We start from the raw sequence: 72,089 nt of genomic DNA, 5'->3' as shown, positions 1-72,089 counted from the left end.
ATTTCATCTTCTGTTGTCCCCTTCTCCTCCTGCCTTCAATCTTTCCCAGCATCAGGGTCTTTTCCAATGAGTCAACTCTTTTCATCAGGTGGCCAAAGTATTGGAGCTTCAGTTTCAGCATCAGTCCTTCCAATGTATATTCAGGGTTGATTTCCGTTAGGATGGACTGGTTTGATCTCCTTGCTCTTCAAGGGACTCTCACTAGTTTTCTCCAGCACCATAGTTCAAAAGCATCAAAACAATTTTGGCACTCAGCCTTCTTTATGGTTCAACTCTCACATCTGTACATGACTACTGGAAAAACCATAGCTTTGACTATAGGGATCTTTGTCAGCAAAGTGATGCCCCTGCTTTTTTAATATGCTGTATAGGTTTGACATAGATTTCCTTCCAAGGAACAAGTGTCTTTTAATTTCATGGTGCAGTCACCATTTACAGTGATTTTGGAGCCAGAGAAAATAAGATTTGTCACTGTCTCCACTGTTTTCTTTACCTTCTAATTCTCAGCCTCTTCCTTGGTCAGGTACCAAATGATCTTTTCTAGTTTCCAAAGATTTATGTGGTCTTGCTTGAAAAATACCTGAGAACCCTCAGGCTTTGTGTTTTCTCCTAGAAGCATAACTGAGGGGTAACTGTGCATCAAAATTAGATAATTAGGAAGACTGACTTAAAAGATTCTTCACAAATAGCCCAACCATTTTCCCTGAACCACGCACAGTCTTCAGATTTCTTAAAAACATATCATCAATATCATGTCAAATTCAGACTCTAAAACCACTAAATCCTTCCTTTCCCTGACCCCCTCACTCACTGCTCCTAGAATAAAAGGATTCATGTTGTTACATTTCTCTTCCTTTCTGCTCCTTGAAAGCAGTTATTTTTCCTTCTTGGAGAGAATGTTTAGGATGCTTTCACTGACCTCTTGTCTTATCAGTGCTCTAAGAGCTCCAACTTCCCAGCCACCACCCCAGACTCTATCTCCCTCACTGACACTCAATATCCTCAAGTTGGGGATCAATGAAAAGAAGAAAAACCTAGGGGAAATACGGATTCATGTCAAAAGCTCTTTTTCTTGACACTAAGGAATGCCCTTAGTTCAGTTCAGTCACTCAGTCATGTCTGACTCTGTGACCCCATGAACTGCAGCACGCCAGGCCTCCCTGTCCATCACCAACTCCCGGAGTCCACCCAAACCCATGTCCATTGAGTCGGTGATGCCATCCAACCATCTCATCTCATCCTCTGTCGTCCCCTCTTCCTCCTGCCCTCAATCTTTCCCAGCATCAGGGTCTTTTCAAATGAGTAAGCTCTTCGCATCAGGTGTGGCCCTCAAAACCGGGAAATGAGTCAGCTATCAGATTCACCCAGGACCTAAAAGGTGTTTGATCCACAGAACTCAAACCGGAAGAGACCCTGCCAAAGGGATTTCACAGCACCAATGACAGCAAACATTGTTGTGTACATTTCCAACAAGTCAAAGCTCACAGGACCTGCCTGGCTCTTAGTGGAGATCTGGTCCCTCGTGGCTATACTGAGGAAGACGGATGCAGTTTTCCCAACTCCAGGGATCCAGTCATAACCCACTTTCTGCCATGAGGCATCAGGTTGGTTCGGCCGACTTCTCACAAATCTGGCTCTGGAGGAAGCACAGAGTTCCGCTGAAAACACATTCATCCTATTCTCCCATTTGATCTTTCCTCCACATGCCTTTTGGATTAATGCTGGCATTTTGTTTCCATCTGTTTTCATGTCTTGGTTAGAAATATGCAAGTCCAGCTCTAGCTCTCTCCAGGGCAGGGGGTACTCCACAGGGTGTAGTTTCAGAGCCCAGTCAATGGACAAACAACTGCGTGTCTTATTTCAAACCCACGAACACTGAGGGAGTGCCTCTCATGTGCCAAGCTTTGTGTTGTGCACCAGGTACTTGCCAGATGCCATGTTAGGCTGCTGCTCAAAATTCAGCACAGTCTCCTATTTCACTTGGAGTAGAAGCTCAAGTCATTACAACAGCCTACAAGATCTAAAACGACCCCCTTCCTACTCCCCGACCCTCTAACCTCATCTCCTGCCATTCTGCCTCTTACTATGCAAAGCCAGCGGGGCCTCACTGCTCCCGTGAGCACACTGCCACCTCTGCCTGAGGGCCTTTGCACCAGCTGTTCCCTCCTCTCTACCCAGAATGCCCTTTCCCCACACTGGCTAACGTCCTCACCCTCCGCAAGTCTTTGCTCAAATATCTCCTTTTCAGCAAGGCTTAAACTGACACTTCTGTTGAAAATTGCAACCCCTCAACAGCACGCCTGATCCCCTTTTCTGCCCTACCTTAAATTTTCTTTTTCCACAGCACTTATCACTTACTGCCTTGGCCCAGTTCCTAGAGAACAGAGCTGGAAGGAACACAATTCCAGGAAAGCAGAAATGAGGCAAAAGGGGAGTGAAGCAGAGAATTGAGGAGAGAAGACCTAAGGGAGTATGTTTCCCAACGACCACAGAGCGACGATGACTCGGTTCACAGAACGTCTTCAGAGGGGCTGAACAAGGCTAATGCAACCCCAAACAACCTGCCCAGGGAAGGAGAAAAGAATGTGTCCTTCAGCATCTGTCTCCCATTGGTTAAATCTGTCACATGGATGTTAACGCTCTCATATTTCCAGGTGAGGAAAACGCAGGTTAGCACACTGGAGGTCCCCTCACTTAGGGGCAACAGGGAAGCCGCAGGATGGAAGGTGGGAACTGAGAGAGGCCGCACAGGCAGCAGATGAGGGGGCCCAGGGCCCGCCTATGAGCCGCACAAGGGGCGGTGTCCGTGGTGGGCCCCTTGCCAGCAGGAGTGGCTGCGGCGGAGGGGGCACCAGCAGCTCCAGAACTGTAGGCAGAGAGTGAGCTGCTGCCACGGCTGCTCCAGCCAGGCGAGGTCAGTGTATGGACCTGGATGTGCCTAAACTGAATCCTGTATGACCTTCCAACACAGTATCCATCTCCCCAGCTAGAAAACTAGTTCCCTAAAGGCCAGATCTTTGTTTGTATTCCCTGATGAACCCCAAGAGTCTAGAAAGAGGCCTGATACAGGATAGGTGCTCAGCACACTCTTAAAAGACTGAAAGGGCTATGATCATGAATGAGATACAGACCCTGCCCAGGACAACATGCTCAAGCAAACAGCCAGGACAGGACGTGAGGACTGTGCTGGCGGCAGGCCAGGTGGCTGCAGGAGCACTTGGCAGATCTGTGGGCAACTGATCTCTGAGTCCTGGGGCCTCTGACACAACAAGGGCATCGGTGTAGGAAGTCCAAGTCTGGGCTCTAAACGCAAGCTCAGCCACTAATTAGCTGCAGGATCTTTCAAGAGTTATCTAAATAACAGTAATTATTAATCACCATGTTCTCACTTTCTGCCAGATCACAGGCTGAGTTATTTATTGTCTTGGTCTGTTCAAGACGCTTTAAGAGAGCTCCATAGGCTGGCTGGATATTTATAATATTTCTCACATTTCTGGAGGCTGGGAAGCCCAAGATCAAAGTGTCAGCAGAGTCGGTGTCTGGTGCATAGACAGCTGTCATTCCACTGCACCCTCACAAGGTAGAAGGGATGGCGGAGCTCCCTGGGATCTCTTTTATAAGAGCATTAATCCCATTTATCAGCAGAAGCCCAACTCATCTCCCCAGGGCCCATAGCCTTTGGGATCAGGATTTAACATATGACTTTGGATGGACACACATATTCAGTCCAAAGTGTTTACATATATATTCTTATTTCATTCTGACAATAATACAGTGTGAGGAATTTTTGATGATTCTCATTTAATAGACAGAAGTCTAAACTGAACCCAGAAACTTTCAATGAACCTACCCAGTTCTCCCAGCTAAGAAATGGCAGAGCTAGAATTTGAACTTGAAACCTCCTCTGCCAAAGTCTAAGCTCACAATCACCCCCCTCCAGGACTGTACAGCTGGGCCTTCATGCCCCGTTTGTAAAATGAAAAGATTAGACTATATAATCTTTAAAGTCCTTTCTCATTAAGCAATATCCTAAACATGTCAAGGTCAAAGAGAAGTGATCCAGTCCAGACTTGTGGGAAGTGACTGGATACTGTCCAGGACAAATATACCTACAGTGCACTGTGGGCCACCAACCGGGCCTGGGTCGGCAGCAGCCCCTTTCCAGCCCCAGACTGGTGGGCACACCACTCTATTCTCTCCATGAGGACAGGGCACACAGGAGACCAGCCTGGCCAGGGCAGAGGTGCCACCTGAGAGAGCTTAACGTGGGACCATGGAGATGCACAGAGTAAGTTACATACATCATTTACATTTTCTAGTAGCCACTCTCAAAAAAGTAAAAAGAAAGTGATAAAATTAATATTGGTAATATACTTCATTTAACCCAATGCCTTCAGAATATTATCACTTCAACATAATATTCTATTTTTCAAAGTCTTTGAAATCAGTGTGTATTTTACTAAAGAATATCTAAATGCAGAGATCACATTTCAAGTGCTTGGTAGGAATCAACATGAATCAGGTGGTTACCTGTGAATCATGGCTGCTGAATGGGACTGCGCTGACCCATTGTCTGCTGGAGAACACACACACAGGCACACACTCACCCCAGGGCAGTACAGATAATCAGGGAACTTTATCAAAACTCTGCAGTGTCAGGACCAGCATGAGCTACAGCCCTGCACCCAGGCATCAAGGTGCAGAACCAGGGACAGGGGAGGCCCAGTGGAAATGGACACCCACCTGAATTCACGCACACCAAGTACAAATGAATGAGAGGAAGTCAGCCGCTTATGGGGGAAAGAAGACATCTGGCTTGCTGCCCTTTGAAGTTCAGCTCACCTTCCTATATCAAGAGTAACAGGCCAAGAAAAATTACTGAGGGCCTTAAAGCAATTGAGGCAAGAGGTTAGGGTTCCTCGGTCAGTTCCTTGGGAAATGAGTTTCATATGAGATTTGGGAGAGGGGGAGAAACTGTGGAAACCTTTTGAAGTTAACAATTTGTGTATTTAAATGGTGTCAAACCACAGGAGTCTGGAGTCCTAACACATTCATGAAAGTCTCAGCCTCAAACTCATTTACATGAAATTAATTGCTGCTCCAAACAGATCCACGGAAGCAAGGGATGGCAGGGTAGATGCATGTTTTTCAAAACTGAAGGCCTGGGAGGCTGCTGGGGGGATTGTGGTTTTTCCAGGAATGGGATAGATTGAAATGGATTGTTTTCAAAAAGAAAGAAAGGAAAACATCTCAAGCTCCCCCATGTCAACCAAACACGCAAAGCAGTGAAGGAAGGATGACTCTTCTGCCATCCAGAGAAGGTGGTTCCCTCCCCGGGGCAGACAGTGCCTGGGTCCCACCTCCCCAGTCCCTCCCTGCTCAGCAGCAAACTATCTGGGCAACACCTCAGAACCACTCTTGGAGAGTGTTTACTTGCTGCGTCTGTGAGGTTGAGACTGGAGCCACATGGAAAGCACATGCAGGAAATGCGCTGTAACAGTCTTATGTTTATGATTCCCAGAGTAGGATGGCAGAGTCGAGGATGGGATTGATCAGGTTCCAAATCTATTTCCTGGAGTCAAATTTAAAAGAGATATGTTAAGGGCAAAATTTCTAACGATGTGGGTACGTTGCAACAAGTTACAAGTTGATTTCTACTGGTGTCTGTACAGATTTTTTAAATCTGTTGCTTTCTTCCCGCGTGTACTAGCCCATCCCTGCCAAAGCTGACAGAACTCTGAAAACTGCCTCCTGTCATATATTCTTATCAGATTCAGAAAATGTGATTTTCTAAGAATTCATTTACAAGACAGAGGTACTGTTTTGCCATAATATTTTCATCATTTTTTATTATTATTATTGCTCTTATTCAGACTTTTTAAGTGTTACGATTTTCAAATTTTGTCCATTTTCAGTGATGTTAAATCCATCCAATCATAGTCTGGTTACAAATTTCTCCCTGGACAAACAAAGCATACAATGGGTCTGTTCCCTTGGCACACCCACGCAAGAAGACATTTTTAAGACCTGAAGAGGCTCTCAAAACCTCCTGTCTGAGCTGGCCACTCCCAGAGCTGCCTCTGAGTCACCCTTCCCCATTGTCTCTCTCAATTAGAAGTGGATGTTTTATAGTTCTTGCTGGGAAGTAGATTTTCTCAACTCCTTAGTATGGTATTTAAATGCCGGTTATATGCCTCAGGTAGGAAAGCTGTGAGGCAATGAAGAAAAAAACAGGTGAGCTGAAAAAACGAAGTGTAAAGATGACTCATAGCAACTGTTACTGTCAGCAGAGCACTTTACAGTTTTCAAAATAATTCCACATGCGATATCTCATTTAACTTCAGCATCACTGCGTGAGTCAGGGATTTAACCTTCTTTTTACAATGAGGAAACTAAGGCTGGGTTTGCTGACACATCTCACCTAAGGTCACCCATGGTGGAGGCCAGGAATTGGAATCACTCTTCAGATAAGAAACCCGGTCCTGCTCTGTCCAACTGCCAGCAGCAAACTATCTCAGAAAGCAGAGATGTTTTTGTGTAGCCTTAATCAAACCTCGAGTATATAAGACGTGGTTAGTTGCAAACAAACACAGCTCTTTTATCTAGCATATTCCTAAGTCTCTTCCCTCATTGACTTTTTAAGTTGTATTTATTTATGGCTGTGCTGGGTCTTTGTTGCTGCATGCCAGCTTTTCTCTAGTTGCAGCGAGCAGGGGCTACTTCTAGTTGCAATATTGGGGCTTCTCATTACCGTGGCTTCCCTTATGGTGGAGCATGGGCTCTAGAGCACAAGCTCGGTAGCTGTGGTACACCAGCTTAGTTGCTCCGCAGCAGGTGGGATGTCCTGGACCAGGGATCGAACTCGCATCTTCTGGACTGGCAGGCAGATTCTTTACCACTGAGCCACCAGAGAAGCCCCCATCATTGCTTTTTTGTTTTATTGGTAACAAATTCAATAGACGTTATTTTTTAATGGGAGGAAAATTGCTTTACAATGATGTTGTGTTCGTTTCTGCCATACAACAACTCGAATCAGCCAAATTATACATATATTCCCTCCCTCTGAAGCCTCCCTCCCCTCCCCACATCCCATCCCCCACAGGTCATCACAGAGCGCCAGGCTGAGCTCCCTATGTTCCACAGCAACTTCTCACCTGCTAGCTATTAATATTTTACACATGATAGTGTATATATGTTGATGCTACTTTCTCCATTCATCCCTTTTGATGGTGCTTAAGTAAAACAATTCCAATGTTCATCCAAAATGAATATAATGAGAGGAAAAGAGTAAAAATTTAACCAAGCATTTATTGAGAGTCTCCTTGTAAGAAAAAACTTGATGCTTACTCCCAAGAAATGTATCATGCCTGGGAAGAAAAGCTATAGACCTCTGAGGATTAGATATCAACATAGAGTACCAAAACAAGAGCTGTCAGCATTGTAAAGGCATGAGATGCATCCTGGTCTGGGACAGAACCATGGAGATTTTGTGAAGAAGGAACACGAGCCAGCCCTGGGCATGGAGTCCTCAAATTCTCTAAAGACAAGTGACCAGGAGCTCCTGTTAAACATACAAATTCCTCAACTTCAATCCTGAAATGGGATTTTCCAGGGAGAGACCTGGTAAACTGAGTAGTTAACCTGAGCCCCAAGTGATCCCTATTGTAGGGAAGACTGGGAGCAGGGGGAAGCCTGAGTCAGCGCCAGAGGCTGAGACCCGGTCAGCTGCAGAGCATTTCTGTGTGCTCTGAGAGGGGAAGGAAAGGGCAGGGGCTGTGGCAGAAGGGACTGAGGGAACTGACACTTATAAATTAAGACAGATACCAAAAGAAGACTTAATTCCAAAATACGGGCAGGGACTGCAAAGAGTCAGCAGGCTGCAGGGCAGATGACAAGCAGGAAGGCTCCAGGAGAGAAAGGAATCCTGGCTCACATCTGTCCACTCCTGAGGTGGGAGGAGATGCACACAGCAGGCAGGCAGCTGCAGCAGTATCACTTGCTGGGGAAGTGTCCACTTCTGCCTGCAAGCCTGTTCTGAGGACACGACTCATCCCTGTCCTCCTGGTTTCAGGTGAGGGTCACATTGGGCAGCAAAGTTGCTAAATAGGCACATGTTTTTGGTCACCACTTGAATTCCTTTTTCTTTTTCATCCAGCTGCATTTATAACCAAGCCCTAGGATACCTCAGGGTATTTTGTCCCAAAGGAAGCCTCTAGCAGCCATGATGAAGGTGGAAAGGTCCTTGGTTTAGGGGAAATCTGGGTTCAAACTCCATTTTCACAAGGATCTCAATGTGCAGAATCATGTCTGTGGTCCTTGGTTTCTTCTTCATTTAAATGATAATAACGCCTAATACTATATAGTGCGGCTTCCCAGGTGGCGCTAGTGGTAAAGAACCCACCTGCCAATGCAGAAGATGTAAGAGATGCAGGTTTCATCACAGTGTCCAGAAGATTCCCTGGAGGAGGGCAGGCAACGCACTCCAGTATTCTTACCTGGGAAATCCCAGGGACAGAGGAACCCAGCGGGCTACCATCCACAGGGTCACAAAGGGTCAGACACGACTGAAGTAACTTAGCATGCACACACATGCACATATATAGCACTCCCTACATGCCCAGTATTATCCTGTATATTTTTATATGTTTTAATCAATTTAATTCTTACAACAACCATGTAAGGAAGGTTCTATTATTGTCTCAGCTTTACAGATGAAAAAATGGAAGCACAGAGGTTAAACCACTTGCCTAAACAAGTAAATGAAAGAGGCAAGATTTGAACCCTGGCAATCTGCTGATCCCTTAATCACTGTCCCTTCACTCTCTCTAAGAAGGACGGTGTCTGGTAACAGAAAAAGAACAGGGGTGTGTGTGTGTGAGTGTGTGTGTACGTGCACACGTGCATCATGTGTTTGGGGAGAAGGTCATTGATTTCAATGAAATGAGAGGCCTCTTGGTGAATGGTACCACATGGATTCTAAGACAGAAGACGATTCTGGGCTACAGTGAGATAGGAAGTCAGGAAGCAGGACTGACTCCACACACCTGACAGAAAGGCCGGAGGAGTGAAGAAGATCCATATGGAGACTGGGAAAAAAGAGAATTAGGAGTGAAAACGCTTAGCACCCAATGGATTCATTTATCCAATTCCACATGCATCCAAATTTGGTAAGTATCTGGCATATGCCAGGCCCCATTACAGACACAGGAGACACAGGAGAGTGAACAGACAGCCTCCCTGCCTTCGTGGAGCCAAGAGTCTAGTTGGGGCTTCCCTGGTGGCTCAGATGATAAAGAAAATGCCTGCAATATAGGAGACTCAGGTTCGATCCCCAGGTTGGGAAGATCCCCTGGAGAAGGAAATGGCTACCCACTCCAGTATTCTTGCCTGGAGAATCCCATTGACAGAGGAGCCTGGTGGGCTACAGTCCATGAGTTATCAAAGAGTCAGACACAGTTGAATGACTAACACACACAGTTTAGTGTGCAAGATGGACAGAAAAGAAAACCAACAAATGAATAAAACAATTAGAAAAGTGGTGAGCTGTATGAAGGGAAAAACCTGGTGGGTAAGGAATGGGTGGCTATTTTAGCTAGGGTGATAGGAAGGCTGGTCTGAGGAGAGATCACCTCAGTTGAATCCTGAAAGAGCTGGGTGTATGCCAGAAAGTGGAGGCCAGTGTAACTAGAGAAAGGGGATGAGAAAGAGATGACAGCGGTGAGTGCGGGAGATGGGCAGCACCCTCGAGGCCACCAGGAGGAGGGCAGTGCTGTGCAGTGGAGGGGACATTATTAGACTCTAAGCAGGAAACACACACTATCCAAAGTATATTTTAGGACAAAATCTCTGGCTGACTGTGAGAACAGCTTGCCAGGATCCTATTGGGAGAGCAGTGCTGTCATCTAGGCAGGAGTGGGTGGTGGCCTGACAGGTATTGGTCATGGAGATGGGGAGAAGGAGTGTGATCTGAAATGTATTTTACAGGCAGAATCAACAGGTGCTCAAAACTTTGTTCTTACTACCGTTGAAGCAGCAGGATTTAGACCTCCGTCAGATAAAGAATGAAAAAGGGCAAGAAGTAGCAAGCATTTCTATAGCAGGTACTGACTGGTTGGAAGGACAGAGGGACCCAAAGAGATGCTCTGTCTTGGAATCAGCATTCCCAAGCTGCTCGCTAGTTACATATGACTCTGCAAGGTGAATGCGAGAGCCAGATACTCTCAAACACTTTTGAACAAATCTGATTTTTTTTTTAATTTTTTTTATTGGAGGCTAATTACTTTACAATATTATATTGGTTGGTTTTGCCACACATTGACATGAATCTGCCCCGGGTGTACATGCGTTCCCCATCTTGAACGCTCCCACCTCCCTCCCCATCCCATCCCTCTGGTTCATCCCAGTGCACCAGCCCCGTGCATCCTATATCATGAGTCGAGCCTGGACTGGTGATTCGTTTCACATATGATAATATACATGTTTCAATGCCATTCTCCCAAATCATCCCACCCTCACCTTCCCCCACAGAGTCCCAAAGACTGTTCTATACACCTGTGTCTCTTTTGCTGTCTCGTATACAGGGTTAAGGCTACCATCTTTCTAAATTCCATATATATGCGTTAGTATACTGTATTGGTGTTTTTCTTTCTGGCTTACTTCACTCTGTATAATAGGCTCCAGTTTCATCCACCTCATTAGAACTGATTCAAATGTATTCTTTTGAAACGAGAATTGAAAGAGACACATGTGCTCCAATGTTCATTGCAGCACTGTTTATAATAGCCGGAACATGGAAGCAACCTAGATGTCCATCTGCAGATGAATGGATAAGAAAGCTTTGGTACATACACACAATGGAGTATTATTCAGCCATTAAAATGATTTTTTTTTAATTGGAGTATAGTTGGTTTACAACATTGTGTTACTTTCTGCTCTACAGCAAATTGAATCTAGGGCAGTGACCCAAACGGGAGCAATAGATGTTCTGTGGAGAGCCCAGCACAATCCCCATCCTTGACGCTCACAGTCAGGCAACACAGTGAGTGAGGGTATGCTGAGGGTGTCCTGGGATGAGACGCCACGTCCAGACTTGCAGAGCTGGGAGAGGAGATGGCCAAAGGAGCAACACAGCTGCCTGAGAGCAGATACACAGGATGCAGGTTCACGGGGACTCAGAGGAGGAAGGAAACACGAGTCAGGGGAACCCAGGGCATCTTAGTGTCCATGGTGACAGACTAATAGCCCAAGACAGAGGCTGCTGGAAGGGGGCTAAGACTGCTGATGGACTTCAAATTCTTAGTACTGTTTCATCTTTAATCGGTTTTTCCTTTTAAACAAAACCCGTAGCATCCTAGTACCTTATTCTTCTGCTAGTTTCCTAATCTTACTCCTTCGTTTATTTACTGAGTACAAGGTTATTGACACAATATCCTATACCAGGGCTTCTGAAACTCTAATGTGCTCGTGAATCACCCCGGTATGTGGTTAAAATGCAGGTTCTGGTTCAATAGGCCTGCGGTGCAGCCTGAGAGTCTGCATTTCTTTATTAGTTCTTCAGTGATGCTGTTGCAGGTCCTTGAACGATGCTTTGAGTAGGGAGGTTCTAACCCAATAACTCTTTGGTCCATTTCTCACTCCAACTTTAATGTAAAATAAGATCATTCACCATTTATTAGAATACTACTATAGATAGGGCTTCCTGGGTAGCTGAGTGGTAAAGAATCCACCTGCCAATGCAGGAGACTCAGGTTCGATCCCTGGGTCAGGAAGATCCCCTGGAGAAGGAAATAGCAACCCACTCCAGTATTATTGCCTGGGAAATCCTAAGGACAGGGGATCCTGGTGGGCTATAGTCCATGGGGTCACAAAAGAGTCAGACACAACTTAGCGATTAAACAACAAAACTACAGACAAGACAACAGGTGGAGGGTTGAGAGAGAGAAAAAAAATAAATGTGATACGTTACCTTTAAGGAAATTACAGGCAGAGTGGAGAGATGGGTACTAACACATAGGACTTATAATACACTGCCCCACTTAATCCTCACTACACTGTGAAAGAGGAATTGTCTCCGTCTTACAGAGAAGGACAGCCAAGCTGGGAAAAGTTAAGTCAATTTTTCAAGCTCACCCAGCCACTGAAAAGTTGAATTTTGATCTAAATTTGGGTCTCTCTGGTCCCAAAGTTCAAGTTCTTTCCATCAAGCCATACTTGAATGTAGATCAATGAATAAATACCCAAAACACTGGGCACTACACAATGTATGTGAGACAAGAAGTACAAACAGCTTGCCAGGGGAGTTCAGCAGTTGGGTGGCAAGTGCTAGAAATGTGGGACTACAGTATATTGACTTAATTTGACTGGTTTCCCAGAAAAGAGCAGCAATGAGGACTTCACCTTGAAAAGGTATTTTTTAATGTTCCAGAAAAGAGACTAATGTCCTTGTTTGTTCATAAATTCTCCTTTTATGGACCACAGTTCACACTGGCCCAACCAGACAGAAGCAGTTGGCATCTCACGGCTCCAGACACCAGCAGACATTTGTCTGCAAACACCCAGAATGAGGGCTGCCTCTTCCAGGAGAAGACTTCTATTACAGATCTTCCTCAGTCTGAACAGAGAGCAGAGCTCAGCCTGGAGACCCGGGATGTGAGCATACTTAATACCTGGCGTTATTTAGCTGCAATTGCACCCGTCACAGAGAGGTTTTCTTACATTGTCAACATCACTTTTCAGGGCCGCTGGCTGTGAGTTTTGCCCTACTTACCCACACAGATGGCTCCCTCTCAGCTCCTGCCAGCTCCTGCCTGGACTGACCACTAATGAGGAGCCCCCGCGGCAGCATGTCTGGAACTCAAAAATGACTCCACTTTCTCTGTCGCTGAGTCATTGCTATTGGGGTTGGACAGACAGACCAAAACCTATGAAAGTGCGAGTCTTAGTGGCGAGGGCCACTCCCGACATCACCACACCGGCGCTCCACCTGAGCCCTGTGCTCCCAGATGGTGGCAAAATGTTCCTTTTCTTATTTGGAATAGAAAGGACAAAGAGAACCAAGACGTGCTGTCATTAAACGCATGTGCTCAGTTGCTAAGTTGTGTCCAATTTTTTGTGACCCCATGGACTGTAGCCCGCCAGGCTCCTCTGTCCATGGAATTTTTCCAGGCAAGAATACTGGAGTAGGTTGCCATTTCCTACTCCAAAGGATCTTTCCGACCCAGAGATCAAACCTTTATCTCCTGTGTCTCCTGCACTGCAGGTGGATTCTTAACCGCTGTGCCACATGGGAAGCCCTCTGTCATTAAATGCAGAAATACTAAAATATCTGAAAGCCTCCACCCACCTCTACCCCACCCTCCCCGGTACTTTGTCCCTAGACCTACGAGAAGGCTTTAGTCACACTCTCTATTTGCTCATCTTTAATGCAGGCTTTCTACTTCCTGCATAGAATGCAGTAAACTGAAACATTAATTAAGGACAGGATCCCTGTAAACACTCCCAGACAGGCATCACTTCCCAAATGCACATAGCAGCTTCCTCTCAGGACCTGTCACTGCTCCTGATCCCATTCACTTCTGGGGATAGAAACCACATCAGGTCACAGATGCCAAGGGCGGTTTGTGTGGGGTGTTCCCACATACCAGGTCACCCTCAGCCCCAAGGATGAGCCTCACAGAGCTATTTTGTTAGTCATGCACACCTCAGGCACCAAAAGTATGTGTTGTCATAAGAGAGACCCGAAAACACCAGCATTTCTTTTGCCAAACATCATGGAGACAGTTTTTGGAATCACTGAAATCCCATTTTATTCCACCAGCTGCTGACTACAGGGGCAGCATGCAGTGTCCAAGGATGACACTTTGATACAAATTGAGCCCCTTCCATAAGGAAACAAGCTGGGTTTTAGGGGTGATTTGTTTAAAAGCCACATCATAAATCAGCTGTCAGTTCTTCTTTCTTCCAGACACGGAAGGCTCACCTTTACACTGAATTAGTTGCATCTGAAACTTGACCTCCCGGCCTCAGAGCCTGCTGGAAACACGTGTTCAACGACTTCCAGCCAAAGCAGTAAGAACTTAAATTGTTCCACATTTTTAATAAATGGGCCAGGAACCCATGGGACGATGCCCATTGACCTGGGTCTCAGCATATTGATCAAAGAAAGAGGATGGAGACAGGTTTGCAACGACCGGATTTGGGGGTGGGGGGCATTGACTAACACGTGCAGGTCAACCCTGGACAACACCAACTCATGTTCTTAAGTACAACCAGAGGGTCTGGGCTTAATGAATGGCCCAGAAACATTACATTAATTGCCAGTAATAGCTCAGCTGGTTAGGGCGTGGGGGCGGCGGTAAGTAGAAGTGAAAACTGGCGGGAGGGAAGGCATACAGAACCACCCGCCATGGAGAAAAAAGGGAGACAACGCTTTCTATCATGAGCTGGGCCTCTGGGACTCCTTCCAGTTTCCTGACTTCTGAGGCTAAAAAGAAATTTGACTGCTGGGGAAAAGTGGCTTTGGAGCTCACTGGGACAGGGCCTAGGAGCTGATGCTCTAAGTCAACCTTGATGAGAAACTCTGTTGAGGTGGGCACAGGGCAAACCACCGCAGACGTGGAGATAAGGAAGACAAGCCCCCTCCTCGAGGAGCGAGCATTCAGCAGCCGGAGACAAACGTGAGAGCAGAACTGATAGCTGGATAGGATGAACAACTACCATCAGACGGTGCTAGATGCACAACCAGGCACAAGATATACAGTCCGACTGTCCAGACGCTGCAGTCTGGCAGGGAAGGCAGACATGAACACAGCAGGCTAGGACTATGAGGAGGCGTCATGGGGGGCCCGCGGGAAGGTCACCTAGACACGTATGCTCGGGAACATCTTCCCAGAGGGGAGGGCGTGTTCAATTATGACCCAGGATGAGCAGGAGCTCACTGCACAGGGCTGGGGGCAAGGAAGGGGCACAGAGGCCGGATACACACTGCTGTCACGGTGAAACTAGGACAGACGAAAGCCCGGATGACAGGAGGCGCAGCACACTTGTGAGAATAAGAGGAACAGTCAGGCTGAGCCTAAAATGCAGGGGAAAGAGAGGAGAGAAAGCTGGGCAGCAGGGGGGCCTCCATGCATGGCACACACAGGAGCTTAACAGAGGCAAGGAGGAGGGCTATAGTGCACAGGGAGCAGTGAAATTTGCTGAGAATGGCCGGAGAAGGCTTTGCAAAAAAAAAAAAAAACACCTCTTAAAGAATGAGTAGGCATTTACCAGAAGAAATGAGAAGATTGCTCCAGGCGAAGGAAGCCATGCTGCACTTTGAAAATTAACCCCATCCTCTCCCCCAATCCCAGGTGGGGCCCAAGATGAACAACACACCATGGACCAAATTCTGTTCTCAAGGCTCACACCAAGAGCAAGGATACGAAGCCCCAAGCTCCTGAAAAGGTGGAGGGAACTGACAATAAATAATAGCCATGACATAGGCCAGGGTCTTTGAGCACCAGGACCCAACTGATGAGGAGACATAGCTCAGAAACAAAATCAGAAACATAGCTCAGCCAACTGGAAAAACTTCAGGGGGAACCAGGGAAATGATCACCTCTTCAGGAAGGCTCCTATAAGAAATTATTGTTCCATGAATAATATAAAGATACCCTCAAAACAAAGATCCCCAGAAATGATGCCAATTTACTCGGCAACACTTACAATGTGCCAGGCACTGGGCTAATGATCCACAAGTACCATCATGTTTAATACTCCAATCAGTCCAACACAATGTAAGTATTGCTCTTACTTTACAGATCAGAAAGGGGCTTCCCAGGTGGCTCCAGTGGTAAAGAACCCGCTTACCAATGTAGGATACATAAAAGACATCAATTCAACCCCTGGGCTGGGAAAATCCCCTGGTAGAGGGCATGGCTACCCACTCCAGTATTCTTGCCTGGAGAATCCCATTGACAGAGGAGCCTGGCAGGCTACAGTCCATGGGGTCACAAAGAGTTAGACATGACTGAGGTGATTTAGCACACATGCCCAAATGAGAAAATTGAAGTTAAATATCCTGCCTGTCGGTAAATGGCAGCTGATGACAGGACTGGAACCCTCCGGGTCACACTTTCCACCACTCCAGCCCACTGCTCCCCATAGACAGCTCACAGCAGCAGCAAGCCATCTCCCCATGACACCACCAAAGGAAATAACACGGAGACCAGCAGGGGAAAGATTAGTTCACAAATGTGCGTGTACAAAAGACACCGCTGTGAGTTTAGCTGAAGTTAGTCTTTTTACGTTCTCAGGCAACGACTGGCAGCTAACCCTCCTCTAATTACTAAATATACAGCCGCATCTTTCACAAGACATCAGGATTGTCTCACATATGAGACCCCTTCACTCACCCATTCATGTGTGACCCCCAATATGCCCATTTTACAGGTGGGAAATCAGTCAAGATTCAGAGACGTTGAATACCCTTTCCAAGGTTTCACTGCTATTAAAATGCTCAAACCAGGGCTCAAACCAGATTCTATGTGATTTCATGAACAGTCTTTCCATAAGACCCACCACATCACTACAGAGCAGAAGGGAACAGTGATGTTCCCAGGAGGTGATGTCTTGTTGTAGACAGGGAAAAAAAACCAAGGACTTACTATCCAAGAGCTCTCACAATGAGAAGAGTGTACTTTACAGGGACGTCAACATATCTGTGCTGCCAACACAGGTTCTTCTGCAAAAGAAAAAAGGAAAATACAAAGACAGTTATCAGTGCCAAAAGGGAGAGATTAAGAATATCTACAGATGGATACAATTCTTGCTCTTCCAGCCAAACACTTTCCACTCTCAGATGCCATGGTCAAAGAGGAACTCATATGCAGAGGATTCTTTATAATATGACTACATACATAAAGTGCAGGGGAGGACAGGCCCCAAGGGGTCTGGGGTCGACCCGCAGGACAGGTGACTTGGGGAGGGGAGGTCTGCAGAAGGAAGAGCCCATTGTTGTAGACTGATGAGAGCTTCATTATATTTCGTGGCTAAATGTACAGATCCTCAAGTTGCCTGTGATTGTGTTGGGAGTGCTGAAAGGTGACGTCAGAGAAAAGCACTGGACAGAAAAGCGACCTGAGTTCAAGTCCTGGTCCTGCTGCCTTTTTAGAAAGTCACAGAAGCTCATCCGCTCACATTTTCTTTGTCCATAATATGAAGAAATTGGACCAGGTGACCTCTGAGATCCTTCCAGTGTAAAAGCAAGTGATCATGACTCTAGTGTCTTTCTCTTCACATTCTTGATGGGGCCACAGAAATGTAGCCCACCTGAAACAGCAGTCCACCAAATCAGGACCATGAGAAGGCTAAAGGGGGTGGAGCCTAAAGATAAATTCTGTCCATACCACAGCCTTGCTCAGGACCACCCTGCAGTGTGGTCATAAGCTCTAATCTCAGACCCACATGACACTGAAACTGCCACTCTTATTATTTCTGCACCCACAAGTTTTCACATACATTTGTCCCTTCCTTCTTTGGCTGCCCGCCTGTGCCTCCTGGGCCCCTGGTGGTCAGACACTTGGAGAAGCCAAGAGATGAATAGCTCCCAATCTCAACATGAAGATGCCCCCAAATAAGGCAGAGAAGTCGCCCCAGGTCTGAGACGATTTTTGTAGCCATGGACAGCGGCAGGGTCTGGGTGAAGCAGGACTGTCTCTTATAAGCTGTGTGATCTAAGGGAAATCACCACTCCGAACCTAAGTTTCCTGACATGGAAAATAATGATGATAATACAACTTGATGGAGAAAAGCCTACCTCAGAGAGTCACTGTGATTATCAGATTATACACAAAAGTCTAAGGCTCCATAAATAAGCAGTTGCTGTTCTCAGGATGCATTCATGGGCAGTGATCAGCAGTCAAGGAGCAAGGCTGGGGCAGCTCAGTACACACTCAAGAAACCCTTTGCCTACAAAATAGTCCCAAACTGCTACACGCTTGGGGAGAGAATAAAGAATCACTCCCTTCAGGTAGCAGCAAGTGTGAAATAGGAACATGGGAGAGAAACCAGCCACTTGAGCCACACTTGGGAACCCACTAGTCACCACCCGGAAGCACGAGCTCCCTGAGGCAATGGAGAAGACAGTTTGAAGAGATGCCTCTTTCCTGATTGAACCAGCTTCCAAAGGAAGTGAGTAAGGACAGTCCCGAAGAGACGGCTACAGTTGCCTGGGGAAGGGATCATTTCATGTGCCACTGCTGGGTCCCCAGCACCCCTGCACGGAGCAAGCACACTGAGGACATTGACTAGATATTTGCTAACTGATGAATGATTAGAAATGGAGAGGCTGATGAAACAGGCATCCCAGTGAGTAAACTGAGCAGGGGGCTGAGGATCTAACATGGGTTGGCCTCCAGACAAGGGATGTCCCAGAGGCTGGGGTGACCTAGAGAAGTAAGAATAGCACTTGCAAAAACCAGACCAGAGAGCAGGTCAGTCTGTGAGTCACCTGTCCTTCAAACCCAGGACCCGTCTGAGGAGGGAGCCGAGGAGTGTAAGACCATGAGTCAGCGGGTTATCCGTGCTGCTACCTTCTGAGTCACCACTTAGCCCCCTGTGGGCCTGCCTCATGCGTGAAGGGGCGTGGGGGTGTGTGCATGGCCATGTGTTTATTTCTATGCCCACACACTCAGCAGACACCACCAGTTAAGATGAGTCAAGATTTCTCTCACGTTTCATTTAAGCTATGTCGCTGGGCTGACATGACTCACTGCTTACTCGTCCTCTCCCAGGAGAAATGCCTTCCAAGAGAGGGGAAGCTCGGCATGCCTCATGTTGTGAAGGGGCCCTGAGATCTGCTTCCTATCAGGTTCTCTCTGTCTTCAGGAGCCATGTGTTTCCAGGCTCTCTGTGGGTGCCCCAGTGAGGTCAGACACTGCCCAAGGCTGAGCACTGACCCTTACGGCAATCCCCACCAGGAACTTCCCCTCTCCTCCAAAAGCCCGCCATCATCTGTTTCTCCTGTTGCCACCTGCTTCAGCATCAGCTCCTACGGGGATAATTGCAGAGAAAGAAGCTCCCCACCCCTGCCTGTTGTAATTTATTATTAGAAAAATATTGAAAGCCCCTAAGCCTTTCCAATTCCCCTCCCCCACCCTGCCAGAAGAATTTCTAGTAATCATTCTTCTCGCCATTAAAATCATGCCTGATATTATTACCAGATTAGTCTTCCTTGGAGGTACCTCATTGCTCAAAAACTCCCAACTCACAGAATTCAGTAAAAATGTCTTCCCCCAACACTGTCTAGTTTGTTGCCAGCCACATACACGGTGACAGACAGCTTTCTGGCAGCCATATCTGTACCATGTGGCCCTAGTCATAGCTGAGTGTCCAGCAGTGAGCCCTGACCTAACTTGGGCCAGTCTGAATCTCATCCTGAGAAACTCTGAATAGAGGCTCAAAAAGTTCAGTCTCAGTCTAGGCTAAAAGCTTAAATAAGCTGTAAAGACTCAAGAGAGGTGGAAAGCATGTTAGTCTCTCAGTCATGTCCAACTCTTTGGGACCCTGTGGACTGTAGACCACCAGGCTCCTCTGTCCATGAGATTCTCCAGGCAAGAATACTGGAGTGGGTTGCCATGCCCTCCTCCAGGGGATCTTCCCAACCCAGGGATCAGAGCTAGGTCTCCTGCACTGCAGGCACATTCTTTACTGTCTAAGCCATGGTAAACAGCGGTGGATGGGGTGCATTTTCCCCATAACGTGACCAGGAAAACTTAGAAAGCAAGACCACAGTGAGGGCAGGATGAGGCTGAGATGCAGAGGCAGGAGGAAAATGCATTACCAGGCCCCTTACAGTTCCCAGTTCCCAGGGTCCAGTGCCACCCAAAATGTATTTACTTTCTCCAGTTTTAATTGTATAAACATGAAAGGTATTAGAGGAAATAGTTAAATGTCCACTTACGATAGAAAATTTATTTATAAAAATATTTAAAACACATCATATATAAAAGAACATGATATTTTATAATTTTTTCCCATACTCACAGAAAGGAAGAAAAGAAAGAACACAGGAAGGAAGAAAACAAAGGAAAGAAAAGAAGGCAACTTAAAGCAGCAGAAATGTTACGTTTTTTCATTCTTCTGATAGGTGATTGTTATCATGATCTAAAAAGAGTCTTCAAAGGGCTTATTTACAATTATATCCATCACTTGCAAGTGCAAAACCCTATTTCCAAGAAGATTCATTTAATCTATATTAAATTTATCTGCCTTTTTACCCCATGGCTTCTACCTAAAGAACTCAAAAGCATCTCAAAAGAGCATTAATTAAGATTGTTTCAGGCTGGGCCTTTACCAAGCACTACCCAGGGAGGCCTGGCATGCGGTGATTCACGGGGTCGCAAAGAGTCGGACACGACTGAGCGACTGAACTGAACTGAACTGAACCCTATTATTCAAAACAAAGTAATGGAGAGAGTTCCCTGTAATAGGAAAGCTTTGGTGTGGCCTCAAGTACAAGGCTGTGCCCATGGAATCATTTGGCCAAATACTCACTTAAATTCACTCACGTACATTACTTTATTTTATTTAAACTTTACAAGCATCATTTGATCTTTATTCAATAGATAGGGTGACTAAGGTACTCAGAGGATAAGTAAGACCACACAGTTCACAGCACATCTAGTTTTAGAAGTCAGGGTGTTCTGACTCGTTCTATGCTAGCTGAAGGGATGGGCTCTGTATCTAAGTGTGGGGAGGGGCCTTCTCACAACTCTGAATCACGCCACTTAGGCAATCACGTACTAACTTGAGCGATTCGTCCTGAGCACATCCACCTCACACGAAGAAGTTCACGTTAGGAAAGCCAATAAGCTGCCTCTAAAGCAATACAAACTACTCAACAAACTCAATCTAATTTTACTGGGCACCTACTAGGGGCCAAGTGTTCTACTTCATTTTACCTTCAGAATTTCCAGTGAAGCACACATGAAGAACAAGCTTGAAGTATTAAGAGTCTGGAAGTCTGGGCCTTAGGAAGGAGCCAGAGCAGGACAGAGGGAGAATGGGGACATGTGCCTCTTCCACCATGACTCCCACAGGAAAGGCAGGAAGCAACGGCTCTCTTACGTGACTAATTAGATTTAATGCTATCTGGGAGCCTTAGTGGTGGCTCATCGTTTTTTCTTTAATTGAAGCTTACATATTTTTAAAAAGGATTCATTGTCTCAGAGTATAAGTGACCCCCAAACTGTTTTACTATATAGACAAATAAGCTCCCAGCCAAGGCAACAGGATTTACGAAAGAATCGATGGTCTGTCCCTTCTTCTCTCTCAGGGTTTGGTTCCCAGATGTGCAATCCTAGAAGGAAAGGGAAGTGGGGGTGGAAAGAGAAGAGAAGGAGGGAAGAATGGACATTCTCTGAGAAGTGCTTTTGTAAGAGCAGTAAAAACAGCTAGCATTATTGAGCATTCACTGCAGGCTAGTCCCTGAGCTGGTGCTTTACAAAAGTTACCTCATGGAATCCTCACACACAGCCTAAAAGGTGGGTATTATCCTCAAACTTCCACAGAGGAGAAAGCTGAGGTCCAAGGTCACTCAGATAGTAAGCGGCAGAGTCACTAAGTTCAGAGCTTGGGCCCTTCATCCCCAGTTACACCAATTCATATGACCCATGTGGATGCTGGTTCCCAGCTGAGCTCTGATCAAACTACATGGCCCGCGTCCATTAGCCCATCTGAGACCCTGGCCAGGCGCTGGGGAAGTAATGAGAGTAAAGCACATCACCACCAGCCTACAGGCCCAGGGGCTTAGACCCAAGCAACATTCCTGCCAGCCTTGTGTCAAGCACATTCTGGTCGGGCACCAGGCTTGGCAGCCTCCTCTGACCAGGATCCTGGAATCCTGGGCTCTCAGGAAGGTCCCAAAAGGAAAAGGAGCTACCAACCAGGTGATGACTCCAAAAGCCCTGACCTCAATGTGAATGTGTTCCATCACTCCTGAAAGGTCAGAAACCCGAGACCGGGTCCATCATCCTCCGGTTCCTTCAGTTCAGTTCAGTTCAGTCGCTCAGTCGTGTCTGACTCTGTGACCCCATGAATCACAGCACGCCAGGCCTCCCTGTCCATCACCAACTCCCAGAGTTCACGCAAACTCACATCCATCGAGTCAGTGATGCCATCCAGCCATCTCACCCTCTATCGTCCCCTTCTCCTCCTGCCCCCAATCCCTCCCACCATCAGAGTCTTTTCCAGTGAGTCAACTCTTCGCATGAGGTGACCAAAGTATTGGAGTTTCAGCTTTAGCATCAGTCCTTCCAATTTCTTAGGGGCCCCCAAATGTCCCCAGGAGAAAGGAACAACACACCACTGAAGCATCTTGTTTTGATTGCACTGAAAATATCCACTGTCACAGCCCAGACCCTACGAAGACTAAAAGGAGCATTCTCCACTCTGCCGGCAGAACACAGAGTGCCGTGCGGAGCCCGCTCACTGCACTCGAGGGTATGACAGCCAAGAATGCTTTCATAGTTGTGCGCTGCGCCTGATTCTGTCTGGAATGCACAGACTTCGTCCCTTTGATCTTTAATATGGCTGCTTGGAGGGCCAGGATCCCAGCATTTGCAGCTAGTTCTGTCTTCATCCTCCACTGATTCTGCCTCCATCCCAAGTTCTTGGACACAATTTGCAACTCCACATTCAGAAATCTCTCCTCCTTCCCTCTCAACTCCAGACCCTGAACATCCTGCCTCCCTGCCAGCAGGCGGGCCTCACCACCTACGACCTTCTTCAATCATGTCGGGGTGAAGGGAAACAGGCTCCTCCTCCTTTCAGAACTGCCTCCACAATGTTTCCTACCCCCCAGATATGAGAACCAAACATCTAGATGCTTGAAAACAAGCATCTGTTTAATTGGCTGGGGGTTATTGGTTTGTTTTTTCCTTTTCATCCAGATGTTGGTATCATGTAGACCCTCCCTGGAAGTCCTGCAGCCATGGCTGGAAGTTGTGTTTTCTATTATGATTTGGAATTAGTCACAATAACTAGAAAAAGTACGATGTTGTTTGTCTTTTCCAGTACTACACCCAAGAGCAAGACCTGGGGGCTTAATCTGCTCAAAGAGATTTAGTTGTGGACACATAAGTCTCTATTTAAAGGGGAAAAAAGGTAGATGAATAGAAGATTCTAGAGTCTGCTAATGGGGGATGAATACTGGCCCCAGAGATACCAGGTCCTAATATCTGGGACCTATAATGTTACCTTATTTGGAAAAAGTGTCTTTGCAGATGTGAATAAATTAAGGATCTGGAGATGGAGGTGTCATCTGGATTACCCAGGTGGGCCCCAAATGCCATCACACATCATCATCCTTATGATAGGGAGGTAGAGGGAGGTTTGACGCATAAAAAAGAGGAATGGGCCATGTGATGACAGAAACAGATTGGAAGGATGCAGACACAAGCCAAGGAATGCCAGTAGCCACCAGAAGCTGAAGAGGGAAGAAGCCTTTGGTGGGAGAATGGCTGACTTGGTTTTAGACTTCAGGCTTCCAGAACTATAACAGAATAAATTTCTGTTATTTTATTCCACCAACTTTGTGCTGGTTTGTTACAGCAATCACAGGAAATGAATACATGGTATTTATAAGAACCACTAGAGACAAACCTAGAGATGGAGGTAAAAGAAGCGACGAGTAGGCCTAATAGGCTGTAGGATCTACTACACACGGGAGGTTTCATTGGTGACTGATGTTTGCATCCAGCCAGTGTCCATTCAGATTAAAGACCTATTGCCAAGCAGAAGGAGAATGCCTCCAACAGTAGCATTAGGTCAGTTCAGTTCAGTCGCTCAGTCGTGTCCGACTCTTTGCGACCCCATGAACCACAGTACACCAGGCCTCCCTGTCCATCAACAACTCCCAGAGTTCACCCAAACCAATGTCCATTGAGTCGGTGATGCCATCCAACCATCTCATCCTCTGTCGTCCCCTTCTCCTCCTGCCCTCAGTCTTTCCCAGCATCAGGGTCTTTTCCAATGAGTCAGCTCTTTGCATCAGGTGGCCAAAGTATTGGAGTAGGGGTTCTTAATTGGGGTCCTGCCAGTGGGTCGAGGGGTACTCAGGACCTGATCTGGCTCAGCAAGCCCTCCTCCCTGTGAGTTCCTAAGAGATGGGAGCACAAGGAAAAATAACTAGTATAAAACCAACATACCTCTCCAACCATCTAACTGGGTTTGGGCCTAAAACTCCACTGCAGAGTTTACTAGTTAGCTGGGCTGATACCTGTGTCCCAGTCTAATGGCTAAACGGTCTTACCATTGTCTGGTCAACTGTAGAAGATCAAAGAGATGAGCTCTCACAAACTTGTGTGGGCTGGCAAACTTTCAGTCCATTGTCCCTCAAGCCCCACCCACTAGTAAATATGGCTCCATGTCTTAGATTGTGACTAATCTAATTAATAACTCATCCTCCCTGTTGCAGAGAAAAGGGAAGTAGGAGTAGGACTAAGCTCATCCCTGTCTTACAAATAGGAATATTTTGGGAACCACAACCTCCCCAGGACTGTTGATTGAAATCTCCTTTTGGGAAGTGGATGATGAGAATGAATCACACCTTCTGCCTATTCCAGCTCCGTTTTCTCATCTCCACCAAAAGAAAGTGATATTGAGCCAACCTTCCCTGGGTGTCTACCTTGTGTCATGCACTGTTGTAAGCACAGAGGATACAGCATTAACAGAACAGACGGCCCTGCGTCCATGAAGGACCATAAATTCCCTCCTAGGCCTTACTAAGCCTTCAAGTTCTGAAACATAGTCCACCCCAAGCTTAGTCTCCCCAGTCACACTTTCTACCCAGTGCCATGCTGACCCAAGAACTACAATTATTGAAGGAACTGTCTTAAGAGTAAAAAAAAATTTTTTTAAGATATGAGAATCAGATAAAATTAACATAAATGAAGAGCATGAAACATTGTAAAAATGCAAGACATTTTTAATTGTAAACTATAACCAGTTAGCTCAGAGGATCAGAAAATTGCACTGCTAAGGTCAATACTTTGCAATCTCATTAACTGCATTTATTTTCATGTCACATCCTGGACTTAAACCCTGAACAACTGATTAAAACCAACACAAATCAGCTGATGCTCATCTACAATTTTTTAGAATCAGCAAATAGTATTAGTTTCCTTTACAGAGAATAGCATGTTACTTTTGAAACATGAAGAAAGAATAGAAAGGAGACACTTTGAAAGGCCCAAGGAAGTTCAAGTCCATGAATAAGCAAGCCACATATCTAGAAGTGAAGGAGATGGAGGAAGAGGAAAGAGAGGGGGAGGAGGAGGAGGAAGGAGAGGAAGGAGGGACAGGAAGAGGAGGAGTCAAACATTTCTAAATATGCAGCTGTTCACTATGATGTAGAAACGGGAGTGCTATGAGTGACATTAAAGGAGACTTTTCTCTTTACTTGATAACAATATCCATGCATGCGTGCTCAGTTGCTCAGTTATGTCCGACTCTTTGCAACCCCACAGACTACAGCCATGAGCTAACACTAAAAGTGAACCGAATGGAAACCAAAACAATTGTTCCAAAATGATGAAATCTGGGAATTAAGTCTAACTGTTTAATGCTAGTAAAAACAAGTTCACTTTGACTAATTCCCTGGGAAGTGGCACCGAGCCTTCCCGGCCGGGTCTGTGGTTACCTGGGTGGCACACATCCAGAAGCAAACATCTTTGTTCTCCTATTGCTTCAGTCCCAACTCAGCACTGACACCCTAGAAAGTTCCCACTCAACCACCGCACGTTAGGAAGGACAACCATTGTTTGGGTCAAAATGAGTGGAAAGCACAGCACAGTAGAAGAAACAATAATGAGAGAGAAAGATGAAAGAAGAGGAAGTGACAGAGATAAAAACAGAGCAGGAACATGTAATTTGAAGAAGTGGGAACCCACCACTTTAGAGGTTTGGTTGAACTGAATGAACTGAAGACAAAGGCCAGTAAAATGTTCCCATCACCCTTGGCTTCAGCTGGGTTAACTGTGTCTTTACAGAACCGCCTGTCCCAAAGTTCACGTTGGTATTTCACAGTCATTCACTCCTTCACTCAGTCATTCGTTCAATAATTACTTACGGAACGTGCAGGGCCCTGAGACTAGTTCTAAGGATGCAGAAAGGTGAGCACAAACTTGGAGGCAGAATTCTATAGAGACATGACACATAAATACACATGTACAAATACCAGTGTGACCTTCACCTGGAAGAGCGGAGCTTGACAGGGTGCATTTCTTAAACTTTTTATTGTATAATATTCTTCAATTTACAGAAAAACTGTGAATAGAGCACAGAGTCCCCACATCCAAGTTTTCCATTTTTAATATCTGACATTTGTACGATACATTTGTCACAATTAATGAATGAATATTGCCTCATTATTATTAACCAAAGCCTGTACTTCATTGAGAATGCGCTAGTTTCTAACTTAATGGTCTTTATCTCTTTCAGGATCCCTCGAGGATACCACAGTACATTTAGTCATCATGTCTCCTTAGGTTCCTTTTGACTCTGACAGGAGATAACAATCATTTTTAAAGCAACTTTATTTTTTTTTACACTGTTGCTCCCAACAGGCTTAGTGGACTGGTCGTTTCTATGACCCTAGATGAAATCTTAAGCTGGTCTTAAAACTTTTTCAGTCTCTCTTAGATAACATGTTCTATCCAAATACAAAATTAATAATTAGTCAAAATGGTGGGGGAGGGGAGAGACAGTAGAGGAATAAGCAGAGAAGTGAGCAGAAGAGCTTGAGGACCCAGGAAAGCAGAGTATCATAGAAGCCAAAAAAGGAGAGAATCCTAAGGAAGAAGAGCAATCAGATGCTTCAGGGAGTCCCTGGAGAGGAGAAGAAGAGGACCTGGCAATCAGTTTGCAGCCCAAGGTGCAATCTGGCTGCTCACCATTCAAAAGCCAATAAAGAGGCCAGGTCGGTAGAAAGGAAAACTTGCTTTGTTTTGGATGGGGTCGGGGGAGCCAGACTCCTGTCCAAAGGCTCATACCCGCTGCCCCACAGACAATCGGGGCGGGGGGTGGGGGGAGGAGAGTTTTTATACACAGAGGGAGGGAGCTACATGCAGGAACAGCACATTCAGCTCTGACAGTCATCTTGAAATTGGTCATCGGTGGTCTGACCAGCATTGTCTTGATTCAGTTGAGTTAATTTCCAGTTCCAGGGTCAGTTTGTTCCCATTCCTTGAGCTTGTTTTTGGAATTATGGCAGCTTATATCATGGCTACGGAGAAGGCAATGGCACCCCACTCCAGTACTCTTGCCTGGAAAATCCCAGGGACGGGGGAGCCTGGTGGGCTGCCGTCTATGGGGTGGCACAGAGTCGGACACGACTGAAGCGACTTAGCAGCAGCATCTGCATATCATGGCTATCGTCTGGCCATCATGTAGTTAACTTCTTCCACCTGGAGGGGGGGTTTCAGTGTCTACAAGACAGCTCACAGAATAAGGCTCAGAATACTATCTACAGCCTTTGAGAAGGAACTTGGGCCCTTAATTATACTTAATGACTAAATTATTATTTGGTCTCCTTTGACTGTTTGCCTTTGTCTCCGCATTTTCTCAACTCTCTGGTTAAACTTACTCTTTGGCTAAAGTTTTTCTACAGACAAAAGGCAGGCTGAGGTCATACAGGCAAGGACCATAGGGTCCTGCTCCTTTTCAAATTCACTTGCAACCCTCAGGAATAGAGTGTACTGAGTGGTGAGAGTGGAAGCCACAGTGGGATAGGTTAAAGAGTGAATATGTGGCTGGAAAAATAAAGGCCACCAATTTAGACTCCTCTCTTGAGAAGCTGAGTGATAAATATAAGAAGGAAAATAAGTTGACACCTTAAATAGGTAGCAGCGAGTGTGAGAGAAAGCTTTGGGGTTGGGATATACAGTAGTCAGCTTCTGAAAGGTTGCCAAAATCCACTGTCCTGACATTCACACTCCTGTTTAATCCCCTCCCCTTGTGGATGATGGGTTGCCATTTCCTACTCCAGGGGATCTTCCCAATATTCCATAAAGAGAAGAGCCTGGTGGGCTGCAATCCATGGGGTCACAAAGAGTCGGCCATGACTGAGCACACACACGCCCCCACACATACACACACATGTACTTGTGCATGAGCTGGATAGATGATTTACTTCTGATAGAAAACTACAAAAGTGATGATGGGATGGCATGTCTGAGATCAGGTTATAAAAGGCTGATTCTGTCCCGTACCTGTACTCTTTTTTCCTCTGGCTTTCCTCAGTTTGCTCACTCAGATACTATGAACTGCCATGTTATGAGCTCCGTACATGCCAAGGAACTGAGGGCAGCCTCCAGCTAACAGTCAGCAAGGAACTAAAACCAACAGCCTCTGAGGAACCGCGTGCTGCAAACAATCGCATGAATTCAACTGGAAGCAGCTCCTCCCCTGGATAAGCCTGATGTGGACAGCAGCCCCAGTCAACCCTTTGCAACCTGTGATACTCTGAAGCAGAGGACTCAGCTAAGCCACATCCTGGCGCCTGACCCATAGAACACTATGCGGTGAGGAATGTTGTTTTAAGCCACCAAATTTGGGGATAATTTGTTACATGGCAAAAAGTAACTAGCAGGCATCCCTTGTGGCTCATCAGTACAGAATCGGCCTGCCAGTGCAGGAGACCTGAGTTCGATCCCTGGACTGGGATGATCCCCTGAAGAAGGGTATGGTTACCCACTCCAGTATTCTTGCCTGGAGGGCTACAGTCTATAGGATCACAAAGAGTCAGACACAAATTACAACAAAATGACAACAAATAGGTAGCTAAGCAGGCATGATTCCTACCCATGTCTCATTTCAAATTTCTACACATGATTCTAGTTTCAAATTTTAACCTTAAGACAAAATGCAGATTCTAGGCACCAGACCCCAAGATCTTTATTTAGGCACTGGAGATAGAGCTGAAACTGCACAGTACTCTTTGGGAAAGATGGGCAAGGAACGGTTGCATTCAGTGAAATGGAAATACCAAGAGATGCAATTGAGAGATGTGCATCTTTATATCCTAGAGCAGGCTCTCCTGGTGGCTCAGATGGTAAAGAATCTACCTACAATGCAGGAGACCTGGGTTCAGTTCTTGGGTTGGGACGATCCCCTGAAGAAGGGAATAGCTGCGCACTCCAGTATTCTTGCCTGGAGAATTCTATGGACAGAGGAGCCTTGCAGGCTACAGCCCATGGGGTCACAAAGAGTTAGACACGGCTGAGCGACTAACACTTTCACTTTCTTTTCATGGTCCCAGAGCAGGTAGATGGGGCCAGAATCCAAGAACCATGGGGAAGCCTTGAAGTTTTTACTCCATTCTCTGAAACAACAGGGAAGAACAAAAATATGGGGAAGGATACACAGAAATTTTGAGATAAGAAGAGAAAGCCTAAATCATCTCTGCAGGAGGGACATGGAACCTGAGGAAGTAGAACTATTGTTCAAGGTTTAAAGAGAAGAAAGAATTTGGGAGAAATAGACTCCTTGAGAAAGTTTTGGTGAGTCAGTAAGAATTTTTTAAATAAGAGTAAAAAGATTGAAAGGGCCAGAGGATGACTAATGAGCACAATTTGGAGGAAAATGAAGGCACCCACATTCCTCAGCCTCCCCACACTCTAAGCCACTGGGAATGGGAGAAGGGAAACCTCTGTTGGAGAAAGTTGCAGGGACAGTATCCAGGGAAAAGGTAAGCTTCTGTTGTGATAAGGAGGCAGAAAGAAGGCTTTAGAGAAAGGTGGAGAAGGAACTTGTTCCCATCAGCAAGCGTTTTTACTGGGCTCTGTAGACGACTCCCATAGAGGGGAGCAGAGGTGCCCCAGGTGGGAGGGACTGAGCTGGGGAGGAAGCAAGGACAGCAGGCCTGTCCCTGGGGAAGGAGGCAGTGCCCGAGGAGGAGGCCAGAGGTTGAGGATGGGCTGGCAATTCCTGAAAGTAATGAGAGGACAAGTAGATACCATTGAATTAGCCAGCTCCCAAAATCTAAGTTTAATATTGATCCGTCACTAACATCAACATCCATGGCTCCTCTGAGAGCAGGCCCAGGATAAGAACTGACAGCACAAGCCTCCTACAGGGTTTTCTCTGAGCGTCCACCTACAATAAGGTTCAGGCCTCAGGAAAACAGGCAGACGTGGCCATATTCAAAAGGATTACAGTCCTATATGTAAACTTTAAAACTGTTCCATTCATCTCATACAGGAATTTGCTTGTGTTTGGTGTAGAGGAAAGATCCCTGGGCTGAGAGTTGGGAGACCTGGGTCCTTGTCCTAGCTTCACCCCAAAAAGCTATGTGACCTTAAAAAGTCTTTAACCTCCCTGACACCATTTGTAAAGTGAGGGGGCCGAGCCAAATATTCCCTCAAGTCCCTTCCAGCTCCAACACTCTAAGAGCCTGAAAGCACGCAACCCAGATCTCTAAACCAGGTCTAGAGACCATGTGGTTTAGTTCTTAGCTTCAGGGAAAAAAAGAAGGAAACAAGTCCAACCTTTATCTGTAACCTTCTGCAGACTTCTTATTCATTGATAGAATTCTCTGTGGGAAATGTTTTGAAATAGTGGACATTCCATGAAGTGAAATTCTGTGGATTAATCTGCAATAAAGGCTGAAAATTTTCATACTGATTTTTCCCAAATGTATGAGAAATCTTTATTCAATTGGATGTGCGGCAGATTCTTTTCCAAAGCATCCTGTTCACATTCATAAGACAGGGTTTGGTAGGAAAAAGCACTTGTGCCCAGATATCTTACCACTGACTCATAAAGTTAAGGAAGATCCACTGACAGCAGTGGGTGAATCATGCCTAGGTCATCTCATGTCTAAGGTTCAAAACCATCTGCAAGTATTGCCACATGCACATCTACATATACCTCGCTACGAGAAGCATGAGACAGATTGTGAAAGAACTTTAGTAACATCAGTGAAGTGAAAGTGGGACTTTCTCCTAACTTCCAGCATCCCTGAGGAATACTCTCTCACCCCCACTTCTCTGGTGGGAACTCCTAAGGTCATTTAGTCTCATCTTACATTTTGGAAACCCGGGATAATCTAACGGAAATGTCCCAACTGATATCCTCAAACTTCACATGGAAGACAAAGGATGAAAAATATGCCTGGGAACTTCTTTTGATTTCCAAATGCAGGAATTCTGATGACCACGTCCAGACACTTAGAGACTCTCTGTTTACTTTTACACAATATATTACCAGTAAAAACAAAAACACCCTTTACAATGTGCACTGTATATTTTATATACTTTATACTTTTTTCCCCAAATTACTCAAAAAATATATATTGAGCATTGTGCTAGGTGCTAGAAGGAAACTCAATGCCAGGGCTATGAACTAACTATAATGAAAAAAATAAATTCTATAATAATAGTGATATTAAATAGTGGTATGAGAAAAGGATGATATAATTAATTCTGCCTCAGGGTAGGGAAGTTGAGGAAGATAAATGATGAGTAAGAGATTGAAGATGAGTAAGAGCTAGCCAGGTGATGAATGAGATTTGAAAGATATCTGAGACAAAAGGAAGAGGGGGGGGAAAAAGACAGAAAAATGTGAGATAACAAGTGGAGCATCTGGAGAGCCACTGTAGCCTAATGTAGCTAAAGACTAGGATTCAAACCAGAGAACGAAAGGGTGGAGAGGTGGACAAGTAGTTTTGGGCCAGCTTTTAAAGACTTGTGAAGAAATGGCTTACTGAGCTGAGGACTTTGGCCTTTATTCTTCAGGCAACAAGAAGACAAAGAAGATCAGCATCCTGACCATGATCCAATCTGTCCCTTAGAAAGGCAATGCTGAGAGCAGGGACGCAAATGGACCAGGAGGGAGAGAAGAAAGGCAGAGAGAGCTCAGGATCTTTGTAACAGCGAGAAGAGGAATGGTGCACGTGAAACACCTCGCGTGTTCTTGTTATTCTGTTTCTGTCTCCTTCCCCACCCCCCCCCCACACAGAGATGCTCCTTGTGGACAAGCATCATGCCTTGTTCACCTTCGAATCCCAGCACAGAGCAGAACTGTTGATACAGTGCAAGCAGGAAATAAATGCCGATCACAGGTGAATAAATGAATGTGGACTTAAAGTAGGGCAAGAGCAGAGGATGCAGAGAGAAGGACATATTCAAAAAGTCAGTCTGAGATAGATTCTAAAGAATTTTGTCTGAAGAAAATGGAAAAAATCCAAAGTTTCCATATTGAGTGACTAATAAGGTCTCTAAGGTCTCTCAAAATACAAGAGACCGGGCAGGTTGAGAGGGAAAGGTAATGAGTTAAGTTGGGAATGTGTTGAGTTAGACGTATCTGTGGGCCACCATCCCCAAGTCCAGTAGACAACTGGACATATACATCAGGACCTCAGAAGAGTTAACTGGCTGACTTTCACTCATAGTCATTCACAGAGGCAGGTGAACCAAATGACTCAAAATCTACTTTTTTGAACATGTGCTATAAACTTGATTTCCAAAGAAAAAGTAAACGAGAAAATGAAGACTGTCTTCAAAGATCCCTGCCTCATCACTCCTGAAACAAAAGCAAAGATAAGACAATTTTATTGGTCAATTATGTTTCAATAATTCTTGGAAAAAAATAATCAGTTTTTTTTTCAATCAAAGACAAGAGAAGCCAGGAATAATCCTTCACTCTTTGATATCTGAAGATGTCACTGTCAAGTTCTCAAATCTTCAGAATCACAATGAAAAGTTCCCATGAGCAGCATTAGCTGTCCAAGCATCAGTCTGCTGACTTATTACAAAATATTAAAACAATGAATATGCTGGCAGAAAATCCTAACCATCTTCCCTTGGCTTTCCCACATGCTGCCACCGCCACACAGTTCTCAGGTAAAAGCTGCTTAAGCTATGGAACATGACAGGAATCTGAGGTCACATGATACCTGGAAAGTTTACTAGACAATGAGTTATAGGAACTGATTTTAATCCTTTCTTTCCCACTAATTGCCACATGACCTTGGGCAAGTCACTTTACCCTTCTAAATCACAGGTTCCTCATCTGTAAAAATGAGATCATTTTAGATTTTCTCTGTTTATTTTCTGAAACACTCAGCACTGACCTAGACTTAGATCCCTTCATGTATTCACCATTAGCTCCTTTCTCAAAGGACTTTACAGAGAGCACTAATTAAAGCCCAAATTACCTAGAACAGACTGTTAGAATCAGACTTTGAGGAGGCTGCCGCTAACATCTTAAAGGAAAATGAGGGAAATCCTGTTGGAAACTTGAAAGAAGGGAATCTTTGTGTTGTTGTAACAGAAAGTTTAGCAACAGTCGCTCCTGCAGTATTGCAAAAGGTGGAAAAGGTACCTAATGAGCTGGGTAATCTAGCTAAGAGGTTTTCCAGCCAGAGTGCAGAAGGGGCTACCTGGTTGCTTGCTTCTGCTTATATTAAAATATTAAAGGCGAGAGAGAAGCTAAAAAAAGTACTGTTAAATCAAAAGAAGACAGGACTTGCTGGTCTTGAAGGTCCTGAAATTTCCTGGATGGCAAACAATACTAAAAATAAGAAATTGCTCCCAAGCAAAGACCAAATGCAGGACACTCTAAGGAAACAGTATTCTAAAGGTGAAGCCAAGAGGGTAACTATAAAATTCTTTGTTAAGACCTCAGAAAGTTAAACAGTAATATTTCCTAATCAATGCTCAAACTACACTCAGACAAAAGGCCCTCTAAAGAGTTCACAAGTTTGCCTCACAGCACATATAAATAAAATGATGGAGGTCCTTATTGTACAGCACATGGAACTCTACTCAATGCTATGTGCCAGCCTGAATGGGAGTGGGTTTGGGGGAGAACGGATATGTGTATGTATGACTGAGTTCCTTCGCTGTTCACCTGAAACTACCACAACATTATCAATTGGCTATACCCCAATACAAAATAAAAAGTTTAAAGTTTGAAAAAATAAAATTTTTAAAGAGGGGGGGAAAGAAGATAGTAGGGGAAATGGAAAATATTTTTTAAAAATAATAATCGAGGTCCTAAAAGGCTTAAAGACCTTGTCCCTCAGCCATTTCAGCAGAAGCCCATGTAGAGAGAATTTATCTCAAAGACATTTGAAGATCTGGGTTTGTCTCATGGAGGGCCATGGAGAGTCTGAGAGACCAGAAGTATTGCCAGTTTGGACTGAGACTGATGCAGACAGTATAAAATGAAGTATAAAAGAGATCTTTGAACCCCCAAACTTCTATAGCAGGAAAAAGTCTGAGAAAACAACTCAGCTGCAAACATATGACACTTCCATGAATGAGGAAGAATGGCTCAAAGTTGGACTAAGAGCCTAGAGAACAGGATCGAGAACTACGGAAAGTCACTTCCAGGCAGGAATAGGACTGAGCCCAAATCAAGGAACTCACAACATCTGCCTGGCTGGATTTCAGAACTGCTATGATCGAGCAACTCCTTTGTGCCTCAGTTTCCCCTTTTTAAACAAGAATGTCTATAATGGTTATCCTCTGGTATGCCACTATTGTATGCTGGCTGGGCAGGAGACAGACCTGTTTCCTCAGTTCAAAGATAAAAATGGAATCCACTTTTCTTAAAACGGGCAAGAAATTCAAACAGATACTCGACAAATGATGTTATATACAAATGAACGATAAGTACATGAAAAGATGCTCAACATCATTAATCATCAGAAAAATAAAATTATAACTATAATAAGATACCAGTACACCCACTGGAATAACTAACATTTAAAAGAATGGCAATACCAACCATTGGTGAGGATACATAGCAAGTGGGACTTCAAACATTACTGACAGAACGTTCATTTAGACCTAAGTCTGGTAGTTTCTCATAAAGGTATGTATCCCCCCGATGACTCAGCCATTCCACTTCCAGGTATTTCCCCAAGAGAAATGAGAACACACATTCACACAAGAATGTTCAGAGCAGCTTTACTCATAGGAGCTAAAAACTAGACTACCCCAAATTTTCATTAACAAGAAAATGGAAAATCAAATTGTGGTACGTTCAATCAATTGAATATCACTTAGCAATATAAAAGAAAGAGAGTAACCAGTAGATGCAACAATATAAATGAACCTCAAAAGATGCTGAGTTAGAGAATCCAGACATTTCAAACGGAAAACTAACCCATGATGAAGGAAATCAGAACAGTAGAGCAGTGCTCACCTCCAGCTGGGGAGGGACAGGGTGACTCAAAAGGGGAGAAGAGGCCTCTCACAGACGATAGAGATGTTCTTTATCTTGACTCTATGTGTGTGTGTGCTCAATCACTCAGTCGTGTCCAACTCTTTGTGGCCCATGGACTGTAGCCCTCGAGGCTCTACTGTCCATGGAATTTTTCAGGCAAGAATACTGGAGTAGGCAGACATTTCCTTCCCCAGGGGATCTTCCTGATCCAGAGATACAGCCCAAGACTCTTGTGTCTCCTGCATTGGCAGGCAGATTCTTTACCACTAGAGCTACCTGGGAAGCCCTTGACTGTATAAAAGTGAAAGACTCTCAAGTTATGTCTGACTTTTTGCAACCCCATGGACTATATAGTCCATGGAATTCTCCAGGCCAGAATACTGGAGTGGGTAGCGTTTCCCTTCTCCAGGGGATCTTCCTGACCCAGAAATCAAACCGGGGTCTCCTGCATTGCTGGCGGATTCTTTGCCAACTGAGCTATCAGGGAAGCCTTGATTGTACCTCTGCTGCTGCTGCTAAGTCGCTTCAGTCATGTCCAACTCTGTACGACCCCATAGACGGCAGCCCACCAGGCTCCACCGTCCCTGGGATTCTCCAGAAGAACATTGGAGTGGGTTGACATTTCCTTCTCCAGTGCATGGAAGTGAAAAGTGAAAGTGAAGGTGCTCAGTCATGTCCGACCTTCACAACCCCATGGACTGCAGCCTACCAGGTTTCTCTGTCCATGGGATTTTCCAGGCAAGAGTACTGGAGTGGGTTGCCATTGCCTTCTCTGCTTGATTGTACGGGTATATACAATTGTCAGAATCCATATAACTGTATACTTTGCCTATTATTTTAGGATTTATAAATTCAACCTCAGTTTAAAACAGGGATGTCATTTATAAAACAGGGATGTCATTTATACCTACAAATTATTGTAATAAAAAACGTGTAAATCTTTCACAGAGAAAAACTACAAACCATCAAGATAAACTGAAGAAGATTTGGTCTGGTTCATGGCTTCAAAGAACGAATAATGTAAAGTTATCAATGCTCTGTAACTTAAACTGTGTAAATTAAGCACAGTTCCAATAAAAATTCCAGTAGACATTTTTTTTTTTTTTGGTGGAACTTAACAAACTAAGTCTAAGATATGTAGGAAAAAACAAAGGCCAAGGAGAAACAAGACACTTCTGACAAAGACAAACAAAGAAGGAGAAGTTTTTTCCAGATATCAAACTTACTCTAAAACCACAAAACTGAGAGTGGTTTTTGTGCAAGGATAGGCATACCAGTGAATAAAAGAGCAATTTCAGAAATCCACTTATGTCGTTTTACATGGGATGTTTGTGACCAAAGTGGAACTACAGAGAACTGGGAAGGGTATGATATTTTTAATAAAAGGTTCTAAGTTGATTGGATAGTCACATGGGGAAAAAAATCTTATCTGAACTCTTTATCTCACGCCATACACAAGAATCAGTTCTAAGAAGGCAACTTTAAATGTTAAAGGCAAAATAAAAATTCTAGACATATGTGAATATTTTCATCACTGTGAAGAAGGGTATATTTCTTAAGCAGGAAGTAAATATGTACCAAACATAAAGAAAAAGATTAATAAAATGAAATACATTAAACCTAAGAATGTCAAAAGACACAGGAGAACAAAGTATACAGACAAGTCACAAAATAGAATAACATGCTGGCAATTTACACAACTGACAAAGGATTGTCATTCAGAAAAGTTTAAAAATCCCAAAAATAAAAAACAAAAAACCAATCCAGCCCAATAGAAGTATGTGAAAGGGATTTGAACAAGCACTTTACAAAGGATAAGACTCAAATGGCCTTGTAGGAAAAGTTGCTTAATCGCATTAGTCATCAAAAGAAAAGAGAAAGAAAGAAAGCAAACTAAAACCATAGTGAGATGAGTAGCTCTACATTCCTAAATCCTGGCTAAAATTTTTAAAACTGAAAATAATTAATATTGGTGAGGATTTGGAGCAATGGAATTTTTATCCACTACTAGTGATTGCATCAACTGGCAGAGTCACTGTGAAAAAGTTTGACATTAAGTATTAAAGATAATCATATCCTGGGAATTTCCTGATGGTCCAGTGGTTAGAACTCCACACTTTCACTGCCCAGGGCCCAGGTTCAATACCGGGTGGAGGAAATAAGTTCCGACAACCCACAGCACTGTCAAAAATAAAAAAAGAATATACTCATCTCCCATAACCCAGGCATAGGTATACCCAACAGAAATGCATGTATACGGGCACCAAGAGACATGGTCATGAATGTCCATAGTAACTTTCTTTTTAAGAATCAAAACTGAAGACAACTCAAATGTCCACCAATAGTAAAAATGTATAAATAAATTATAGTGTATATAAACAATATAATACTATATAGCAACGAAATTTTAAACTTCAGGCACATTTAACAATATGAATTGAAACCAGACTCAAAAGAAAAATTACTGTGTAGTTCTAGTCAGATAAACTTTAAAAACAGCCAAAACTAAACTATAGCAATAGAAGTCAAATTATGATTAGCCCTGAGGGAGCTTCAAGTGTGGAGACAGAGGAATGAACATGAAGGACCTCCTAGCTGTGTTCTCTTTCTAGACCTGGATGGGAGTTATACAGTTATGTGCTTTATTATAATTTACTAAGCACATTTATGTTACTTTGCCAACCAAGGTCCGTCTAGTCAAGGCAATGGTTTTTCCCGTGGTCATGTATGGATGTGAGAGTTGGACTGTGAAGAAGGCTGACCGCCGAAGAATCGATGCTTTTGAACTGTGGTGTTGGAGAAGACTCTTGAGAGTCCCTTATACTGCAAGGAGATCCAACCAGTCCATTCTAGAGGAGATCAATCCTGGATGTTCATTGGAGGGACTGATGCTAAAGCTGAAACTGCAATACTTTGGCCACCTCATGCGACGAGTTGACTCACTGGAAAAGACTCTGATGCTGGGAAAGATTGGGGGCGGGAGGAGAAGGGGACGACAGAGAATGAGATGGCTTGATGGCATCACCGACTCGATGGACATGAGTTTGAGTGAACTCCGGGAGTTGGTGATGGATAGGGAGTCCTGGCGTGCTGTGATTCATGGGGTCGCGGAGAGTCGGACACGACTGAGCGACTGAACTGAACTGAACTGATGTTATATATATTCCTGTATGTAGGTTTTATTTCTTAACCAAAAACAGATAAAAATAAACACAATAATTAAAGAGCCTGTCATGTAGCAAGCACTCAGGAAATAGTCTTCACTATTATCCTCACAGTACCCTTCTCACTCCTGAGCACATAAACCAGACTTTGTTCTCCCTAAGGGCTCTCCAAGGAAAATTACAAGCTGTCACAGGCAAAAACTGACCTTCCTCTCCTTCTCCCTTTGGGACAAAGGTTATAGATAATAGGAAGGGACCCGGAAGCAGAGTCCCTCATTGCTTTACCAGACCTAGTCTGAGAGAAAACTCATGATTATCCTCATGTGCCCTTGCCCTCTGCTCCACGACTCTGTAAACTGGTGCAACCAATTTGGAGAATCACTTAGCACTGCTAGGGTTCCCAAGTGGTGCAATGGTAAAGAATTGCCTGCCAGTGCAGGAGACGCAGGTTCAATCCTTGAGTCAGGAAGATACTCTAGAAGAGGAAGTGGCACCCCACTCCAGTATTCTTGCCTGGAAAATTCTATGGACAAAAGAGCCTGGCAGGTCACAGTCCATCGGGTCAAAAAGAGTCAGACACAATGGAGCAACTGAGCACCCAGTCATTTGCACTGCTAGCAGAGTGGAAAATTCACATCCCTTGGGACCCACCAATTCCACTTGCAAATACATAATTTATCTCAGAGGTGCTCCTGCACTGAACACAAGTACAAAGATGTTTAATGCAGCACTATTTGTAAGAGCAAAACGAGAAAGAAGGGAAAAATCTGGGACAACCTCGCATCCACCAACACAGTATGGTGAACACATTACAGAACAGTCACACAAGTAGATGTTGCAAAGAATGAACTAGATCTAACTCACTAATATGGTTAAATCTCAAAAATATGCAGCTGACTAAAACAAAAAGCAGTTGTAAAAGGTATGTAGAGTACCCTTTATATACATTTAAGCATGCAAGGCCAGGCATGTTGTTTCCAGAGGTGTAACAAAATTAAGTGGAAGCAACACTTCAGGAAAGTGGTTACTCATGAGAAGGAAGGTTGATGGGACTTGGGCGAGATGTCTATAGCTGAATCTCTAGTATTTTATTACTTTAAATAAGTATCTGAAACATATGATAAAATAGTTACAATTACTTAAGTCTGGTGGTGGGTATGTCAAGTGTCTGCTTCATTATTGTGTTTTCTTATATCTGAAATACTATCCAACTTAAAAAAAAAATGTGAATTACTTCTCTTAAAACATACTCCAGCCTCCTGTCTCCCTCACAAAGGATCATTTCTTGAAATCTGTCAGATTTTTCTCCTTCCTCAAGATGCAAATGGAAATTTATGATAAACAAAGGTTGGTAGTAGGGTCACTCTTTCTCCACCAGGCCATTCCTGACTTCAGCCTCACCTCCACCCTGCCCCATTTCCCATGAAGCTCATCTGGAAGGATATCAGGTCCAAACAGCTCCTGGACTCTGGCTTCTGATTGGGTTTGACAACTAGGATATAGAAGCAGGGATTGCCCAACAGGAAGAAAGAAAAGACCAGGCATATATTTATTCCCTGGCTTCCTCCCTGTTGGCCCCAGGTTGGAAGTGGCTCCATTTCTCTGCTGAAAGCCACGTCGCCGTGTGTAGGCTTCTCCCAGTTTCCCATGTGGCTCTCTCTGGGCTGCAGCAATCCTTCCTTGCCCTGCTTCTTCAGCCTTGAGGTGGTGTCATGGCTTCTTGCTGTCACAAACCCAAGCGCTTCAATGGACCTTCTGGTTTTCCTTCATTCTGCCCACAGCCTTATAAATAGTATCCTTATCCTTTATAAATTAGGCTTCCCTTGATTTCCCCACTTGAATATGCCATCTATTTCTCACTGGTATCCTGACCTCATGGAGCACAAAGGAAGTTCTGTGAGAGCCCAACGGATCCAAGAAAGCCGCAGAGATAAGCTCATACCTGAGCAAAGCCTTGAGAGAGGAGCAAGCACTTGTCAGTCAGTTAAAAGTTATGATCGAGGGAGGAGGAGGCAAGAGCAGCAAGCCTGAGGGAACAGCTTTTACAAAGGTCTTTGCCTTAGGTTGACCATATGAACTTACCAATATTAGACCATTTTTGGATACACAAAAATTAAAAGGCAATTTCCTGTGGTTCAATAAATAATAGGGTTCAGACTACGATGACCTTAAATGGGAAAGCAGCCTACAGGAGCAGGAAGAACCAACATGAGTCTGTCCCCACAGGGTGGATGTCAGGAAGGGTGGAGATAACATTAATCTGAAGAGGAAGAAAGTTAGCTTTTCAGAGAGGGATGAAATGTGTTCTCTATGTTTTATTTCTATTCAAACAGAAACACAGATCTCTCTCTGTTCTTCCTATGTCTGGATCCGCAATCTAGTTCTGACAGAAAAAGGTAAATGAAAACAGGTTATCTTGAGCCACAGCTCTCACAGCTAGAGAGATCCTTAATATTTTATTGACTCATTTCAAAGATTAAAAAAATAATGAGGCACAGGGGTTAGAGTCTTGCCCATTATCATGAAACTCTGGGAGCCTCCAATTGGATGGACATGAGTTTGAGGAAGCTCTGGGAGTTGGTGATGGTCAGGGGAAGCCTGGCGTGCTGCACGCAGTCCATGGGGTTGCAAAGAGTTGGACACGACTGAACAACTGAACTGAACTGATAATGGAAGACTCCTGAAAGGAATGAGTTTGGGAGGACTTCCATCATATAATTCTATCATGGGTGAAGAGGGCGAAGGTCATTACAGAGAAGGGTCATACACTGTCAGAGGTGAAGGACTAAAAACTGCACGGACAGAGAGGATACTGAGAACAAATCAGCTTCTCTGGAAGAGCAAAGAATGCATTTGGCAAATCATTTCCTTCTATTAACCTTATCCTTGGATCCAAATTAATCTTTTCCTAGGCTTGTTAAGCTGACCAAATTTATTACCCTTGATGACAATAAACCTTCCCAGATTTGAGAAGAATTCAAATATAAATCATATCTTTTTCCTGAGATCAGGCCCACAGTGCTGCTCCTCAAAACTAATATTTTGGTGTTTAATAAGCCAGGGAAATTAGGTCATGTGTTCCACATTAGCCAATTGGGAAAAAAAATAAGTAATATTTAAAGTTAGAAATGTTTTGATCTCATAACTTCTCTCCTGACATTCTAACATTTGAGTTTTGAGTTAATATATACCCTGGAACCAGATTTTCAGAAGCCTGTGCTCAGAGTGAGAGCAGCCTCCTTGCATCCCACACAGTTTAGTGACCTTAAATATCTGTGGTCCCAGGCTTTACCTGATGGTTCAGCATGGGGTAGTGCCTGAGTCTGTTGAAGCAGGGCTTAGATCACTATAAACAAGGACTGTAGTGCTTTGGGATAAGAGAGTAAAGACTAAGGTGAACTCTCACAGGAGCAGGGGGTGGTGACTAAGTCCTGAGGCAGGGCAAAAACTTGCCGACATACCCACCCTGATGGGCAGCCAACAACATCAACATCATTACCAACCAGGAAGAAGGATCATGCAGATTGAAGTCCTCCAGAAGCACACCACTCGTGGGTCTCTGTCTATTGGCTCAAAGTAAATTGGCAGGCCTATTACTTTTGTAATTATTTTATTTTATGTAATTATTACTTTTGTAATTATTGTCTCAGGGACCCATGCTTACAAATAGGTTACTGAGTTACTTATTTCAGAACTAAGTCATCACCCCAACCCTAAGCCCTTGGGCAGAGCTGGAAAATGACCGAAAGTCAACAAAATGGTCAAAGAACTGTCCCCTAGAAAGGACCTCGGTGATGAAATAGTTTTAAATTATCACCCTGAAAGTGAGAAAACACTGGTTGATAAACAGTCAGTGCCCAAGGCCCTATAACTAGGAAGCACAGGGTGGCACTTGATTGCAAGTCTATCACTGACCAGCAGGGGCTCTTGGATCTTTCTTCAGGACATAGCCCTCTATCTCATACTGTCTGGAAAAGTTCTTCTCCATTCCCTTCTTTTATACAAATCTTTCCTCCCTTTTGTTCAGTTGTTTCTGATTAATGACTTTGTGTTTGTCTTCTTGAAAGAGACTATATCCATTTTTTATAATTTAGGACATGTTTATTGAGTTCCGTAAGTGACAGGCCTTGTGCACATATTAAGTACTTGGTCAATATTTCTTACACTGGACTATATCTTGGAGGCCTCTCTATCATCAGCTCATGAGGGAGGCGAGGACATGGGGGCAGGATGATGAGAAATATGGCCAGGCTAGTACACTAGTCATGATGTAATTGGTGAAAAAAGGACTGTGGTGGTGAAAGGAATGAAAATCATAGGAAAAAATGTGGAATGCGTTTCAGAGTAAAACTGGATGTCAGGAAAAGAAAAAAAAGAAGAGAGTAATCAGAAAACTATATTTTATACCCTTCAAACGTGAGATCTCAACTGGGCACATTTGGAGGAGTCCAATAGGCAGCATGAAATCCTAAGGTGGGACTCAGGCAGGAGTCAAGGTCAGAATCTGTAGAGGGGGATGGTTTAAGCTGTGGAGAGGGACCTTGCCTTGCTGGAAGTCAACAGACCTCCCTGCTAAAATTCTCCCACTGCTCTGGAATATTTCAACTAGACCCAGGACTGGCAAATATATTAAAAACAGAAAAAGTGATGAGGACAAGACCAGCAGCCCACACTGGCTACCTCAGGGGAAAGGCTAGCCCCTGCCCTTTTGCTCAGCCAGCATTCTTCCTGAGCATCATTCTCAATGCCCACCTCCTTCAGGAAGCCCTCCTATTTTGATAAGATGAGAAATACTAGCTGTCCTGCCTCAGTTTCTAGATTTGGGCATATCAGTCATCCCCATGTTTCTATTGGTGGCATACATGGGCACTTAATGATAATTATTTTCTGATGATACTGATGGTTGCTCAGTCATCCGTCTAACCATCTCCCCTCCAGTAACTGCCCATTTTCCCACTGTTAGCTCCCTCTCAGACTTCATGCCCAGTACCCTTCCATCCTCTCCAGGCTCCTTTCAGCTCTCTTATCTATCCATATCCCTGATAAATTCCAGCAAAAACCGAGTTTTATTAAACAAAACTTAAAAAAAACTGACTCATGCCACAAAGGATAAACCTTTGTTAAAATAGACTTTGGCTTTTTAAATCTTCCACATATGTTAAAACTACTACTCCCTAAGTGTGGCAAAGATCTCTATTTGATAAACCTCTAACTGAAACGCATTTTTAAATATTTGTAAAATTTCCACTAGAACATGCAACAGTGACTGGTGATGACGATGATCAAAACAGCAGCGAGGAAACTGGATAAAAACAGCCGACCACTAAGGCCACCCAAGTGGGGAAGCCAAACCACAGAGGAGCAAGAAACTCCGGGCACAAAACCCTCTGGGAAAACCTTTGGTTTCCTCTTTTCCAGAACAAAAAATGTAGTCATACGGTGGTTTATCTTATCATGAAAGGGGTGCCCAGCCCAAACATGAGAAGGGCAGGGGCTTTGTATACCCTACCCCAGCAGTCTTGCAATGGACCACAAACAGCCAACAGTATGTTAAGACTCATCATCCATGGTCTTCTAGATTACTCAAACCTGCAATAACTTCACCAATCACGTCCCATTACTGGTATTCCAGAATAGCAAGGGCCTTAAGAGGAGAAACTTGAAATCTGAAATTCTCATGGCCTATGACTTGAGCAGGTCTCCTGTACTCAGCATACTCTGTTTGATCCATCACACCTCTGTATAACAGATTGAAATGAGCAATTTAAACCAGATCAACCATTCCTTGACTTGAAGTTTACCAGACGATAAGGAAAATTCCCTGCAAGACATTTCACTACCGCAGTTAACAGCAGCATCTTGTCTTCTAAGGCAGCCCCTCTAGGAAGAGCCCAGGTCAGACACCACCACACCCCATAATGGGAACTTGGCTGACAAATGTTTCTCATCTGAACCCAATCAGTTTATAGGACATTACACAGAGCTATGAATGGATTCCATATGCATTCCATCTCTGAAGTTCTGGGGCCCCAGCCCCAAATCAAAATCATATTACTACTATTGTTGTTGTTATTCAACATTTGTTCTTTTTTACAAGTGCAGCATAATCAGTTCACTAGTATCTTATCATCTGGAGTCCAGTTTCTGTTCACTGCAGAGGCTAGAAATAGAGGTAAGCTGGGGAAATATATTGACATTGATGTAGCTTGGTATTATTCACCCACCAACCCATCCACCTATCCTTACCATCCAAAGGGAGGGAGGGATTTGCCGGACATCCACATGAGATTTTGTTAATAGAGTTGATCTCACACATGACGATAATAGTAACTTAGTGCAGTAAAAGCAGACAGAGCTCTGATCCTTCTAAAGAGTGTGGGAATCTGTGGGGCTCACACCCTCAGGCCCCAGTGAGGAATGCTGATGGGAAGAGGCACAGAGAACTCCTGTTTTGTCTCCTGGAGAATATCTGCAAGTTGTGGGAAATGACGGTCCTTGAGTCTGAGCCTGTTGGAAAGAAGAGGATAATCACCTAGGGGATTTCTGAAGGGCAGTGGTCCACTCACAGCATTATTACCAACTATTTCTAAAACTCTGAGTAAATACACCTTTCCCACTCCTACTTCCGCTCCAGCATGCTCAGGTCAAGTTCTCAGGCCTGCCAGCGTGCTTGAGCACTTCACATCATCTTGATGGTGACCTAAGCAAAAAGGACATGGAAAGTGAATAGTCTACCTGTAAAATGGTAAATAACAGCTTTCAGAGCTCACAAGAGCAGATCCATACTTGGAGATAAGCCCTCTCGCCGCACACACCTGCTTCTACCAACCATGCTCCGTATGGCTCAGAATCAATGCCTCTGTGACAGCTGGTGCTCTGGAAGCATGCCTGGCGGGTGGAGGGTGGTGGTGGTGGGGGTGGGCAGGGTGCACTCTTGAATCAAATCTTAGCAGCTTTCCTAATACACTGAAAACATGTGACCATGTAGCCTTTTCTCAATTTGTAGGCATTTCTCCCATAAATTTTTGTTCCACCCTTGGTGCCTGTTGCCACCTGCCTGTCAGCCAGAGACAGCATAAGACAGAAGAAATGAATGAGTAGAAGCTATTCATGAGGAAACAGAAGCAAACACTCACACATCCTCAACTGTTTTCTTTCTCCTGCGCTGCTTATATTTGTGGTTTGATATGATCATTTGTTTGCTGCAGAAATTGTTCCTTTCTCATCAGAGGGAGCTCAATAGACCATATTTTATGGCATTCTGAAAAAAGCCTCATGACTCTCAGGCCCCAGCCCCCAACCCGGGTAGGTTCCATGACAGGGTACTGTGAAAGGGTATTTTTCAGTCATGTCTGAGTTCTACCCCGGGGCAATTTCTTTAACTCACCTGACTTTCCCAAGCTTCAGTTTCCACATGAGTAAAGAGGAAATAATAGTAAACACTTCATAGGGGAACATTCTGAGGACTAAACGTAATCATGTATGCAATGTGCCTATGTAAAGGAGTTTTCATTCCTAGGACTAAAGGAACATGCGTCTGTCTGCATGCGTGCTCAGTTATGTCTGACTCTTTGAGACCATATGGACTGTAACCTTCCAGGCTCCTCTCTCCGTGGGATTTCCCAGGCAAGAATACTGGAGCTGGTTGCCACTTTTTACTCCAGGGGATCTTCCCGACCAGGGATCAAACCTAAGACTCTTGCATCTCCTGTAAAGGAGAATTCTTTACCACTGCACCATACATTTTAAATATACCCAGCTCAATTCTTCACAGTTGCAAGGAGATCCACCAACGGCCTTCCTTTCGCTTCCCTTTTAATCACTCTCCAAATTTCCCAAAGGGCTGTCACTCTATAGCTTCTCTGCCCTCAGACTTCTCAGAGCCACAGGAAGACACATCACAACACAGGGCTTCAAGGCTGTATGTAAGCTCCCACCCAGCGCCACTAGCTGACAACAGCCACAAACAGACCCCAGAAAGCTCTAGGGACCTGAAACTCAGGGGAAAATAAAGCCAGAGAGATAGAAGGTATCTGCACACCTATAACCAAAGAGGATCTCTCCTGACCAGGCCAAACCCCACAGATCCCCCAAAGGAGTGCCCAGAGCTCTTCAGATGCAGTCCACCACAGCCCCAGGTAGGGTTCCCTGGTGGTTCAGTTAGTAAAGAATCTGCCTGCAATGCAGGAGACTGCCTACAATGCAGAAGACCCGGGTTTGATCCCTGAGTTGGAAGATTCCCTGGAGAAGGAAATGGCAATCCACTCCAGTATTCTTACTTGAGAAATCCCATGGTCAGAGGAGCCTGGTGGGCTACAGTCACAAGAGTCAGACAATACTTGGTGACTAAACCACCACCACCAGCCCCCAGGTCACCTGTTCACAGCTTTGCCTGCACCAGGCCCAGGGATTTTAATCAAATGCAAAAAGAAAAATGCAAATAGTTCTTCTTTAAGCAAAGAACAAGTCCTCTCCATCCAGTAAGAGCTAATCCCTTGGAGATGCACAGCCTGCTGCTTCATCACAAGGTGTTAATCAGTTGGCATAAGAATGTGGATGGGAAAGGCTCTCCTAGAAGACAGAAGAAAAGCTGGCTGGGCAAGAATGCTGGGTCCCCGGCCCCCTCCCCAAAGGTGTTCCATTTTTTGGCTTCCTTAAGGTGAATCTAATTGTTTAAACGAGATTAAACAAGCATGGAATTTGAGAGGGAGAAGGAAGAAAAAAAAAATTTTTTTTAAAGGCAAGAGAATTTTTCTTCCCAGAAGACCCAAAACAAATCTAAACTGCAAGAACAGCCTTAGCTCTTAACAGCTAAAAAAGTAAATAAATAAATCTTCCAGGCTGAAAGTGTCCAAGGGAAATTCATTTCCTGTGGTCAATGTAACACAGAGGAATTACAAAGGAACAATAAACCCAGAGTCACCACCTTCGTTTTTCATTAGGAAAAAGAAACACATAGAAAACTTTCCATCCCTAATGCATGTCTATTTAGGACACATGTCAGTCTCACGACAGAGCCACATACAAGGAATCCGGGTCAGACTTCTGATTCAGACGGTCCTCAGTTCAGCCATTTAGTCTTTCAGTGTTCAGGGCCGTGCTGCTCCAGGCACCATGCTAGACGCTGAAGCTACGGCCAGGAACCAGATGCACATGGCGCTTTCCTCCAAAGAGCCTGAAGACTCGTGGGGTAGGAGGCTTGTAAACTTGTCATATTAGGTGCTGTGCAGAGAGGAAGCATGACTGGTTCTGCCCAAAGGGGTTGAGGCAACAGACTCCCTCAGATGAAAGGTGACGTTTGCCGGGATCCTAGAGAAGGAACAGGCGTTCTTCAGGAAAAAGAGAATCGGGAGCTTTTTAAGTGAGTCGGAGAGGTGTTCCCAGGCACTCGAGGTGCTAGGGACCTAGCTGGGAAGGAAAGACAGCTGTGCCCTGACTGCCAAAGCTTTATTTACCATTCTTCAGAGCTCCAGCTCGGAAGTGGGAGTGGAGCTTCTCAGAAGGCAGAATGACATCATGAAGGGAGCACTCGATTAAGAGCCAAGAAACCAGGGAATCTGCCATCTCCGAGCTCTGCGATCTTGGGCAAAGGACTGCCGTGCTCAGGGTCTCACTTTCCTCCTCTGTCAAATGAAAGCACTGAGCTGAATGACTTTTTATTCCATGAGAGGCAAGTGAAACTATTTGAGGATGGAAGCACAGTTACAAAGCAGGCTATGCGGCTGTCTGCTGGGGCAGGCCCCCACATCCTTGGGCTTTTTGATTAACTGGATCTGGTCATGCACTCTCACACATGCCTATCCACACGTGTGCACACTCTGTCACACCCCTCCGAGCCATCCTCCATTTGCTCACCAAACAGTGATAGAACTAAAGTGCTTCTGGGATCTAAGGATAAAGCTAAAAGTCCTCAGCATGAAAGAGAAAGCCCTTCATAACCCCACAGTCTCATATCACAAACTTTATAACTAGACGTTCAGGCTCCAAACCATGCCACATCTCCCTGACCCCGACTCCCTTAATGTATCATGTGGCCTCATATATCTGCTCCTTGGCCCATGCGGCTTCGTCTGCCTGGAACGCCCTTTCCCTCCCCTTGCTCACTTGGCAAACCCCTATTCACCCTTTAAGACTTGCTCTAGAATGACCTTCCTTGGCAAAGCTTGTCCTCATCTCCCATCACCCCCACCCTTGCATACTTCTATCCATATCTGGGACACAGAAAGTAGCCTCTGCCTTTTGTGACTCTCCCCTACAGAAGACGAGCTCCTCAAGAATGAAGACTGTGTCTCAGTGACTCTTGTGCTCCAGATCCGGGGACTATATACAGACACAGCAGATGTCTGTAAGCAAATATTTATCAAACTCATCATTTGCATTTCTATTAACTTTTCTGACTGTAGGCACATTAATACAGGATGACTGACCCCTAAAGAGTGTTGGGAACCAGGGTCTCCTAGAGCTAAACTACCTGCCAGAAAAGAACTATCTAGCATGACTGGAGGCCCATCATCTCCCTGTATATTCGCAACTTTCCATGAACTCCATACCAAACAATGGGAGGACAGGTAAGAAGGTGGGCTTCTCAAACTTGCCCAGCAATGTCATTTTCGTGAAGCTACAAACTCAGAATTAAAATGAATCCTAGAAGACACAGCAGACTTCCACCATGGCAGAGCCCCTCAATGTGGCGCCCCTGACCACTGCTCATCCAAATTCACTGGTACTCACTACAGCATGAAGGAGTCTATCCTATTCTGAACTGGTTATTAGAAAATTCTTCCTCAGTTAGCCCATATAATCCCAGCATCCCCTGTGCTCCTGTCTCAATAATACTTCAGTCTATCAATAATTAAACAGTCTAACAACCAAAAACAGGTGAAGATGAAATTGTAAAATGTCCTGGAATTTCTCAAATACTATTAAAAGGCAATCAAATAATAAACTAGAGACAGTTTCTCACAGTCCTCTCTCCCCACATTTCTCTTTTGATCCCCTACTCAGTTACAGACACCCCCAAAACTCCCCCTCTTTTAACCATTCCCAGCCAACCTAGGAGCAGACTGCAAACTCCTTCCACAGTGCCCCACCCCCTCTTGCTCTCTGGTAGTACAATTATTGTGGATAGTCTTATCCTTTCTATTTTTTTAAATTTTCTTTTATTTTCTCTTTTACCCACTGCCTAGATTCTGCACTGCAAAAGATTGTAATGGAGCTTCCTTCATACTGAAAACCAGTTTTTCATGCTTTCATTATATGTTGGCAGAAACAGAAGCACTCACATGACAGGAAGCCATCACACTTCCCCTACTTCATTTCTTCTCCACTCCTCACAGCCCCATCTCTTCATTTGAGCCTCCAAGAGCCTCCACCACTTTGATATTTGTTGTTGCTATTCAGTTGCTCAGTCGTATCCGACTCTTTGTGACCCCATGGGCTGCAGCACACCAGGCTTCTCTGCCCTTCATGGTCTCCTGGAGCTTGCTCAAACTCATGTCCATTGGTCGATGATGCCATCCAACCATCTCGTCCTCTGTCGTCCCCTTCTCCTCCTGCCTTCAATCTTTCCCAGCATCAGGGTCTTATCCAATGAGTTGGCTCTTTGCATCCTTCAATAATTCCCATTGTCTTTAAAGAGAAGTGCTCATAACTGACATAATAATTCAAGTGTGGTTTCATGACACAAAGCACTGCAGTACTTTCTGTGAAGAAGACATTTTATTAATGAAACTACAGAATGCATTACTTTTACAACATTTTCTATAAAGGAAAAGTACACCCCAGTTCAAAATTGGACACACTTTCAGAAATAGCCGCTACAATTGGTAAGTAATGGGCCAGGTGAGGGGGATGGATGTATGCCTTAGGACATCAGAAGAACTGAGCACTCACAGAGCAGGCTCCCACATGGCGTTATCAGAGGGGCTCCGACAGCTTCCCCACCCCTCCCACCAGGAAATGCCCACCAGCAGCGCTCATAACATGCTACTCAAAGGCACTAAAAGCAGTTGTTACAATGCAACTGTGCCACCAGGAAGATGATATCCTCAGAACTTGTTATCAATTAGTGTCTCAGCTCAAGTTAAGATTTTATTGGCTACTGGAGAAGGCAATGGCAAGCCACTCCAGTACTCTTGCCTAGAAAATCCCATGGATGCAGGAGCCTGGTGGGCTGCAGTCCATGGGGTCACTCAGTTGGACACAGCTGAGCGACCTCACTTTCATGCATTGGAGAAGGAAATGGCAACCCACTCCAGTGTTCTTGCCTGGAGAATCCCAGGGACGGGGGAGCCTGGTGGGCTGCCGTCTATGGGGTCGCACAGAGTTGGACACGACTGAAGCGACTTAGCAGCAAAGGAAGTAAGGAAAGGTCTGAAATCCGCCACAGTGGAAGGTCGTGTCCATCCAGGGGAAGCAGGAGGTGAGGGAGGCGTAACGAGAGGAGTAAAGGGCACATCTAAAGGGAATGACAAGAGCCTGGTAAGGGGACGGCACAGTCCACAAGGCACACTCTGACCAATCTGGCGTGGAGCTCGCAGTAAGAAGCCGTCTGAAGAGGAGCCCAACTTCAATCGGCCTCCGTGAAGCGCACAGCGAGGGTGCCCTCTAGCGGCAGGAACAAGCGCTCACCACGCCTCACTTCTGCGTAGAGAGAGCAGCAGGGATTTATTTCAACGTTCCGTTACCTCCCATCCGCATTCATTCAACAAACATTGGCTGGATTCCCACTACGTGCCAAACAGCACGATGGACACTACAGAGACGTGAGGCTAAAATGAAATCTCAGGCAGATTTCAACCTGGCTGGCAAGTCCCACCAATCATGGTGGGCATGATTGTGTCAATGACGGTGGGCATGCAGAGGCAGAAACGGTGATTCGGGAAGGTCTTCCAAAGAGAGGTGACTGTCCAGCCAAGATGTCTGCCACCAGACAGATAAGTGGGAGACAGGCTTTCCAAAACAGAATAGCACAAACTGGAAGTGTTCTCACCCCATCTGGGAAGGAAGGAAGAAGGGGTCACAGCCAGAGAGCTAACTGGAGAGGGGTCAACCGGGTCAGATCGAGGAGGGTTTCACCTGCATCCTGAAGGTGACAGAAGCCACTGAGGCACAAATCTGTTTTGCAGACTTAAAAGGACTTCTCTGGCAGAGGGAACAGAAGCTGAACTGCAAACAGAAAACTGAGGGTCTAAACTGAGGATCAGGAAAGCAAGGAGGAAGAAATGTGAAGGCAAGAGGGTCTCCAGACCTGGGAGATTGGTGTGGAGGGTAAAGGAAACAGGAGAGTCTAGACTAATTCCCAGCCTCAGGCTTGGGAGGCTATCTTGATAGTTATGTCATTCATCAAACCAGAAATTATGAGGAGCTGATTAGGAAGAAAGACGGTGAGCTCAGTTCTGAGCATGTAGGACTGGATGTGCCTGAGGGACAACCAAGAGTTGTCTGGGTGGTAATTGTTAGCTTTAGTCTGCAGCTCTGGGGAATAATTTTGGGGTTGGGAGTAATCTATGGCCTTGTAAGGGAAAATATCTCTTAAGGGGGGGCAGTCAATATGAAGACAGAAAAAAAGCTGAGTGCAGGCCCTTAGAGAAAGCTAATTTTTAAGGAACAGGCTAAAGAAGAGCTGCCCCCGCCCCTCCCAGAAGAGGAAAGATTGAAGTGGAGGGAAAACCAGAAAATAACTGAAGCAGTGGACGAGAGCGTCAAGAAGGGTAAGGTCAACCTCCAAAGGGCGCCAAGCCTACAAGTCTTGCAGAGTTGAGAGAAGACGTGTGGTCTTACAGACACTCAGCTTCATAATCTCTTCAATTTGGATGCTGAAAATGTCAGTCTTTCCTTTCTTTCTACCACTCAGCGTCCACACTACCTCGGTAAACAATTGTGGGGGATACAAACCCCTGGTTTGATAACCCCCATCACTTGACTGATAAGGATTCGATGAAATCATTTATGTAGAGCACCTAGAAAACTGCCCGGCACATAGTAGGCACTCAAAGCTGGCTCCCTCCCCCACTGTGATGGCATAACTAGCAAAGTAAATCCAACAGGATACAGACCTGCTTGAGACTGGCTGGTGTCTAGGCTGACAAGGCCACGGCTCCCACCGCTGAACTGGGTAACCAAGAGTGGGCTCAGGTCAAGTGGATATGATCGCCACCAAGTAGACATTGTGGTGGCTCATGCATTCAGCTAGGGGGGTCAGAAATTGGACTCTGAGATTTCAGTCCATTTCTGACCTCAATGACCCATCACAACAGTGGTAAGAGGTAGGTAGTACCGTTATTCCCTGTTTACAGATGAGGACTCTGGACTTATAAGGATTATGTAATTCTCCCAATGCCACACATTCTTTCTCAAGAAACAGGGTCTGTTTTTAAACTATGTCATCTCTGATGTCCCTCTGGAAGATTTAGGAGAACCAGGGAGGAACAGGCACACCCACATCCATTAACTATATTGGATGGCAGCCACTCTGAGCCGAAGCCCAATTTTTTCACAGCTCTGCAGCGAGTTCACTAGCCTGCATTCATGAAGCTCCTCTCACTGTTCAGGGCCTCAGTTTCTCCATCCAGAAGTGGAAAGAAGTGATCCAGTGCCTGCCCCTCCCTCTAAAGAGCGGCAGTGCTGAGATCATGTCTGACTGTTGGCTTGGGCAGAGGGAAGCCCAGTCCTCCTCCTCACTTGAAGGGGACGTGCACATTCAGAAGTCTAGACCAATGGCACGGCGCCTGCCTGATCACATCACTCACTCCTGAGGCAGAGAACAAGCAGGAACTTGGGGGTTTCAGTGCCAGTTCTCCACAATGAGTGGCAGGTAAATAAAAGCTTAAGTCCCATGATAAACCTTCAAAAGGAAAGGTGCCAGGTCAACTGGCCAAGGCGCAACTGAACTCTGGTGAGGTCTGCACAACACCATGTGGATCTCGGGACCTGAGTTCGTTCCTCTGCCATCATATCTAACCTCATCCCTTCCCCTGATTCTAATCAGGTCCCAAGTTCTAAATCCAAACAACGAAGTTGGGGCATCTTTATTTATTTATCTTTATATATTTATTTATTGGATATAATGTAAAGAAATCTCTTTATGGGGTTCCTCTTAACATCTCACACCCTCAGCTTATCAACCTCTTGTGTTCTCCATCTGTCCCACCGAGTCTTCCTTCCCTTCCCTTCCCTTTCCTGCACACTCAGTGTCTCTTGCCCTCCTCCTACTCTAGCATCTATAGACACACACACACAAACAATGCACAAATATGTGTACACACACGCACACACACTGCTAAACATTCCAAGCTGTAGAAAGGAGGGAGCCACCCTGAGGCCATGTTAGCACTTTAGCCTGCAGAATTGACACTCATGTGCCTGGACTGGAATGCTCCCTACCTCTTCACTGAGCCCATCCCTTCTTCCAGTCTACCTGCTCCTGAGAACCCACTTCCCCTGGAAAGTCTTCTTACATTAGTCACATAAGAGCAGTTCCCCAGCTCCACCCTCCCTCAATCTGTATGAAATATCTTAAAAGTTGTTCCCACAAGCTACTTTCTAACCTCAATTATTCACTCAATGCTTTGTCTAACCTCCAAAATGCTCTTAACCTTTATGTGTAATTGATGTTTATTCTCTACTGGCGAGTTATGTAACTCCCTGATGCTTTCCCATGGTCACGTGGGTGTCCCTGCTTATCAGCGGTGCAGGGAGGGTGATTTCTCTGTGCAGCACCAGATAGGCATAATAAGGAATTTGTAAAGAAGAAAACAACGATGATCACATTCAACAATTATTTATTGAGCTCCTCCTATTTGCTCATCAGTGTGCTGATCTGGGGCTGGGGTTGTGAGAAAGCCATTAAAAACTATAAAGCATAGACCTTACAAGAAGAAAATCATATCAGTTCCTCACTTAGAACCATAATTCAGAGTTTAAAAGCTTTCTAAAACATTGGCATTTGATCCCTGTCCCTTTAAGATAGCCTGGTGGGATACCATTGTCCCACTTTACAGCTCAGAGATGTGCATGCCTTGCCAAAGGTCACACAGCACAGAGTGTCAGAACAGGGACTCCTGACCCCAGATCCAGGGTTCAGGGAAGCAAAGGAAAAAATAAACCCCCAAACACAAACCTCTAAGGGCAACAGACAAAATTATAGGTACAGAAGTGTACAGATGACACACATTAAAGGTATCTGAAGAATTAATATGAGGGAGAGCCAGCCACAGTGTAGGGCCTTGGGATGGACAAAATAAACACCACCCGGAAATGGCCTCTAGGGACAGGGCTGAGTTGCTGCCCTTCAGGCCACGAGTCCTCTGCTCTGGGACAGCGTCACGCTGCCCACGTCGGACACAGAGAACAGCATTAGCATTATCCAATAAATCACTTTCTGGGCACAAGTAGTAGGAAATAGTTTGACTTTAAATGACATCTACATCTTGAAGGAAACTAAAATTAGCATTTTCTACTGCCATGACCCATTTGTTCTTCCCACTGGACACCAGGACTGGAGGCTTGGCTTCCCTTGCTGCCGCAACCCACATCCCACGACTCGGCAGCCCCCAGAGCCCTGCTCCTCCACACTCACCAAACTTCTTTATCGCAGCTCAGCCTGCATGTCCATCTCAGTTAACACGCACAAGTGTGCATACGTGAGGACGCGTGTGCATGGCCATTCCACCGATCATCACTCTCCAGGTCTCAAACACGTTAGTTAGGCTAATACATTTTTTGTTTGCATGAGCATGAGACCAACCAGCGTTTCCTCTGGTCACTGGGTTTCTTGACAGATCCATGGACACAGGGGCCAGAGGAGCCAAGCAGCCCAGCATTGGGGGCCGGCACAGCACTTGGAGCTTGGCTGTGGCTGTGCAGCAGCCCTGGGACCCTCAACCGTGGAGTCTGCACATCTTCCACCTATCTCTCCACCATTTTAACATGGTGTGACTTCCTTCTGTGCCTATCTCTCGTTTCTCGCTGAGCAGTTCTCCGATCCCCTAAGCTGAGCTTTTTCCCACCTCCAGCTCCTGCTCATCAGAGCACCTGCTCCTCTCGAATGCCGGCCGCGTGCATCTAGCCTGGCAGCTCTCCTCTCCCACATCACGAACCTGCAACTTCAGCTCCCATGGCTATTTTATTCTCTTGGTGTTTTCTGGTTCATAACAGTCTGAGGGGAATGTCACTTCCATTTCAAATGACCAAGTCACTGGCAGGCCCATGAGTTAGTTGCACTTAGGGCAGCTGCCCTGTCTGATCAGGGGCTAGGCTGGTACACAACTGTAAGCCTTGTGTCACTCACACTCACCTGGCCTTTCCCCTCCACAGGTGACCCTTTGTATTGTACACCTGGGACCCCACAGTAGCCCTTCAGCCAAACCCCTGCTTCCCACACTGAGCCAGGATTTAAACCCCAGTCTTACCAGGAACGTTTTCTTTATTAATCTTTATTGTCTCGTGCTTCCATTTGTCTACTTCCATTGTCTAGTTGACTCATCAACTGACTGCAAAATCCTCAAGGCCAGGGAGGATCTCACCTTTCCTGTGTATGACAAAGCACTGACTATAACATGCCACTCAGGCCAAAGATGTGAATGAATGAACATGTTAATTAATTCAGGGAGAAAAAGATGGATCGGCTGAGCATCGCTGTCTAAAGCAGTTAGCCTGCAGATCCCTAGACAAAGGGCCATGTTCCCCTGAATTCTTCTGGCTGAAGGGTCCACTGCTCTGCTGCCCCAGGATCTTCAGGCTGCAGGCAAATGAGCCCTCAGCTACCCCAGATACCAGACCTGGAGGGTCTGTGGAAAGCCTTCCCTGTCTTTTAGTTTATGCTGCTTTGAGCCCACATGGAAAACTAGCCATTATTTGACTACTGGAACTCAAGCCAAGCTCAGGAAAAAGGGAGCCAAGAGCATATTAAAAAAAAAAAAAGAAAAACATGTGGGGAAGAGTTGGAGGGAGGCAGAGAGAGGGCAATCCTAAGAAGTCTCCAGTTCAATCCACAGCAGGGCCTGTGTTCTAGGTCTGGTCCTGGTGCTATCCTCACTGTGTGTCCGTAGGCAGTCTAATCAACTGTGACCATTCACCCGACTCATCCTTCCTTCCTCCCAGGGTCACTGTGAAAGTCAAATGCAATCATAAATGTAAGACAAGTGTCATCAGCATCATCACCATCACGAGGCAGGTAACTGTGCCCGGTGGTGCTCAGAGCTCTGCCATCCGGGACAGACACACTCACCCAGACATACGTGTCGGAAACACAGACCATGGGGAAAAATCAAAACAAGATGCAAACACTCATGTGTGTTTATATCATGTATCAAATGAAGCTAAGTAGCTGTTTATTTTTAAATGCAAAATTGTTTACAGTGTGGCGCCTGTACCCTAAGCACATAACTGACTTGAAATGAAGAGGAGGGAATAATAGTGAGCTACCATCCCAGCTCTAGGTTGTTTCATTTCTCCCTCACAGCAGCCTTGATACTATTATCTCCTTTTTTGCAGAGAAGGAAATCAAGCATGTATGAGAACCGGGACTTGAACTCTAAAGCTAATAATTGTTTACTCCAACTGGCTTCCCCCTGGAACCTCGGGTTAGGAAGCTGAGAGATTATCAGACCAACCACATTCAGAGCAGTCATGCAAACCACAGCTGGAATCTCTGGTAGTGGGCAGCTCGCTGGGTCCCAGAGCTGCCAGAGCTCATCAGAAAGGGGGCTGTCCACGAGCACTGCAGAGGGACCACATTCACTCTGGGGGAATCCTCCTCAACACCCTCACATATCAGTGCCCTGAGAAACCTGAGCAACCTGATTTTCACAATTGTCCTTCAAATGCCAGGGAGCGCACTCTGAATGCCCCTGCATTTTAAAGAACAGAACACCAGTGACATCAGTGCGTAAGCAAAAGGCAAGTGGGAAAGGACCAGTGAGCCAGCACCGGAGGAGCTAATAGTTTCATGAGCAGCCACAGGAAGGCTGCTGACTTGTGAATCAGCGTCCGTTCAGGGCCTTGGCAGGAAAGAACCTGCCAAGACTGGGCTTCTGGGCCTTCAAAGATCCCTAGAGCCCACACCCCTGCTCTTCTCCACATGAAATCAGGGGTCCCGGGGTCAGAACGGGAGCCGAGTGGTGAGGAAGGTGTAAAGTGGGAGTCCAAGAGTGTGCTGGAAAAGCCAGATAAAGAAGCTGGTAAGGGGAAGCTGGTGGCACTTCATGCCAGGCTCTGGATCCGGCTATGGCCCTGTGTCTGTGTGTTCCTGCTGTTTATAATCAGCAAATCCACGCTTATGGAGTTGGCTTCTTTTTGCTCAGTGGACCAGCGCCTCGTGCTTTTCAAACACATGAAAAAGAATGAAAATGGCTTTAATGACTGAGATGGCTTTCACCGCAGCTTCCTCTGAGAAGATATTTGGGACCCCCAGAGGATGAACATACAGGAAACAAGTAGGGGCCCATTCAGGACCCAGCTGCAGGACAGCCGTCCCCTCCAAGAACCTGACAGGCCTGCTCGGGCCCCCAGCCTGCTCCTCTCCAGTGACCCAGGCAGAGGAACTTTCCATCAAGGCAGGGCCTGACTCAACCTCTCCCTAGCAAACCAGACACCAGCCACCAAACTGCCAGCACAAGAGTTTCCATAATGAGAAGCTTCCAGGAAAGCCCCATAAAACCTTTACTGTAAATTCAATAAACTGGATTTCAAACATGGTGGCTGGGTTGGGGAAGCCTGGAGCCACTCTGCCGCCCTCCACCCCCTCTGCCATCTGCGCTCACACAGAGGTAGGCGTTCCAGCCCAGACAGAAAGGCAGCCCCACCCACATCCCCGTTCCAGTCCTCCCATTCCCAAGTAGCTTCTACACGCCCTCCCCACCACCAGCACCACCCTCTCAGCTCAGGCCAGGAGGCTGAGGAGCCTTGTCCATGGAGCCTCCAGAAGGATGAAGCTTGACCAACCACAGGGCATGAAAAACAAGCCCTCCAAGGCCCTCGACCACCCTGAGGGCTACAGGGGCTCAGCTCCTTGACACCTGTCAGAGCCCATTGTCTGCCTTTCTGTGCCCCATACTATGAGTCCAATCAAGGACACCCAGCCATCTAAGACCAGGAAAAGGAAATACACCCTCCAATACTCAATCTAGATCCAGAAGACATCTGATTCACAGTGATGGAGTCAGAGCATCTCTCCCTTAAGTGGTCAAAAACCTTAGCCCCTCACCCTGATCTTTAGCACAATGTCTCACCACCCACCCCCAAACATTAAGACACATGAGTTTCTCCCACACCTTTCACTTTCTTACCCAAAATCCAGCCTCACTCAGGTATCCCAGGGCTGAGTCATTCAAGGAATCAAAAACACATCTGTGGGCCACCTGGCCTGGGTCTGTGTCTATACAGAGGCAAAAGCAGGTCTGAGCTTTCAGTCCACACTCGGCACACAGCACCTGGGCAAAGTGGGTATCAAGACAGGTCACGGCAGGGTCTGTGCTGGGAAACGTGACTGAGTGGACGAGGGAGAACGTGGTGGCTTCAGTGGCAGGACCCAGAAAGTTTGTGTCTGATCAGAAAGTATAGGGAGTACCTCAAAACTTTGGAAATAGGAAGGGGCTTAGAGATTACCCAGCTCCACACCTACATCATGAAAGTGAGGAAACTGTGGCACAGAGAAGCGAGGTGTCTTGCCCAAGGCTGGTGTCACACACTCAGTAAGCCATCTATGGGCCAAGTCCAATGCCACAGTACCTCAGCCTCCTGACTCCCGGACACACACTCCCCAGCACCTCCTGCTTCTGAAAGAAAAACAGCAGGGACCCATGGAGCATCAAGGGCACAGGGCAGTGAGGCGTGCTGTGAGGACACTGGATTCACAGAAGACTACTAATATCCATGTGGCCTTAGGAAGATGGTATCCCTGAACCTTGATCACTTCTTTTGTCCAATAAGTCCAGTAATATCTACATCCCACTTTCTCACTTGCTGCAAGGGTCAAATGAGAGCATATGTAAAACCGAATAAAGTCACTTAGTTGTGTCCAACTCTTTGGAACCCCATGGACTGTAGCCTGCCAGGCCCCTCCATCCATGAGTATTTTCCAGGAAGAACACTGAAGTGGGTTGCCATTCCCTTCTCCAGGGGATCTTTCCGACCCAAGGATCAAACCCAGATCTCTTGCATTGCAGGCAGACTCTTTACCATCTGAGCCACCAGAGAAGTCCCCATGTAAAACTAACAATCCCTATATAAGGGAGGAAGAGAGGAATAGATAACAGAGTTAGGTTAGTACCCAGAGGCTTGGGCAACCTCAGCATCCAGAAGGAAACTGATGTGTGGCCCAGCTCCTCCCAAGCACCTGAGTGACACTCCACTGACCAAGGGTCCTGCCTCGCCCACCTGCTGAACCACTGCTGTCTGAGGCAGCATCTCAGGAAGCAGACTTTGCAGCATGATCCACACCCCTGACGCCTTCCTAGAGCTGGCAGAAAGTGAAAGGCATAGTGTGCATTTCCCCTCGTCCGGGTGATAGGGTTTCACATTCCTTCCTGCCTCTTCGCAGGAGGACCATGGAATCTTCTCTGCAAGGCTGTCTAGAAGACTTCCCGCCCCCGCTCTGTGCAGACACTTGGGCTGTGTATATTTTCCACATTTTTTTAAAAAACTGCTTTTTTTGGGAAGCGATTTTCCTCCAGCCCTGGACCAAGGACAAACCAGTCAGAGCTTGCCGTTTTGAGTCCAGAGGGCAGCCAGGCATTTGCCTGAAGGCTTGTGGGGCACCAGTTCTGCCTGTACTTTTCCATGAATGGAAGGAGGCCGGCGGGGGTGGCGCGGGGCGGGGGGGCGGTGGCAACAGGGTCGGCTTCCCCGGGAGCGGCATCCTGGAGATTTTCCCAGCTGGTTTTGGGGAAGTTACTCCAACCTGATCCAGTCCAGCTGTGGTGGAGGCCCTGATGGGTGTGAGGATTCAGACTATTAGCACTGATATTTAAACAGTAGGTGGTCCAGATGCCCTCAAACCAGCTTCCTCTCCCTGCTGGATTTGAATGGCAGTTCTTCAGCATGGGTTATTATTGGCACATCTTAAATACCTGAGGGACAGGGGAGCCTGGTGGGCTGCTGTCTATGGGGTCGCACAGAGTCAGACACGACTGAAGCGACTTAGCAGCAGCAGCAGCAGCAAATACCCTAGGCTTTAACGCTGGTTGGCCTCACCAATAACCTGTGCTCATACCTCAGCCCAGCCTAATCCTAGTGAGACGTGGAGAGTGAACTTCTGCCACCAACAAGACAGATTCATGATAGAGGGTTTTGAGGGGACACAGGGTATATGAAGAAGTGGTTAAATGCATGAAATTTTTAGGATCTGACATATTCAAATTCAACTGGCTCTACCACTTTTTAGCTGTTGTTACTTCTTTGAGTTTCAGTTTCCTCGCCAGTGAAAGAGGCTTCCCTAGTGGCTCAGCAGTAAAAAAATCAGCCTGCAAAGCAGGAGATGTGGGTTCAATCACTAGGTCAGGAAGATCGCCCAGAGGAGGGCATGGCAACCCACTCCAGTATTTTTGCCTGGAGAATCCCATGGACAGAGGAGCCTGGTGGGCTGCAGTTCATACGCTGCAAAGAGTCGGACATGACTGAAGTGACTGAGCACGCACACACCAGTGAAAGAGCTTGCCTCAAAATATGGGGTAGGATACATTTAAATGATACATATAAAAAGTACTTATTGCTGTGCCTGACACAAAACTGGTGATGTATTGCAATTGTAAATCAGAGGGGCGGGCTGAAGCGTATGACCTACCCATCCTCTCATGCCAGAATTATGATGCTGTGAAAGCAGAAGGGGAGATGAGGATGGGGGAGGCCCACAGAACCTCACAGAAGGACAATCTCTCCACTTTAGGAGCTTCACAGGATAGCTGGGGTGGGTTTTGTGGCCAAGGTCTGCAGAGGAAGAAGAGGTGTGGGCTCTAGTATGGTTTTTGGAGAACTCAAAGAAACTGGAATTTTCAGTGAACTCACATGTGGTCCAAATGCGGCCTTCCAATGTGACAACCCATCTTCCTGTTGGTCTAATCCCCTGAAAACACAATGGGATTCTTTGCATACACCCACCCCACTCCTCAGGTTCTCCCACCATCCCAACTAATGTCCATTTCTTCCTGCAAAACCTTGGAACAAAACTACCACTCAACACTCTACTTTTCTTAAGCACTGGTTGGCAGAACAATATGTATAGGGTGATTATTCCAGTTATGCTAAAATATAAATACTTATCAATGACTAGAAAACAATATGCCAAGGTTACTGTATTCCAAGGTTAACAGTGATCACCTATTGTCTGCAAAGAGTAGAATTAAGAGATGAATTTTATTTTCAACTTCATGCTTTTCTGAATTTTCCAAACAAATACTTTTAGTTTTTATAACCATAAAACACAATTTTTTTAAGGAAATAAAGTTCATCATTGGCTTTTTATACACATACATTAAATCATGCACTCTCCTGCTTAAGTCTTTTTGATAGCTTCTCAAGCACACAGAATAAGATTCAAACTCCTTTCCCATGGCCTACAAGGCTGGACATGACCCAGAGCCTCCACACGCCTCCAGCTCTATCTTCCGCTGGTTCTTGTCCTCACCCACCAGCTCCAGCCTTGATGGCTTCCTCCTGGGCAAGAATCACAGCTTCACCACTTACTAGCTGTGTGATCTTTGGCAGCCTTGGTTTCCAATTCTGAAAGAAACAAAATACATAAAAATGGTATCAGTTCTGTACTTTATTTCATGTTATTGTCAAATAATGTTCCATTATATGCATATATCTCATTTTATTTATCCACTCCATGTTAATGGACATTTGGGTTGTTCCGATTCTGGAAACAGTACAGGTATGAACAGTCATACATAAGGTTTTGTGTGGACATATATTTTCAGTTTTCTTGGATTTATGCCCAGGAGTGGAATTGCTTGGTCATAAGATAACTCTATGTTTAACTTTTGGGGGACCTGCCAAACCGTCTTCCAGCGTGGCTGCAGCACTTTACACTCCTGCCAACAGTGTTTGAGGGTTCCAGTTCTGCACATCCTCATCAACCATGCCTTTGTCTTTCTTTTTTAAAAGCCATTCTAGTGGGCATGAACTGCTGTTTCATTGTACTTGGATTTGCATTTCTCAGTGACTCATGATTTTGAGCATCTTTTCTGTGCTTTTTTGTCTGTTTGCGTGTCTTCTTGGGACATCAGTTCAGTTCAGTTCAGTTCAGTCGCTCAGTCGTGTCCGACTCTCCGCGACCCCATGAATCACAGCACGCCAGGCCTCCCTGTCCATCACCAACTCCCGGAGTACACTCAAACTCATGTCCACAGAGTCGGTGATGCCATCCAGCCATCTCATTCTCTGTCGTCCCCTTCTCCTCCCGCCCCCAACCTTTCCCAACATCAGAGTCTTTTCCAGTGAGTCAACTCGTCGCATGAGGTGGCCAAAGTATTGCAGTTTCAGCTTTAGCATCCGTCCCTCTAATGAACATCCAGGATTGATCTCCTTTAGAATGGACTGGTTGGATCTCCTTGCACTATAAGGAACTCTCAAGAGTCTTCTCCAACACCACAGTTCAAAAGCATCAATTCTTCGGCGATCTTGGGACATACGTGTATTCAAATCCTTCGGCCACTTTCTTGCCTAACTGTTCTGCCAGAGCCTGATCACTGTCTTCTTCCTGATTTTAGGAGAAATGCTTTCAGTCTTTCGCTTTGAAGTGTCAAGGTAGTGTTATGGAAAGGGTGTTCAGTTTTGTCAAATGCTTTTCTCTATTAAGATTATCATGCGATCCTAGTCGCATGCGATAACTAGATCCTGGTTATACTATGGTATAGTATACCATATTCATAGACTAGGATCGCATGCGATACCTAGATCCTGGTATACTATGGTAGAGTATACCATATTCATAGACTAAGATCACATGATAATCTTAATAGAGAAAAGCATTTGACAAAACTGAACACCCTTTCCATAACACTACCTTGACACTTCATAGCGAAAGACTGAAAGCGTTTCTCCTAAAATCAGAAAGAAGACAGTGATCCCCACTCTTTCCACTTCTGTTTAATATTGTACTGGAGGACTGTGAAGAAAGCTGATCGCCGAAGAATTTATACTTTTGAACTGTGGTGCTGGAGAAGACTCTTGAGAGTCCCTTGGACTGCGAGGAGATCCAACCAGTCCATTCTAAAGGAGATCAATCCTGGGTGTTCATTGGAAGAAGGACTGATGCTAAAGCTGAAACTCCAATACTTTGGCTACCTCATGCGAAGAGTTGACTCACTGGAAAAGACTCTGATGCTGGGAGGGATTGGGGGCGGGAGGAGAAGGGGACGACAGAGAATGAGATGGCTGGATGGCATCACCGACTCGATGGACATGAGTTTGAGTGAACTCCGGGAGTTGGTGATAGACAGGGAGGCCTGGCGTGCTGTGATTTGTGGGGTCGAGGAGAGTCAGACATGACAGAGAGACTGAACTGAACTGAACTGAACAACTGATTAATTTTCATACATTGAATCAACCTTGAATTGCTGGAATAAACCCTTCTTGGTCAGGGCGTATAATACTTTTCCTATGTTTCTGCATTTGGTTTGCCAGTAATTTGCTGAGGATATTTATATCTATATTCATAAGAGGTATTGGCCTATAGTTTTGTTCTCTGTTAAGGTCTCTGTCTGGTATCAAGGTAAAACTGGCCTAATAGTCTGAGTTTCTCTTCTACTATTTTTAATAGTTTGTGAAGTACTGGTATTAATTCTTCACATATGTAGTAGAATTAACCAGGTAAGCATCTGGACCTGAGATATTTTTAAACTACTAATCTAATCCCTTTACTTGTTATAGGTCTATTCAGATTTTCTATGTATTCTTGAGTCAATTTCAGTACTCTGTGTCTTCCTAGGAAGTTTTCTATTTCATCTATGTTATCCAATTTATTGGCCTACAGTTGTTCACAGTATTCCATTACAACACTTTCTATTTCTGTAAGGTCAAAAGTGATGTCTCTTCTTTTATTCCTGATTTTAGAAATTTGAGTCTTTTTTACTTCGCCCACCCCACCTTAGTTATTAATCTTTTTAAACAACTGATTTTTTATTTCACTGGTTTTCTCTGCTGTTCTTCTATTCCCAATTGTATTTATTTCTACTTTATTATGTCCTTCCTTCTGCTAGCTTTGGGTTTAGATTGCTCTTCTTTTCCTAGTTTCTTTAGATGGAAGGTTATATTATTGATCTGATATCTTAATTATTTTAATATAAATGTTCATAGCTCAAATATCTCTTTAAGCACTGCTTTCACTGTAACCCATAAGTTTGAGTATGTTGTGTTTTTATGTTTTTATGTTATCTCAAAGAATTTCCTAATTTCTCTTGGGATTTCTTCTTTGACCCATTGGTTATTTACACAGTTGGATTATCTATACAATCCATGGGATATCTATACAGTCCATGGGATTCTATAGGCCCAAATACTGGAGTAAGTAGCCTTTCCCTTCTCCAGGGGATCTTCCAAACCCAGGGATCGAACCCAGGGATCGAACCCAGGTCTCCCGCATTGCAGGCAGATTCTTTACCAGCTAAGCCACAAGGGAAGCCCAAGAATACTGGAGTGGGTAGTGTATCCTTTCCTGAGTGTATCTTCCCAAACCAGGGATAGAACTGGGGTTTCCTGAATTGCAAGCAGATTCTTTACCAACTGAACTATCAGGGAAGCCCAAAGAGCATCATAAAGGTAACTAATAAGTAAATACAAAAGATAGTACAAATATACTTTCGTTTGTAACTCTTTTTCCATCTGATTTTAAAGAAAATGCATAAATCAATAATTATAATAAAAATGTGTTGATGGTCTTACAATGTAAAAAGATATAATTTATATGACAATAATAGCACAAAGGAGGCAAAGAGTAAACAAAAACCAAATTAGAGCAAAGTTTTATACTATTGAAATTAAGTTGGTTCTTGCCAAGATGACTTCTTAAACACTCAACTAATTGTTACAAGTCTTTTATTAATTTTCAGAATTCTGGAAAAAAAAACTGATTATGGCATTTTTTTCCAGTGTTCAAGCTGCTTTTATACAGGAACTGATTTTCAGAAGTTCTTATTCCACCATTCCAAAGTGCTTCCTCCTTTAAAGAATTTGAAAGGCATGTCTCACAGATTCTCTGTGAAAAAACAGAGCTTCATAATATCTTAAAGGCATTGTTTCACAGCAGTCTCACTGGGAGCCCAATGTAGAGAGGATCTTATCTCAAACATCACTGTGCATAGGCTTTTGACCAATGGAGTGGATAACAAATGGATAAATAAAAGCCCACAAAGGATTATACTCGTTTCAACTGAGAGAGACAGACACTACAAAATGAAGGGAACTTTGAACCCTCAAGCTTCTATAAGCAGACGGTAGGCTCAGAAAATAACTCAGCTGTAAAAGAGCTGTTTTACATGTGAAAAGAAGAGTGGCTCAGAAGGTAAGATCAAAATTCCAAGACCCCAGAAGAGAGAGCCAAGAGATACATAAAATTTCCAGAGAGTAGAACTGAGCCCTAATAATTGAACAACCTTGCAACATGAGCTCAAATAGATTTCAAAATTACTATGGACAAGTGACTGCTTGCTATATGTCTTCTATTTTCCTCTTTATGAACCAAAAGATCTAGAACTTATCCCTACCCTACCACTGTATGCTGCCTTGTGTGGGGAGAAAACATCTCTTTAGTCCAAAGATCTTCTTGAGAAGAATATACTCAAGTTGATCCTTAAGGACTTCACCTGAGTAGCCTCATTCACATTTGAACCTGATTCAAAGAAGACATACAGATGGCTAACAAACACATGAAAAGATGCTCACCATCACTCATAATCAGAGAAATGCAAATCAAAACCACAATGAGGTACCATTCACGCCAGTCAGAATGGCTGCTATCCAAACGTCTACAAGCAATAAATGCTGGAGAGGGTGTGGAGAAAAGGGAACCCTCTTCCACTGTTGGTGGGAATGCAAACTAGTACAGCCACTATGGAGAACAGTGTGGAGATTCCTTAAAAAACTGGAAATAGAACTGCCATATGACCCAGCAATCCCACTCCTGGGCATACACACCGAGGAAACCAGAATTGAAAGAGACACATGTACTCCAGTGTTCATCACAGCACTGTTTATAATAGCCAGGACATGGAAGCAACCTTGATGTCCATCTGCAGACGAATGGATAAGAAAGCTGTGGTACATTTACACAATGGAGTATTATGCAGCAATTAAAAAGAATACATTTGAATCAGTTCTAATGAGGTGCATGAAACTGGAGCCTATTATACAGAGTGAAGTCAGCCAGAAACAAAAACACCAATACAGTATACTAACGCCTGTATATGGAATTTAGCAAGATGATAATGATAATCCTGTATGCTGCTGCTGCTGCTGCTAAGTCGCTTCAGTCATGTCCGACTCTGTGCGACCCCACAGATGGCAGCCCACCAGGCTCCACCGTCCCTGGGATTCTCCAGGCAAGAACACTAGGAGACAGCAAAAGAGACACAGATGCATAAAACAGTCTTTTGGACTCTGTGGGAGAGGGCGAGGGTGGGACGATTTGGGAGAATGGCACTGAAACATGTATATTATCATATGTGAAACAAATCGCCAGTCCAAGTTTGATGCATGATACAGGATGCTCAGGGCTGGTGTACTGGGATGAACCAGAGGGATGGGATGGGGAGGGAGGTGGGAGGGGGTTCAAGATGGGGAACATATGTACACCTGGGGCAGATTCATGTCAATGTATGGCAAAACCAATACAATAATGTAATTAGCCTCCAATTAAAATAAATAAATTTTAAAAAATAATAAATTAATTAATTAATGTTTAAAAAATAAATAAATAAATGATGAAATCCTGGACTTCAAGCTGAGGCCATAATGGGATAAGCCTTGAAAGTCTCAGGGGAGGGGATGAGTGTATTTTGTGTATGAGAGGGAATTGTTGTGGCCAGAGGGTAGACTGTGGCAAACTGTATTTTTCAAAGATAGTCACAGTAATATCTCCCATTCCACACGCTTTTCTTACAATATTGTCTTGATATTCTTCCCATTGAGTGGTGGTGTCCATATGCCTTCAACTTGCACCTAAGTGTGTCTGCCTCTATCAACACAGTGAGACAGAAGGAACACTGTCATTTTCAAAGTTAAATCAAAAAAAGTCCATGTACTGCTACCTTACTCTTCATGGGCACACACTCTAGGAACTCAGCCACCAAGTGATGAGAAAGTCCAAACTATCGCACATGGAGAGGCCATGTGTAGGTTTTCTGTCCAACAGCCCAGCCTAGATCCTAGCCAACAGGCGGCATCAACCACAAACCATGCGACTCCTGACATCTCCAGATAATTCTAGGTCCAAGCTATTGAGCCACCCCCAATCTTCAAGTCTTTCCAGCTGAGTCCCCAGATATTGTGGAGGAGAGACAAGTCAATCCTTCTAATGACCTATCCAAATTTCTGACCCACAGAAACCATGAAAGATAATAAAATACTCATTGTTTTAAGTCACTAAGTCTGGGGATGATTTGTTTTACAGCAACACATAACTGGAACATATACCTTGACAATATGGTTTAAAACCCCATACCTGGACATTTGAGTTATTTAATTTTTTTGCAATTGTGAACACCGCTGCTATGAATACTTCTTGTACATGTTTCCTGTGCTGTGCTATGCTTAGTCACTTAGTCGTGTTCAACTCTTTGTAACCCCAAGGACTGTAGCCCACCAGGCTCCTATGTCCATGGGGATTCTCCAGCCAAGAATACTGGAGTGGGGTTGTCATGCCCTCCTCTAGGAGATCTTCCCAACCCAGAGATCGAACCCAGGTCTCCTGCATTGCAGGCGGATTCTTTTCCATCTGAGGCAGCAGGGAAGCCCAAGAATACTGGAGTGAGTAGCCTATCCCTTCTCCAAGGGATCTTCCCAACCCAGGAATTGAACAGGCAGATTCAAGTCCCACATTTCCCCTAGTAAACATCTAAAAAAGCATCTTTTGGATATACACTTAGGAGTAGAACTGCTGTTCAGATTTGCAAGATAATGCCAAATTGTTTCTCAAAGAGGTTATACTAAGTTACATTCCATCAACAGGGTATAAGAAATCCTGCTGATTTCTCTCTTCGGAGTTCTTACACTGTCTATCCTCTCTGCCTGAAATGCTCTTCTCTAGGCATGCACAATTCACTCCCTCATGCCGTTCAAATCTTTCTCAAATGTCACTTTCTCAATGAGGTATACTCTTACTTACTCCATTTAAACTGAAATTTCCCCTACACTATGCTCAACTGTCCTCACATCTTTCTATATCTCACTTTCTAGCATACTATACAACTAGCCAATTATTATATTTATTGCTTCCTGTCCATCTCCTCCCAGAAGAACGTAAGCTATCATAACAACTAGCATATTTGCGATTCTGTTCACTGCTATGTCCTGAGCACCTAATTGTGTATCTAGGACAAAGGGGAAGCGGATGAACTTTTACTGAATAAATGAACGTCTACATCTTTTCCAATTCCCTGCATCAACAGACTGTAATTTTTCCCAATTAGTCAGACAAATGTTAACTCATTATTGTCTTATTTTTCCTTTATAACTAATGAGACTGAATACCTCTGCACATGTTTCTTAATCACATAAATTTCCTTTTCCATGAAACCCATGTTCATGTTGGAGAAGGCAATGGCACCCCACTCCAGTACTCTTGCCTGGAAAATCCCATGGACGCAGGAGCCTGGTAGGCTGCAGTCCATGGGGTCAAGAAGAGTTGGACACGACTGAGCGACTTCACTTTCACTTTTCACTTTCATGCGTTGGAGAAGGCAATGGCAACCCACTCCAGTGTTCTTGCCTGGAGAATCCCAGGGACAGGGGAGCCTGGTGGGCTGCCATCTATGGGGTCGCACAGAGTCGGACACGACTGAAGCGATTTAGCAGCAGCAGCAGCGTGTTCATGTCATCTGTCCATTTCCTATTGTGTTGTTTATTCTCTTTTTTTTTTAATTACAGGAATTCTGCATGTATAATCTTCATACTGATCCTTTGCAAGTTACATGTATCACAAATATCTTTCCCCAGTGTATAACCTGTCTTTAAGATGTTTAATAAACAGAAATTCCTCATTTTTATATAATAAATGTCATAGTAAATTTCTTTTATGTTTTGTTTGAGAATAAACTATTCTCATGCCAGATCATCAATGCTGGGGGAGGTAGAGCAGTCCTTTCTAAAACTTTCTTTTTAATTAAAAACTTATTTTATTGACCGCAGGAGATCCATTCATGAAATTTAAGGTATGAAAAAGGACCTCTGAACCCCTCCAGAGAAACAAGCCCACCTACCCCCAGACCCAGGCCCCTTTCCTTCACTTAGCCTCTTCACCGTCTCCCCTCTGGCAACATAACGAGAGACAACACCATCAATCACTCCCTAAGAGCTGCCAGGTGGGCAAGAGGTGGGGGAGGGTGGAAAAGAGCCCAAGGGAAGGGACTGCAGTTTAGAAGCACCAACTGGCAAAAGTAGCCCTCCCCCTGCCAGAGGACTGGGCAAGTCCCAACAGAGGACTCCAAGGGGCACTTAGGGATGTGAAATGTAGCAAAAAATGATGGGGGAAGTGAACTAAGGAGAGTTCTAGCTAAAGCAGAAACAAGAAACTTTTTTGCACTTTTTTACAAAAAAGGGACACCCTTTCAGATGGGCCCCACTGAGGCAGGGGACAGTTGAGGTAACCCCTGTGCCTCTTAGAGAACCAGTGTTTGTGTGATCCGCACACCGCACAGGTTCCTGGAAAATAAGCGGACATCAGTGGGCGGGGACAGAGAAGGGAATGGCATTGCTTGAGGCCAAGGCTTTCTAGGGTTCAGACCCTGACCTTGTCATTCACTGATGACAGGCTTCCAGAGGCTTTTTTGGCTTCACAACCCAAGAATAAAGCTTATTTTTCCTGAATGGAGGAGAAAGAGGAAATTTGAAAACATAGACAACAGAAGATGCCCCTGTCCACCTCCCTAAGATTAGCTCAGCTATCAGCACATAACCTGCAGGGATTTTCAGAGTCCCAAGTTGCCCACAATGGATTGAGTCACTAAATCTTATTTCAAGTGTTCAGACTTTGCCTCCAGTGAATATTTGGCTTTGACACTTCCTGTCATCTCTGCTGAGAAGAGAAGCAAAGCCAGTCACAGCTGCCAGCATTATGGACATAGGTAAACCTCCTGCTTCAGGTCTCCCTCTCCAAATCCATGGGGAGACAGGCAGTGCTGAGCACTGGACTGGGAGCCAAAAGAGCCAAAGCCTGCTCAAATGTTCCTCCTCGTGCACATAACAAAGGAGTTGCTCCCCTTGTTTTGAAAGGGAGCACAAGCCAGGAAACTGAAAGGCTATCAGGTAGAGAAGGGAGTACAGGTCTGCCCTTTATCATAACACATGCCACAGAAAAGGATCAAATAAACCTCTGTGTCCTGCAGAATAACACAAGGCACCCAGAAGAATCCCACTGGGCAGAAGCTCAGTGCAAAACCCCCAGCACTGCAGACATCATCAGACCTGTGAGCATGGGATTTTCCCTTCCAGAATTCCCTGCTGCTCACAAGCCCCTCGGCCTTTCAGGAAATGTGGTCCCAGCACAGGCAGACTGCATCGGGACACAGGTGGGTTTAGCCTTATAGGGTAACTTCACGAAAGGGAGCCCCACATCCAAACTGTTACAAGAGGGCTTGCCCTCAGGCCCTCACCTGAGACTCCACACGCAGACTGGTTTACCCACAGAGGGAGAGCACAAGTCCTGCCTCCAAGGAGCTTCCAGTCTAAGGAAGAAATCATGCTAACGATGCACTTGATCGGAAGGGCAGTGCAGTCCGTGCTGTCAGGTAAAGCGCCTCCTCCAGAAAGCTCCTCAGTGCGGAGAGGCCCCTGACAAGGCAGACCAGAACAGAATAAAATGTGAATTTGGTGAAAAAGAATAAGATACCCAGTGAAACTTCAATTTCAGATGAACAAGGAAACTTTTTTTTAGTATAAGTATGTCCCATGCAATATTTCATATTTAAACTTAAAAAAAAAGATTTCTTCTGCATCTGAAATTGAATTTAACTAGTTATCTTGTATTATATCTGGCACCTCTAGAACTGAACAAAACCACAAGGCCCAAACCTAACTTCGTATATGCAGTAACGTGTGAGCAGGTAGAAATTAAAAGGTCAAAGCATAAAAATGCTGAGGGAACAAAAGCAGGGGCTCTGAGTTAGCAGGAGGTGGCTGGATCCGTGGGCTGCCTGGCAGTGGCAGGGTTATTGGGAATACCTCAGATTCTGACTGCCCCCACAGGCTGCTGCTGCGTCCCTGTCCCTGTGTCGCAGGCAGGATGAGATCCAGAGAGAGAAGTTCCGAAGCCCTGCAGCCAGGGGCGTCCTCTTGTCCACTGGGCCAGAGCTGACACAAAGCACTCGGGGGGGGGGGGGGGGGGGTGTCAGGGGCGGGGCTTCGAGGAGAGGCGGTGCCAAGATCTAGGGAATGCAGGTCGCCACCCAAGGGACAGTGCGTGCTTTTGAAATGAAGAGTGCTGCTAACTCTTCTTGGTTGCCAGGGAAGAAGCCTCCGTCAGACCTATGCTGCTGGTGATACTGGTAACACAGAAAC

General features: G+C 45.1%; 1 long non-coding RNA gene across 1 annotated transcript; it reads right to left on the bottom strand.

Annotated features, from left to right (window-relative positions):
* Positions 1-61,853: 61,853 nt before the first annotated feature.
* On the bottom strand, positions 61,854-71,865 carry LOC148778097 (uncharacterized). Its single transcript, XR_016037125.1, has 3 exons — positions 71,754-71,865; positions 71,186-71,363; positions 61,854-62,096 (listed from the first exon to the last, which is right to left on the bottom strand). It is a non-coding gene; the product is annotated as an uncharacterized LOC148778097 (long non-coding RNA).
* Positions 71,866-72,089: the final 224 nt, after the last annotated feature.

The sequence above is a fragment of the Moschus berezovskii genome, chromosome 4 (genome assembly GCF_049115385.1).
Source record: "Moschus berezovskii isolate FMDL1 chromosome 4, NW_MosBer_1.0, whole genome shotgun sequence".
Taxonomy (NCBI): domain Eukaryota; kingdom Metazoa; phylum Chordata; class Mammalia; order Artiodactyla; family Moschidae; genus Moschus; species Moschus berezovskii.
This window is presented reverse-complemented; position numbering and strand designations above follow the sequence as displayed.